The sequence below is a fragment of the Falco peregrinus genome, unplaced genomic scaffold (assembly GCF_023634155.1).
Source record: "Falco peregrinus isolate bFalPer1 unplaced genomic scaffold, bFalPer1.pri scaffold_40, whole genome shotgun sequence".
In the NCBI taxonomy this organism is placed as follows: Eukaryota; Metazoa; Chordata; class Aves; order Falconiformes; family Falconidae; genus Falco; species Falco peregrinus.
Genome location: NW_026599607.1, coordinates 609658 through 681474, shown reverse-complemented (window position 1 = coordinate 681474; position 71817 = coordinate 609658). Strand labels below are relative to the sequence as shown.

Sequence of the window (71817 nt, the reverse complement as noted above, 5' to 3'; positions counted from 1 at the left end):
CTTGAAACCTAGATGGTGAAATGGAACCACAGACCAGTTAAGACCCGCTTGATTAGTCAGTGGCACAGTTAAAACGCTGTGCTGGACAGTATGAATTCATAGGTGCAGCTCTGTTGCCTGATGTCTTATCATACACTGCTGTGGTAGGTCACGAGCTAAGGTGAAGCAATGCTGGTGGTAGTGGAAGATTTTTTTTTTCTCTAAGAAAGTATAAGCTGCTGCAGGTGGTTGGCAGTTTTCTTTCAAGCGCTGAATCTGCAGCTGGGCTCTGTGCCGATCAGGATGCTTGCTTTCTTTTGAGATTTGAGGTGAATGGTGAAAGCTTGAGGCTGTAAAAGACCCCCAAGCACTTTGGCAAGATTTGGGCAGGAGCTTAGACCTGGTTTATTTCTGTGCAAAATCCTGCATTTTAAAATGGATATAGGAATCTTTGCCCAAAGTGATGTAAACTTTGTTTTTTTCTCCATACTGTATTATCACATTGAGTAAGGTATTCCCAACACGCAAAAGAAAAGTACTGAGAGGCTTCTGGTGAACCATTGTACTGAGGGGCTTGGGCTAAGATGCAGCAAATTGGGTTGTCTTGCTTTGTCGTGTAGAGTTTTAAAACGTGGCGTCGCGTCGAGCCAGCACCTGTTTCCAGTACCTGCTTTGTCCTGTAATCTCAGCCAGATAACAGTGCGATACCTGGAGGGTACGTCTTAGCTGGTCTGACTTTCAGTATCAGCCCTTCAGTCCTCTGGAGTTTCGCCACAGTTTAAATTGGCTCCCGATCTTGATGTTTCAAGTGACCATCGCACCGCTTCTGCAATGAGGACAGTTTGGCCAGCCCCAGAGATCTAGCCACATAGCGTTTTCTAAAGAGAAAGTTTAAATGCGGTAAAAGTAAGAGGAACACATACAGACCTAGGTGCAGCAGAGCCTCTGTGTGTTGCGTGCTGTCGTTACCGATGATGCTTCACCAGCTAGTTGGGAGTTACGTGAGGCTTTGCTCACTGGTGTTTTTAACCATGCTCCGTGAAGGAAATGTGCAGAGTTTTCATGTAAAATCTAATAGGCTTTTATATGCAGGCTTCTCTGCTGGGTTTCGGACTCAGGAACTGGTACTTGTGGCTGGATCCTTCCAGAAAGGGGACGTCATCCGTGCATGTATAAAGAAAATGCCCATTGATTTTCTCTTAGCCACTGACAGAAGTGCGGGTGGAGGTCAGGCCAGACTGGCATGGCTGCCTCTTGTGAGTTCACCAGTTGAGCTGACGCCAAGGTGAGCCCAGTCTTTAAATTCCCTTGCGTGCCTCAAGGTCTGCATCATCCAATTTGTGCTCGTTAGAAGTACAGGATGAAGCTGGACGCTGCCCACCAAGTGGCAGATGCTGTTCTCTTTGCTGCACATCTGTAACGAGAGGCTCTAGAGTAATACAAACGTACTGGTCAGTAAAGGCAGCAAAATAACGCTTTCCTTTCAAACACCGAAACTGGTCAAAGGGTGTGATTTGTCTATCGCTGCCTGTGTTCTCTTTGACCCAGGGAGGCTGTATGGAGCTGATGACTTCTTGCCTGTGTTGACATATGTGCTGGCCCAGGGTGATATGCTGGAGCTGGATACTGAAACTGAACACATGGTGGAATTGCTGGATCCATCTTTGCTGCATGGAGAAGGTAATCGACTTATTTCTATTAGAACTGTGTGAAGGGCTGGGGAAGGGGGATTCTTCCTCACCTCGTTTGAGTAGAAACCCTTTTGACGGAGTCATGTAGTCGGTGATGTCGGTAGTGTAACAAGAGAACCTCTTAATTGTTTCCACCTTAGAATAAGGGAGGGCTGGTTAGCTTGCAGAGTTACAGCCCCAAGTGACCTGGGAATCTACCGACGTATATACTGCCTTAGGAGGGAGTATGTTGTTTTCCGCCAAGAAGGAGGAGGCGTCCTGACTTAGCAAGCAAACACAGGCTGTGCAGGTGCCAGCTGTGGTTATCCTCCTGTGCCTGAAAATGTCCCGAGAGTATGTATGGGTCTGCAGCGTTCAACTGAGTGGTGAGACCTGGAGTGGGACCCGGGCTAGGTGCTTTGTAAAAACTTCTCGGGGAGTTCTCTGCCCCTCTGGGGAAAGTGCTTTTGAGAATGTTGCCCCCCTTAATGATCCTGGTTTATGCCCGATACTTGCTTCTCACAGAGTATTTTTATGAGGCCTAGGAATATGTTTCTTAAGGCACTCTTGAACGATGGCTGAAGTCCGCTCGAGGCAAGGAAATCTCCCTCCTTTGTTTTCACGGTGGTGGTTTTAACAAAGAGGTATTCTGCCAGCCCTTGGTAGGCCCCAGAATCTATCAGTTTATGAGGAAGTTTCAAAGGTTCTTGTGACCAAGCTCAGCTGTGAGTTTTAAGTATAGGTGTATATGTCCCATTTCTGCCATCTCTTGGGTTGCTGAAATTGCTGTATCCTTTTACATGCCGATACGCGTGACAGAATTGTGTCGGGTTTCCTCCGGTTCAGTACTGGTCTGTTCCCTGCTTTGTGTGCAGAGTGCATCGTTCGGGAATCCTAGGACAGAAAATACTTGAGATGTGAAGCTGGAGATCATCAACACGCTTGAAAGGCAGAAATATTTACTGGGCTGTTAAGTCGTGTCGTTTTTAATGTAGCAGAAGTCGTTCATCTATTGGCTGGCCCTGTCTGTGGCACTGGTTAAACTGTACGGTGCAGGAAAAATTGTTTAGTGCTTTGGGGTTGTGTGGTTCAAAGGTAAATGTATTGTCCAGGTTGTCTGGTGGGTCTTGCGTGTCTTCCACGTATTGACCTCGTCACAGAGCTGAAAGCGAGAGGATGCTGTCGGTAATACAGAAAGAACTACTGTGAGCATAGACTGCATCTCTGAATGACTCCACAAATAGACCGTGCTGCCTCTTGATTGAACGCTCCCACTCAAATAGTTTACTTAAAGAGCAAGAGAAATAAATGATAGCCTGTCTTTTGTTTCTCCTGGTTGCTGAGGACTGTTGCCCCTGTTGAGAGTCCTTTTCCTTTGTGACCTGCAGCTCCTTTTGTACATCGGCAACTCTGTTGTGGCTGTACTTTGTTCTCCACTCATGTAATAAAGGTGAAGTCTGGAGAGCTGTACACGCTGCCTCCCGAACTAGTTGGACGTAGTGTTGGACCTAGGTGAACAAACACAGCCTGCCTTTTAAGAACAAAAGCAAAACCTTTGGGATGCTTCCAGGTACAAATCACACGCTCGGTCATTGCTTTGTTGCCGCTAAGGGAGTCACTTTTAAGTTCCTGAGCAGTGGTAGATGGTCTTTTATGTCGTTTAAACAGCTGTGTTTGTTTGATACCCGCTTGAAGCTCAGGAAGAAAACAAATGGCTGCTTGGAAACTGTTTAGAAGAAAACTCATGTTCCACCTTTGTAAAAACACTCAGGAGTAAAGGAGTGACACTGGTCCTTTAAATAACCGGCCACCCCCAGCGCTAGCGGACCCAGAGGTAGATACTATTGCACCCCTTGGTAATATGGAGCCCAGGCAACCACTGCATGCCTCTTAGCAGCTGAGAACACACCGTCCAGTATTTTGCAGGCCAGTAAGCTGTTTTTCTTTACGTATAAATATTTTGGCCGTAGAATGCAGTGACTTTCGTGTATGTGTGCGTCTATTTATTAAAAAAAACCCAGAAATCGTTTGTACTTTTGACTGTGACCAGTTGGAACTGGCGTGGTGTTTGTGACCACTCTGAATTGTTCTTCCCCTGCTGTCCTTCCCAGGAGGCTATAGGTGCTTATGGAGCACTTTTGCTGATCAAGCACTTCCAGGAAGACCAGGCTGCCCAGCTGCTGAGTTCAGAAGCTAGAGATACTCTCCGGCAATGGCACAAGAGGAGGACAACTAACAGAACAATGCCTTCGGTTGATGATTTTCAGGTAGAGCTTCAGGCTGAAGAGAACCCCCCCCAGGGGATGGTTGTTGTGTTGGAAATCTCCATTTGAGAAGTATGATTCATAATGATTTCCTTGGGGCCACGAGTGGTGTGAAGCAGTGCTGAGAAGATGGCTGGTAAATTTGCCTCTGTTTCAAAGTCTTTCCACTTCATAACAGAGTGTGGTTATGATGGTATAAAGGAAACACTAAATAATGGAGCTTTCCCACTGTCCTTTGTATTTAAGTCGTGCGGAGCGAGGACAGACCAAATTGTATTTTAGATTCAGCTGCTTTGTACGCTTTGCTGTTAAAAAGAACAAACCCAGATTTCCAGTGGTATAAATCAGCACAACTCCCCAGTAGCGATTGGTGGCTTACCGTGGGTAATAGAGGGGAGACCTGGCAGAAAAGCTTGCCTACAATTCGAAAGTTTAAGCAAGGAGTAGAGTTCTATACTGTGGATGTCTTCATGTTTGTGGTTTGTTTTGTGGGTTTTTTTCTCCCCCCTCCCATTTCTTAACTGCTCTTTCAGAGTAGGGCAGTAACTCCAACTGAAGAATAACAAAACAGTCGGGATTACTTTATCTTTTAAAACCAAGTCCGCATGCCTTTCATATAGGAAAAGATTGTTACATAGGTAGGCATGCTGTTGTCTGTCCAGATGCATCAGTTTGCGAACTGAAGCAAGGAGGATGTTGGAATCGAGAAGAAAGGATTTACTCCTTTGTGTCCTGTTGTTTACAGTTCATACCACAGTGCAAAGTTGCTGGAGAGGCTAACGACAACCGTCAATAAGTTATGATGTAGCTAAGAGCTTGATAAATGAAGGTACGGGGTCATCAGGAGGTAATTAAACCTTTCACTTGCGGCTCCTTCTGCTTTATCAGTGTCCGTGCAAACAGCCACGGCACATCACTGAACAGGAAGGAGCTGGGAAAAGCAGCAGTCTCCCACAATTTGCCTCTCTTAGGAAGAGGAGAGCTGACGAACAGAAATTCGAAACTGTGGCCAGTGCACAAAGCTAGTCCATCTTACTGGGATCCATTTTATATTCTGCTTACCTGTAGTTAGGTGTCACATTCAAGTAGCTTGAGTCTTTGTTCTTTCTAGCAAAATATTACACTTAATAGGAAAATTAATCACCTTTGTATTTCTGCTGGATGACTAAATGACAGAAGATTTTTTCAGCAGGATCTTGTATTCAGTTTCACCTTCTCTTCCTCAGCAACTGAACTTCAGCCAAGCTGCCTGTACAGCTGGACGCTGTGCTGCATGCTGGAAGATGCAGGGGAGCACGGGAAGAGCTGGCACCAGGTGTGTCCAGGGCTGCTCCTTTGTTGACTCTTTGAAAGAGAGCCTCAAATCAGTAAGGTCGCTCCACTTCCAGGCTAGGCTTGGCACAAATTCAAGCACTTTGCTGCCTGCCCAGAATGCCAGTTTTCCATCTCCTTTCTCCACATCTGCAGTCCTGAAACGAAGCACCTTCCCTACAAGGAATGTGTAACACAGCTTCAGCTCAACTCATCTTCCCCACATTGAACCAGGGTGTGGTTGCTACATGTCTGTGGTGCTGTCTCACAGCCTTACCACCAGCTTTTGGGTCCTGGAAAGGCCTTCATCCTCCCTCCCTCAAAAGGATGGAAAAGCAAAAAATCCGGTATTTTGATGATGATGAAATACAACTTGCTGATACTGCATAAAGAATCTTGATACTTACTATATGAGTTACAGGCATTTGCACAAACTTCAGCCTCTCCTTGAAGCAATCCTGTCCATCTAGAAGCATCGAAAAACAGGTCTTCTGTGTGTTAACTACGTTAGAAATTGAAACTGTAGTGTGCTTTGCCTTATTTAGAGCTGATTTGATTTTATGTATTTATTTTATTTGTCTTCACACCGGCTAACAAAAACGGATTAGTTCTGCTCAGTCCTAATGGTTTAAAAGCTGTTGCAAAGTTCCAGTGTTTCAGTCTGCAAGCTATCAAAAGTTTATTAAAAACCCAGAGTGCTCTTTGGAACTGAAGTCATAGGAGCATTCTTCTCAGTCTTAGCTTTTAACAGCTTGTTCTTAGGAAATGTACATTTTTGCCATTGTGATTTAGCATGCTTAATTTATTCAGCGTACAAACAGAAGTACCAGCTCAGTAAATAAACAGGTCTTTCTTACTGTCATTTTTTCCATCTCCTTTCATTTTACTGCTTTTAGTTTCTAATTGCAGTTAGTTTCTTTGCAAAAAAGCACGTGATGGCAGGCTGCTTTGCTCATGTGTCCAAAAGTGTTTTGTGGTTGGGTGGTTTTTTTTCCAGTTGCTTGTTATTTTACTTTTTAAATACTTTTTGAAAGGTAGAACTGCGTTTCCTTGTAGGGCTTGTTTAGAATTCATCTATGTTATCAGTTGTGCACATGTGTGAATTTCAGCAGAGAAAAAAGATCCAGCTTTTGCCTCATGATCATACGGATTTGCTTTAATGTTGCAGAGTAAATTTTCTTTCTGCCTCCCTGTTAGATGAAATTTGGTTACATCAGGCTCAGACACCAAGTTGTCATGGGTTAACGTGATGAAAATGTCCTGCATGAAAATGGATTGCCTTTTGCGTGCTGCAGCATAAAGAGTGTGAATGGTTTATCGTGCAGCAACCTGTGGATCAACACCCTTGTGTGTTGCTGGCAGAGGGTTGGGTTTTTTTCTTTTTCCTTCTGATGAACATATTGTCTGAAGCTTCTCTTCAATAGTATTGACCCAGCAGTTGCAGCATCATCTCTTGGGTGTGCTGCCTCTGATGTTTATTTTGCTTCACAGCATTTCGTTTCCTAGTAAGGCCAAACACCAAGTCCCGTTAAAACCACTGGCGTTTTCAATGGGGCTTTAAGACTGCTATCTGTTTGTTCGTAGTTGCAGGGTTAGAATGTGAGCCAAGGAAAGGAGGGTGTCAGCTTATGAATTTCTGTTATGCCTGCCACAGTCTTACCACCAACATCAAGTCACAAGGTGGCTGTAATGTACAGTAATCACTGGTGCGTGTTTCACAACTAGAACATAGCGAGGCTTGCTGTTTGTTGCTGAGCTTCCTGTTTTCAGAGGATGAGGTTTGGAGGTTTTGTTTCTGATGTCTGTTTTCTCATTCTACAGAACTGCCTTCGTGTTGCATTCCAGGAAGTTAACGGTGCATGTACAGGGAAGACCTTACTAGTAAGACCCTGTATCACTACCGCAGATGTATGTCAGCTTTGTGCTGAAAAGTTTATGGAGTGGACGATCCAGAAGAATACAGCCTGTTTCTTTTTGTTGATGACACCCGGCAGCAACTGACAGAAGGTACCTACCCTCAGAAGATTAAGACAGTTGCACAGCCGCCCGCAACCCAAGGTCTTTCGCTTTGTCTACAAGCGCATTAACAGTGATCCACATGGTGCCATTTTTCAAAACAATGATGAGTCAGCTTCTGAAAACCAGCAACTCCTTTAATTTCTGTTCCTTGTTAACTCTTGAAAACATCTTTGCTGGCTGCCTGCCTTAGGAGCCAAAACAAGTCTTAAACCATAAATACCTAGTTAAACATGCGCATTGCGTACAAAACCCCGTGTAAACCGTGCGTATGGCCAGTTACACAGAGCGTTCCACCAGCGTGTTTGAGCCAACAGCCCATGGGGCTGAATTTCTTGTACCACAGACTCTTTTGAAGCGTATTATACCGTGGCCCTTTGCAGGTCTCTTGCTGTAGCGTGCAAAAGTGTATTTTCTTGCACTCACCCTATAGCCGAATGTCATTTTGATTCAAGTATATGTATGCTAAGACAAGTGTTTCAGTAAACCGGCTGGTATGAGCTCGGTTTCACCAGCATGAGTTTGACAAGACTGTCCGATGCAGCGGATCAGTTAACTCCTCATTACTTGGATGATTGCATCCTTTCCTAACTTTTTTAATTACAGAGATTCGCCATGTTTTTACGTGTGTGTGTGTGTATATCTGTATTTGTTCCTTCCAGTTCTTTTTATTCCCCTTCTTTTGGGGGGTTTGGGAAGGTGGGCACAGAATGGAAGTCTTTGTGGGGACCCAGGAAATGAAGTGTTTAACGGTAAAGCTTAAAGCATTTGCTGTAGGGAAGGTTTCTCTGTACCCACCGCATCAGCTGCTCATTTAGCAGTGCCTGATGTTTATAAGAGTGCCCTGTGGAAGTCTGCATGTTCATGAATGAGCTAACAGTAGCTTGGCTCTGTGTAGAAAGGAGAGGAACTATGAAGCACATATACCCATCCCTGCTTTTATTTTTTATTTTTCCTTCAACGTCCAGTGTTTCCAGGGCCTTTGCTTTCTCTTGCCACATTGGCAAAGCTTCCCAAGCTCTATTGCCCCATAGTCACGAAAGGTCTTCAGTAATTGCTGGGATGGTGAGTGGGTTTTGGGCTTCTAGCCCTCCATTCCTTCGGTCGTGAATTCCACTCAGTTAAAGACTCAAGAGAATTGCTTAAAACTTACATTTGGCAGTCACGCCTCAAACAATGAATTTGTGGAGATCCATTTATTTATTTACACTAACGAAGAAAAAACTGTAATACTGCATCAAAATGAAACTTAGTGGCTGCTGAATCACTGAGTAATAGCGTAGAGTCGCTGCTTAAGCCTTTACCACAATCATTGCAATGTTTGTTTGTAGACTGCTTGGTTTTTTGTAAAGTCGTGTGGCTGCGTGTGGTGCATTATTCCCAAGGTGCTCCTTACTGCTCTGATGCTCTGTATGTTCGCAGTACCGGGTAAGGCGGAAGGCTCTGTGGCTGGGGAAGAGTGGCTTGGACGTGTTGCTGCGCTCTCTGTTGCACCAGAATTTCAACGGCTGGGTTTGGCTGCTAAATTGATGGAACTACTGGGAGAAATTTCAGGAAAGTGAGTACCATGCTTATCTTTAATCTTCTAAAAGTAACCTCTCAACTGACATGGCTTAGGTATTTGACTTGCATGGAAGAGACCCAGAATCTTGCTTTAAGTAGTGTTCTGACTCGCTGAGGATTCCCTGTAATTAGAGAACAAGACTAAAAATACCGTGTGGTGGCGTAAGATCTCAGGGTTTCTATGAAAGCTAACTTTCCAGAATGAGTAGGGTGTAGCCTGAATTCCAATAGAGATACTGTATAAAAAAAGGTCCTTGTCTTGACAGCGAGAGAGTTTCGTGGAGGGTCGACACTTTCCCGTAGGGTCTCCAGCGTGCTTGTTCAGTGATCGTGAGCTTTTTGCAGTTCCTGCAGGCAGCCTTGGAACCAATTCTGTATGGCAGACAGTACCTTAGCTTGCTTTTTGTCATGCTCGGCTGCTTGTACTTGCTGAAAATTTAATTGAGCATCAATTGAACCCACAGGGAAATGTCCTGAACTCATGGTGGTAGGGCAACCCCATTGTAATCGGTAAAATGGGAAAATTGCACATTTTGAGGAATCTGCCTTGTGAGGAGAAGGGCTGCCTTGTGTTAGGTGACTGAACCTTGTGACCTGTTCTGCCACTGCCCCCTGCCACACACATTGAAGGAGGCAGTCCCTAAGCCAATGCAATTGAAAACGTGGAGTTTTAGGTTTGTTTTTTTTTTTTTTTTTTTTATGAAAGATTTCTTACGTGTATATGAGACCTGTGTGAGTGCTTAGCTTGCCCTGTTCTTTCTGTTCATAATTTTGAACCCATGGGCTGGTATAAAAGAATGGTGATGTGACAAAAATAGAATAAAATCTGAATTTAGACCGGATTTGTCCCTTGGGAAAGGAGTGCACCTGTTACTGCCGTGTGAAAGGTGTTTGATTAGCATATGACATCGTCAGACCTGCTCTTGGTCGGATTACAAGTTATGGGCTATTTAGCAATACATTCACCTGCTATTCCTTACTGTGGTTTTTCTTTGGTTTTATGTTTCCAAAGAAAGGGTGGATTTTTCGTCGATCTCTTTGTGAGCGTGTCAAATCGGGTTGCAGTAAATATGTCTAAGCAGCTCGGCTCCCGTGTGTACCGGACAGTATCGGAGCGCTACTCTGCTAGCAGTGGAGAGCCAGATGAAGATGCTTAGGGTAAGTGGTTGTTGTGCCTTAAGTTGAACGGAAAGGTTCTTGTGTTGGGGGTTCCTGGGCCTGTACAAGTTCAGATAGTCGTTGATGAATGGGATCCTGTATACTGCTTTAGATAGCTTTTCCTGCTGAAGAGGACATCAGTTATGAGACTTGATTGCAGGAAGCGGAATGAAGCTGCGTCAGGGGAAGTTCAGGGTGGACGTTAGGAAAATCTTATCCACTGAAAGGGCGTTCAGTCAGGGCACCAAACCTGTCAGGAGCTTAGGGAGCATCTGGATGGTGCTTTCAGTCATACGGTTTAGTTTCAGGTAGTCCCGCAAGGAGCATGGAGTTGGACTTGATGATCCTTATGGGTCACTTGCAACTCAAGATATTCTAGGATTCTAGGAAATCTTCTTGAAAAATGATCTTAATGTAATAGAGAAGTCACTTAATGTGGCTTTGTGCAATGACTGTCTTTTATAATAGCATTGTTTTCTTTTGCCATAGATACGAGGAAAGCTCTTTGCAGAGATACAGAGAAGAAATCAATTATACCTCTGCCTCATCCTGTGAGACCAGAAGACAATGAGTAACTGTAAACTGTGATTCTCAGACAACCTAGTGTCAGTTTCCTTCTCCCCAAAGCCCCCAAGAACTCTACAGATGAGAAATATTAGGCTCAATGTTTTTCCCCGTGAAATACCAAAAAGCAACGTTGAGAAGCTTCCCAACGCTGCTTCTGTCGGTATTGGCTGCATATTCGTGCTCTTACCCTATTGTTCTTCCTTTCGAACCGTGGCACTCTGGAGACTATTAAAATGGAATTGCTTCCTGTATGGTGGTGTCATGGTTTTCCTTCTCGGCCACAAAACAGTCCCCTCACTTTGTCACTCTCACGGAGCCCTGCTCCGAAACTGAAAACGCCTGGCCGCTGCTCCCACACAGAAGGTGCCAGGAAGGAGTTCTGTTGCTGGCTCTCGCCTTCCCTTTGCAGCCATATAACTGCTGCGACAAAACCTGGGCTCCGTTCTTTCTGAGCCACAAAACCAGAAATTGGGTACATCACAATACACTCTCCAGAACTCAGAGGTCTCTGTTTCTCTGTGCCTTTTACTTCCCTCATTCCCTAATTTAATTCTTGGATCCATCTGTCCCTTCACAGTCTGTCTGGATGTCACGGATGCTGTTACTTGGAGGCATTGACCAGGCACTTAGTTCCAGCACAGGTTTCTGTCACTGTCTTCCCTGGAATTTCTTGGAGAAGAGTGCAGAGGAGTGAAGGCAGAAGGTTGATGAGCATTGATAACATGCAGCTGTGACCTTGCCTCCAAGGCAGTGGGTTGAGGGACGTGGATGATGAGCAGCTGTAGCTCGTTCCCGTCAAGTAGTTAAATAGCCCTGAGGAGTGTGGGAGAGGGGGTTGGATGGAGGGGGAGTGGTCTGACCTGACCTGACCTGACCTGACCTGACCTGACCTGACCTGACCTGACCTGACCTGACCTGACCTCTGGAGGAAGGAGAAACAGCACAGACAGCAGAATCTGACTGAGGGTAAAAGCCTTGTTGCAGCCTGATAGCTTGCTTGTGCTGCAGCAGCGGCTGCCCTGTGTGAGGCTGCCTGAGTTGGGCTCCAGCTACCGCAACTGGCGCCCAGCGTAGCTGGGACAAGCGGGAGAACCTGCGACCCTTAACAGACATGGTGAGAGGCGAGCCGTTGCAGCTAATCGATACGGGTGTGTTGCGATATTTGTTGTCTGTCTTAACTCGGATCGCAACTGAAGAGGACGTGTATTACTTGTGCTCGTAACAATCTCCAGGCAGGGTGTCTTCTTTTATTACAGTCCCGGGCATGCAGGCTTTTGCTGCTATTCTGGTTTTGCTGTTCTCCTTAAGTGCCCAGTGAGGTTTGCTCTAGTATCAGCCATGGCAGTTAATGTTCTCTCGCTCACCTGTTGTGTTTTTAGCACCAGTTTCTGTGGGCGCAAGGGGTCCACTTCAGATCTTTGAGTCACCGCGTCGTGCCCTTGGGGCTTTTCCATTGGCGAACTGCTGCTGTAATTCCCTAAGGGGCTTCCTAGGTCAGGAGGTAGCGGATGGGAGCAGGTTGCCGCCCTGGGTCAGTGGTGAGTGCTGGCATGTATCATCTGACCTAGAGCTGATGTCTGTCACCACTTTAGCTCTGGAATGACTCTGAGACCCAGGGAACTCTGGTTCCCTTAAGCTGCAACCTTGGAGCTTTTCCAAGCAGTGGATGAAATTCCAGTCACAGGCTCTAAGGCACCTTAAGGAGAAGGGGGCACAGACTGAGTTTTCCCCCATGTAGGCGCCAGGGAGGTACAGTTCTGAGCTTAGTGCTGGCCGCTACTGGGAGACGCTTTCAAGTGATCTGAGTGCAGCTCTGGCTACCCAAAGCTGGACAGGGTTGGCAAATGGTGATGTAGAGTTTTGGTGGTAAACTTGACCAGCCTGTCTTAACGAGCAGGCATGTTCTGTGTTCGCAAGCACCGTTTGGTCCCGCCTGGGCATCCTGAAAGTTTGAAGGGCCGCGGTCACGTCTTCCCTGGGTCACACACAATGAACGGTTGCCTGTGCAGAGTTGCTTTTTAAGGAGCAGGCTGTGGTTCTATTTTCTCTGTTTGGCTTTGCATTTGGGAAATAATGTAACAGCTACAGCTCAACTGAAGGAGCACGATACCTGACGTGGCAGAGAAGGAGGTGCGTTTTACTAATTTTTTGGTGTGCGTCAGTTTGACCCCAAAATGACATCGTGTCAAAGCTTGTGGCCAGGTTCCGCTGTAGATGTTGACTTGGGGTATGAATGGCTCCAGGTGTGCTTTAGGAGAGCTCTGTTGGTGTAGGTGTGCTGAGCAACTGCTCTGCTGTGTGTGCAGCTGTTCTGGTTTGGCTTCCTGGTGCGAGCACGCAAAAGAAAACTCGCAAGTGTGGTCAGCCTTGCCGTAAAATCAGAACGCTTTCTGCTGCTGCCTGGATATCCGAGAGCCTCCTGAACGTTTCAGGCAGGCAAGAGATGTGCTCCAGTACATCTGAGAGTCCACAGCTCTGCAGTTCCCTAGAGGGGCACTCACTACAGGTAAGGCTGTAAGATGGCAGAGCTCTCTGCAAGTGACGCTGACGGAGTTTCTTTGGGTATATATTTGGATACATGTGCGAGCTGAAAAGCTATTGTTTGCTTTCCTGCTCAGTAAGCACAGATCACTTGGGTGGTCATGGACACTTGTCATTTACTGAGGAAGTTTCCACCCGTTGCATGGAAAGGGAAACGGTTCAGAGGCACTGTTTGGGGATTTTTGTTTGTTGTAAAACCTGGAGGTTTAGCATTTTGTTCCGTGGTGTCGGTTAAAGAAAAAGTATTTTCACAGCCAGCGTGAGTCTAGGTACCGACTATCTCAAAGAACTTCAGTTACACGATAAACCTGCTTTTTTGTAAATTAAGTCTAGCATTTTAATTTCAAAGGGAACTATGGGAACTCCTGTCCGCATGGTGACCTAGCATAAGCAATGATGGAAAGGTGCATCAGATGTGACCTCCGTGTCAGCTCAGTGTGCCTCAGACAGACCGCGTTTGGCACTCCGTGGCATGCTGCGCAGCTCCAGAAACTCATGCTAGGGAAAAAATGGGCAAAAATAATAGTCATGTAGACACATGAGTTAGGAAGAAATGCTATAAATTAGGTATTTCTGTTGACTGAGGCAGCTGATCTTGCTTGTGGATCTTTGGGGTGTGAACTTGATGCTGAACGACTCGTTTTTCATTTGACATGCCGGAATTATTTTAAAAGAGATAGAAGAGAAGCTTATGAAATAGAATAGGTTATTGAGTCTTCCTAAAATGCTCACAAGGATTATGTATAAAGCCAAAGTGAAGGATGATGGAATAAAATTCTGTGCTTTACAAGTAAATGCAGTACGCTTAACTAGGACCCTGCACGGAGATCAGGTTTATTTCTGTTTTTAAAATCCAAAAGAAGTTTAGGAAGTCTTAGAGGTTGGTATTGTGGGAAATAAATGGCTCTTCCACAAAAAATTCCACGTCAGCAAGGCTCTTTGAACAATTCTTTTTGAAATCGGTTCTAACTACAGCCAGTTAGCAGTTTAATGTTGAAATGTATACTTGCTCTCCTATAAAGCAGTATTTCGTTTGCATTTCAGTGCTGTGAGTCTTGACAAATTTGGGAAGAGCCCGAGGGAAATTTTTCATCCTGAGATACAGAAGGTAGGAGGCGACTTCTTTTTTTTTTGTTTGGTTGTGGCTTTTTATTCTTTTCTGGAAAAATAAGTCGTTAGGTGTAAATGCTAGTGGTTTGTTCCTTTCGGTAGCAGGATAGTAATGAGGAGTAGGGTTACAGTTACAAAATAAGCTGTCTTTATCGGTTGAACTGGCTACTTTGAAATTAAACAAATATACGAGTATGTTCCAGGGGGTTTTGTGCTGTCTTCAGTACCAGTGTGCTAAAGATACTGATTTGTTTACAGGATTTATTTGCTCTTGAAGAGCAAGAGGTAAATGAGGTAAATGTAAACTTTTCACTCCTAGCACTTACTTAGTGACTTATAACAACTTCGGTATCGATTGCTTATTGCAGTAAAAAAATGTGGTATTTCTGTGCAAATATGAGATCGAAAATCATTTAAAGCACCGGCATAATATATCCTATTAATAGATGAGCAACTTAGTGCTATCATAAAATTCATAATCTGTGATCAAAAGTAAATTATTAGGTATCTGCTACTTGAGCATGCAATAGAGCTGGTATGAAGTGTATATTCCCGTGTGTAGGGCGTATACAAAAGATGTATAAAAAAGTCCTTAGAGGAAACATTGTTTTAGGTCTTTTGTTTGATTGTCTGTTTATCCTGTACTATTTGGTTTTATTTCTCAGGGACCTGTGAATTTTAAATTTGGAGTCCTTTATGCTAAGGGTGGGCAGCTTACAGATGATGAAATGTTCAGCGATGGTGAGTTTTTCACCTTTTTCTTGGCTGACGGTTGCATCAAATATTGAGCTTCACTGTGAGTACAAACAGTCACAGTCGTGACCCTCTTAGAATTCATCTTAGGAGCCTTGAAGATTTGTATATAAATCAAATTGTTATACTGGATAAACTGTTTCTTTTTCTCTAGTGTGCGTTCCCACAATTAAGTGGTGTCGAGCTGAAGGGGACTACAATGGAATGGTGATGGAGCCGTTTGGACCGAGTCTTGAAGATCTCTTCAGTTTTTGTTCAAGGAAATTTAGTCTCGAGACAGTCCTATTACTCGCTGACCAAATGGTAGGAACCTGCTTTGTTGATCTTGACGGTGCAGTATGTTGGGATATTCAGTTTCCTTGAGAGGTCAGAACCAAATACGTTGTTTCTGTAATTTAGAGGTGAATAGGCCTGTTATCATGAAAGAAAAGACTCAACATTGGTTTTGTTTCTCTTAAATACAAAGTGCCCCATCTAAAGTGATTACAAAGTTTTAATTGATTTCTAAAAAGCAGACTTGCGCTGTTTGCAAACCGTCTGTTGCACTGCTCAAAGACAAAAGAAATTCGCCCGAGAAAGTTTTTGGAAACAAATGTAAAATAGACACGGGGAAAGAGCTGGAGAGGTTTATGTGTTGTCTGTCGAATTATGTTCTCTTTAATGCCCTTACATTTTACAATAAAAAGTTTCATTACCTCTTTTATCGTTAAGACAATGTTGCTAGTGTTTTTATACGGAAAAAAGTGTATGCCTAGTCTCTCTCGAGTGATTTATGGTTTGTTGGGTTTTTTTTTTCCTCTTTATCTAGATTAGTTGAATTGAATACGTTCACTCTGAGAACTTCATCCACTGAGATGTGAAGCCAGACAACTTCTTAATGGGCCTTGGGAAGAAAGGCAATCTTGTCTACATAATAGACTCTGGGTTAGCAAAGAAGTAGCGAGACTCTCAAACTCACCAACATATCCCATATCGTGAAAATAAAAACTTAGCAGGAACCGCCTGTTATGCATCCATCAACACGCATCTTGGAATCAGCGAGCTGGAGAAAGCAATAAATAAACTTTGAAAGTGTCGATGCACTTAATTTTAGCACAAGTAGATGTTGCTTTAATGAGGCATAGAGTATGATCCTTATTTATGGCACTTAACAGCGCAGTGTGCTTGGCCTCTTATCTCTTGATTGGGTGGGAATTGGTCCGACTGTAATTCTCAGGAATTAGCACCTTTTTTTTTAATAATTGCAAGGGTGATAGGCTTTTTCTTGTACTGTTTATCGTGGGCATAGTAACTCAGCTATCCCTTGTTTTTCAAAGGTTTTTTATGACGGTCTTGTTGCACAGTCTTTTGTTTTTCCAGTACTCCTAATGAGTCCACTTTTTTATACTGTTGTAGAGCAATCTCACGGAGATGACTTGGAGTCCTTGGGCTATGTACTGATGTATTTTAACCTGGGCTCCCTCCCCTGGCAGGGACTGAAAGCAGCAACTGCGACGAGCGAGGGGAAGCACGCGGCCGACTCAATATGAGTGATAAAGCAAGCTTCGATTTATTACGGCGCGATTATGTCTTATATACAGTTCCAGTTAATTATGCCTACTAGTCATCTGCTGATTGGCTAAGCTCTAAAGGGTTACATTTTCATACGTCCTCCTACTTGGGGTTTCTGCGGATAGCTAGCTACATATTTTTTTTTCCTCTCTTGTCTACGCGAATTCCTCAAAGTTATTTACAACATTAGGCACAAGGTCAGTGTTTTTCTCAGCTTCCTTATCAGCATGCCTCAGCATAGCTGCAAGGCCTGCTTCAGCTAACTTACGCTAACTTTGTTTCACAAAGATCTTTAAGGGAGTCATGGCCATGATCACACAGCCATTCTGCAACAACAGACTACCACAGCACAGCCCTTTCCCTTACCTCCTCCCACCCTTGGGGTCTGCAGCTCAGAAACGATCCCTTCCCCTCACGTGCCCTGCAGCTCAGGAGTCCTCATCTGAAATTTCAGGGGCAGAACTTATGAACGGGACTTCATCAGTCCAGCTGCCTGGGCATGCGGGACTGGCAGAAAGGCATCAGTCCAGTTTCCAGGGCCTTGGTGCAGTTTGGTCCCTCACAGCACAAGGGTTGTATCGACATGATGAACATCCGACATTAGGGGCAAACTCCATCTGCTCCTCTTCAGGGTGAGTTTAAAATGGTTCCCAAAGTCAATAGGAGTCATGCATGCACATCTGAGGGTCTTCACTAATCCATCTGCTAATTAAATAATAATTAAAAGCCATGCTGTCCACATGCACTGCAATCATTACTTTTCATAATTAGCTAAACGTGTAAGTCAGAACCACTGCTTCAATTATTTTTTGTCCGCTGCCTCAGCCATCGCTTGCTTTGATTGCCTAGGCTCTTCACCAAGATAGAAAATTGGTTTAGCTGGCATTTAATGGGTCTGTGCTAAGTACCACTACATGCTGTGAACTCCTTGATGCCTATTTAATGACTCTTGCCTATTAAAAGCATTTTCAATTGAGAAAAAGAGATGATTTCAGGATGACGTTCAGCAGTGGTCTGGAGCAGCAATTGAACAAATCCAACGAAACCCAAAGAAAATGGTCATGCCGCCTTAAGGTTGCTACAGCAGGTGCTTACAATTAGAAAGCACTCAAAGAAACCCTGGGTGTGGGCCAACACTGTTTACTGCGTATTGACACGCTCTTTCTTCAGCTAAACACGTCTGTTGGACCACTTGCATTGGTGCTTTCCCCAGCTTTGGAGAGAGAACAGAAACAGTGTGAGCAAGGCAAGAGAGCCACAGGCACAGGGAGGCTCCCACCTGTGTGCAAAACACTGGCCCTTGGGCTGCTTTTAAGACTCAGCCCAGTCCTCACTGCCTGGAGCACGTTTTCCAACAGAATTCAACTCCAGTTCAGATAAAAGCCTATGTTTTGGGCATTATTTTGATGTGGTGTAAGGAGACAGAGACACACACACTAAAATTAGGCTATGGCTGGTTATCAGCCCAAAGAGGCTCCCTAGCACCAAAGTAGGGTTGGGTCCTCTGCTAAGCTGAGCAGAACTGCCAGTTGGACAACTCAAGCTCAAACTTCTCTGGAATAAGGCCCCACCTTTTTCCTGAATTGAGTATTATTCCCTTGCCAAACTGCAGTTCTGCTCAGACCTCAACATTCTGCCTGCAGGCTTCTCGGGAACAAACGTAAGTATTACTTTTATAATGGGGAAAGCTTCTTTTTTCATGCTGCCCTAACTCAAAGCCAGCCAATGCAATTTTGCTCAAGCTTTCAAACAATAATGCCGTCTCAGAAAATGTCTACAGATTGTATTTTTGAATGACTCCAAAACCTGGAAGCCTGTGTCTACGTTGCAGGAGAACAGACTGCCCAGTTACACGATTGCTTGAATACTCCCAGATCATCCCATCACATGTAGGCTCTCAGCTTCAGCATTGAATTTAAAAGTGCAGCAGCTTTAGGCATCCCTGGAGGCCACAGTACAGGCAGGTACCTCAAGCAGAAATTCAGATCTTTGGTGCTGAAAACGGTCTCCTGGAAGTGCTCACCTGCCTCCATTCCCTAAAACTGGAGCCTAAAGCAACCATACTCCTAATGCAGGTACCACACCTAAGTGGCTAATGGGTAACTGTTGGGCTCACGCTGACTGTGCAGCTCACCACCCGGGGAAGCCGGGGGTCTCTTTGCCTGGGAGGGGTCCGTGTTACATGGCTCCCAGCAGCGAGCGGCAAGATACAGGTGTCTGGCACTGCAGTGAATGATGATGTGCACATATATATCTCCAGGGCGACCAGGCAAGGCCAGAAGAAACTGACGCTCAGGCTGAACACAGGTAAACAAGCCCAGCGGTGGATCTGGAAAAAATCTACACCTAATCCTGCCCAAGCCGGAAGGTGCTTAAATTCCATAAGTATATCCTTTTTCACCTGCAAGAGCCCCGGGCATTCAGAGGAGTCTCACTGCAAACCCCCAGCCGGCCTGGTGGTGCAGGGGAGCTGGAAACACGAGGCACAGCTACGCCCGGCAGGACTTGGAGAGGACTCTGTTAAATAAAGTCCCCTGAGGTGTTCAGTTCAGTAGGCATTCTCAGGGCAGATCTAACATGCACCAGCTGGATGAGAGTCATCTGAAAGCTCAGCTGCAGCAGCCGTTCTCACTGAAAACGTATCCAGAGGAGACACAGGAGGTATGCCCAAGCTTCCAGAATTCCTTCAGCAAGTTGTGAATGAGGCATGAGATGAAAAATCTCTCCCCAGCGGACAACACACAGACAAAGCTCAGCATACACTGCCCTTCCCTTTTTTGTTTGCCTCTGCTTTAATCAAGGACACTCCACAGTCAGCTTGAATGAAAAAAAAAAAAAAACAAAAGGAAAAAAAAAAAACCTTTACAAATGCCCATCAAGCCCAAAAGTGTCAAGACTATAGAAAAATGGATGGGGAAAACCCCTTGAGAAGGTATTTAAAATATTCAGTACATATTAAAAATTTCCCTTTTTTTAAGTTCACTGAAGCTCCCCCTAGCAAGATCAGCTCCTGCTCAGGGAAAAGTGTGAACTGTGGTTATTTGTTCAAAGGTAACCTTTCCCACTAATATATAAAAAAAAATAACTGAACCAAGTATTTCAGAAGTTGTAAAGACTGTTTGAATCTGTGCTTCGGGTTTTGTTGGTTTCTTTCATCCTGGTTAACACTGAAAGTTTACTCTTGCCTCTTCCAGAAGTAGCCAAACAGGCAATCAGGGATATTCTCCAGACCTTGGGTCCCACTGCTGGTGACTGTCTGCCTGTTTTACAAAGTACTTGGAACACCAGGTTAACCCGGGACGGTACAAAACACATGGGCATCAGGTGAACCAGGTCTGGACCTCAGAGCCCAGCTAGATTTCCCAGATCAGTAAATGGCTTTTGAAACAAGCACTACCTACAAGTCCTTCAGGGTTGTCTTAAAATTTGCTCATTTTGTCTCAGGTTTAGTGAATAAATAAGCTTCTCTAATTAGTGGCAACATTTCCTTTAATGTCCTCTATACCTGCTGAATGTAATCTCCTGAATGCCGAGATAATGTTATTCTAACGTCTTCAGGAACTGCCACCTCTGTAACAGGGACACTGACTGATCTGTGGTGAACAGCAGGAGTAGGTAAGCACTGTGAGAAAGCAAATCTCTTCCTTCATCCAACACCTTTGGTTGACTAAATGCATGGATTGCTTTTGCATTTGGTCACAAGTATCAAGATCTCAGTTATACTTTCCATTCCAGCTGTAGCAGTCAGGGACTTGTACTTCTAAGTTTGTGCATTCGCTTTACTCCTAAAAACATCCTGAAACCCCTCCATGAGAAATACTTCAGCCACAATTCTTCCTCTTCCAAGTTCCTGAACCTTGATTTTCAAATACACGGCATCAAATTACGATTCCCTCATCATCATAACTGTTGCAAAGAAATTACATGCTTTTCTCCCAAGAACAAAGTTTCAACAACTGTGGAATAAATCTGGACAAGTGGCTGGTGTAAAGGCAAAGTATCTTTCCAATGGTAGAAAATACTCATCGCGCTTACCTGCCTGAAAAAGTGCTGTGTTGTTATAGCAAAGACATCAAAGCCACAGCTGGCCCTTTTAAGGTCACCTTGAATATTGCTTAATTTCTGGGACTGCTCATCACCCTCTTCCTTCAGTCTCTGAATGAACTGCTTTTCAGCATCTCGACTCTCTCCCGGTTTGGGGCAGAATCCCCTCTTTGGGGTGGTTGGCCTTTGCTTGGGATATCCTGCAAAGGAGAGAAGAAAAGACCATCAGGGTCCCTTTATATGTATGGATATGACCTTCCTGTGTTTCTAAGGCCCTTGGGACTCAGCCCTATAAAAGAAAAAAAGGTCTGTAGCATTCACACAGATCTGTAATGACTTTCAAAAAAAGCAAGAGCACAGCGCAATATGTTTCTGTAGGGGCCAAAGCTCAAACCTTTGTAACAGTCATCTCACCGCAGGCTCTGAGCCTGAAGGTCTGCTATGAGCCGGGGAGAGCTCTCCTAAGAACGTCTTACTGAGAACTGAGGTTGTTAGAGGAAGGTTCCCTCTCGCCTATGTTAGACATCGACAACAACAGAGGTCTGCATCTTGATGCGTGATGCTGGACTCCCTTGGATAACAGTGAGAGAAATGGGCACGTCCGGACTGAGATTCAGCTTATCCTGTTGTGGATGTGGGAAACAATAGGATGATGTCTACACGCTACACATGATTTCTTTGGCCACCTCAACCCCAAGTCTGGTGACTTGACAGAGGTCCCAGATGGCCTTTGTAGATTTCCTTTTGCCTCCAGATAGGACAATGTGGGACTGGAGTTGTCCTTCCCTGAATGCAAACACAGCATGGGTTGCTTGCTATTGGGATTCGCGACTTCTTTTTCTCAGCAATACTGCAGTCTACCTTGCCAGTCCCCCTTGCTCTGCCCTTTGTAACACTTCTAAAGTTGCAGCACAAAACAGATCTGTACAGAAATGCCCCCAGGTGCCACATGGTGATGACCGTTACACCACTGGCCCTGCATGGCTGCTCTCTCTGCACCGTCGGTCACAGCAGCAGCGCTGTACGGTTTGCCCGCAGAAATGGGCCCCGACCGACTCTGGCTCCTCTGACGTGCTCCAGGTTGGCTTGAAGCAAGTCTGATCCTGTATAAAGATGTGGAACCACTGGTGTAGCTTGTGTTCAGGATATCAGCTCAAACACGGTGTCATATTCACGTGAATGGCTCAGGAACTAAACTCGCTCATGATAAGCCACTTTGGGGAAGTGAGGCTTTTATCCTAGTTTAAGTTCATATCCTGCCTGGGTCAGCTACTCATTTCTCTGGAGATACTCGGGAGGATGAAGCAAGAAAGGGCAGTGTTCTGGTAGTGTCAGGTTGCTCAAGCCACTGCTTGGACCATCTGTTTTGTCTTTATCTTCTTACCTTCCTGAGAACTGTCTGCAAACATCAGGCTGGGGCAACACCTTTGATTTAATGGTTCTTGTTGCTACCCTTGTGTCTCCTCAGTTGTTGCTTTCTAGCTCATTCCTGAATACTGGCCAGGAATTTCTGGTTCACTTCTTGAGCTCCTCCCACTAGTATCAAGCGTTTAGCCGAGGAGCTCGAGTCAGTAAGAAAGGGGCAGAAAACAGCCAGACACCTTGTTCCCATGCGTTACTAGAAATGGAGGACATTGGTCTGGATAGATGAAAAACAAACACTGCTGTGCTGGCAGCAAGGGTTGGGTATGGAAGAAACTGGGAAAAAAAGAAAAGGAAAAAAAAGAGTATCTTGTGGTCTTACAGTCTTGTAGCACGCAGTTCCTGCAAAACAACACAGGAACAATGTCTCCAACTAGTTGTCAGCAATGAAGGTAACAGGGGACAGTCTTCCACTGCGGATGCTACCTACCCCTTTCCCAAAAACCAGAAGAATCTTTCCACAGAGATGCATCTAATGGTATGAGTTAGAACCAATTTACAAAGCCGAGCATTGTTCCAGAGGTAATTTTGTTGCGGCGAATGAAGAGACGGGACGCAGCTTGATGCAAGCAAGTTGTCCATTTATTAGTGATTTTCTTACAATTATATATGTTTCTACCTTCTACATATTACACACTGATTGGTTAAATCTTAAGCGTAAAAAACACTGATTGGTTGATATTTAAGGCCCACCGTTAGAACAATAGGAACTTACAAGTTTATCTTGACCTAGCAATAATTTCTATTCCAAGGTTAGGGAGTTTCTTTCTACGCGGCTTTCTTGATTACATATCGGCGCCATCCGTTGCCTTATCTGGCTACTTGTTTCTCTGTCCGTCTGGTTGCCTCCTCAACTGTGACGGCTCAGGGGCCTGCAGTTAGCTTGCTCCTTTGCTCCCAGGGCTTGTGCCCTACAAGTTCTAGCAAGTCTCTATTCATCAGGCTATCAGTACTTGGACTCTTGTCCTTGAGGCCTTGTCCTACACTTCACCGACGGCGCAGACGAGGGGATGGAGCGCGCCCTCCGTCAGTTGGCAGAGGACACCAAGCTGGGCAGGAGCGTCGATCTGCCGGGGGGGCAGGGGGCTCTGCAGGGGGCTGGGCAGGCCAGGCCGAGGGGCTGAGGCCACTTGGATGGGGTTCAACAGGGCTCTGTGCCGGGCCCTGCCCTGGGTCACACCAGCCCCAGGCAGCTGCAGGCGGGGGGCAGGGGCTGGGTTGCTGCTGGTGGGAAAGGGCCTGGAGGGGTGGTCAGTGGCCGGCTGGGCACGAGCCCCCAGTGTGCCCAGGTGGCCAAGACGGCCAGCAGCAGCCTGGCCTGTATCAGAAACAGTGTGGCCAGCAGGACCAGGGCAGTGACCGTCCTCCTATACCCGGCACTGGTGGGGCCGCACCTGGAATGCCACGTTCAGCTTGCGGCCCCTCACTGCAAGAGAGACACCGAGGGGCTGGAGCGTGTCCGGAGACAAGTAGGGGGCTGGGGAAGGGGCTGGGGCACAAGGCTGACGGGGAGCATCTGAGGGCACTGGGGGGGTTGAGGCTGGGGGGGTGCTCAGGGGGGACCTTCTCACTCCCTACAGCTGCCGGACAGAGGCTGTAGGCAGGGGGGGTTGCTCTTTTCTCCCAGGTAACAAGCAACAGGACAAGAGCAAATGGCCTCAAGCTGCACTAGGGGAAGTTTAGATTGGATATTCGGAGACATTTCTTCACTGAAAGGCTGCCCAAGCATTGGAACGGGCTGCCCAGGGAGGTGGTAGAATCACCATCCCTGGAGGCGTTTAGAAAACACATAGATGCTGCGCTTAAGCGACATGGTTAGTGGTGCGCTTGGCAGTGCTGGCTTAATGGCTGGGCTTGATGATCTCAAAACCTACATGATTCCATGATTCTAAACAGACAATATAGACAATAAGAAGCACCAGCCCCATATTGACCTAACTGAAAAAGAGAATGATAATAAAATCAAATACATTGTTAAAATCATAGACAAAATCTGTACCAGTCAGGAACAGGACACAGATCTCCTTAGCCTGTAGTTAACTGGCATAAAGACTGTGAGACAACCGCACGAACTGCAGGGTCCCTGCTTGAAAACGGCTTCCCCAGAAATTTACAGTGTACCTATAGCTTTATTGTTTATTGTGATAACATAGTGTATTTTCACAGAGGTGTCTGGTTTTGCACTTTCTTAAGAAAGTCTCCAAACTATTTCGACTAATTTTGTTTTTCTAATCACCCTTTGTTAATGCCTGTAAACAATCCCTAGCTCCAAACATAATTTAAATATATTGGGCTGCAAGTTCAAAGTAATAATAATAATAATAAAACCCCACCAAAACCCCCAAAAAACCCCAAAACTGTAAGGAAGGAAAATTGAATTTCAGATAGTCTTTACTTACTACTAGACAAGGACTGTTCATCCAGCTTTGAGCAGAATAGTGGAGTAGATGGCCTACTGCAGTTCCTTCAAACCTGGGTTACCCTATAGTCTTACAAGATTCTTGGGTTTGGGTATGTTCTCAGAAGTCCCTTATGATTTAATTTACATGGAATATCTTATTACTGGCTTCCTTCAGACTGAGTGGAAAGTCAATGGCTTTGTGACCTGCAAAATCACTCCCAATGTATTGTTGGAAAGGATTTTAATCGGTTCTCTGGGACGTACATCTTCTTTTTCTCAGATGAAAGCCCATGATTAGGAAAAAAAAAAAAAAAAAAGACATGGACCTGGAGGAATAAAGGCTCAAAGTCTAAAACTCATAATAGAAGAATGAGAATTCTTAGCCTGTACAAACTGCTCTTCATGTGTGGCTCTCAAAGGACACGGCAATGAGAATTCTTTAACCACTGTGCATGAAGAAGCCAAAAAACACCCACAACAAAACAGGTTTATTAATGTGCAGACTTCCCTCAAGCACTGCCTTTTGATGCAGCATACACTGTATACGAAAAAGTTATTTAAGCTGTTATTAGCAGCAGAACATAGATTAGTGCAATTGTGTATGACTTTACCTTATCAGGAAATGCATAACTAAAAGCAGCAAAAGCTATAGTTCAGATGGCTACTTAATTACTTGCTATGAATAGATCGATAAACAGCTTTGATTCTGATTTGTTTGAATATGTTAATTGAGCAATTTATCCCTGAGCAGGAGTGATTTTGCAAAATGCCATGATCCCCAAGAGACAAAAAGGTGCAAAAAGTTGAGTTGCTGCACTATTTTCTGAATTTTCTGTTCTCTCTGATGCAATTTTATACAAAAGGGCTAGTCTGTTCTAAGTGGTTGATTGAACATCTGAAAGTTGTAACAGAAATGGTTCAACCTAGAAAAGCACCGGTGGTCAAGGCCACAAATGTTATCCTGACCCCAGGAAATCTATAGAGGTTTTACCACTGGCTTCAATACAACCAGGATTCCGTTTCCTGAGGAATACAAAAATGTAGATTTTTTTTTTCATTTGCTTGTGTGGGCACCATAATGGAAAAATTTATATAGAAAGCTCTGTGGTGGAAGAAGCCATATGAGCACTTGGAGCGGTGCTGTGAGATGAATAAGGTGTCATATTTAGCAAATAAGGCAATCCTCCGGGGTGGGGGAAAAAAACCAAACCAAAAACAAAACCAACCCCGAAACAGAAAGGTATGAAAAATTAGTTCCTTAGCTTAGAAGCTATAGACTGAAACCCAGAATACGTAGCTTAGAAAGAAAATGTATTGGCCTCTTCCCTATGAACACACAAGTCATTGCTGTACTATATGTACAAACTGTTACAGGTGTTACGCGAACACTGCGGTGCAATTTTTTGTTACTGTCTAGCTTAAAATGCTTTGTTGTTTCTTTCTCTCACTTAAAGAAAAAAAAAAAAAGAAAAAACAAACAAAAAACCTCACAAACAACCCATCTCAGAATATCTCCAGAAACCTACTTTCCAGCCCAAAAAGCTGGCTTAGAAGGAGTTTCTAAGACAATTTATCTTTCCATATAAAAGGTGAAAATGTGGCAAGGTATCTGCAAAATACACCCAACCATTTCTAAGAAGCTTAAAAATGCAAATATCTGGAACTGACTATTCCTTAAAGAAATCTTCAGTAAGCTATTATTTTGTGTGCTGCTTAATTGGTCTCTTAAATCTAGAAGCTAGGGCAAACACCTGCAATTACAGTATTTATTTCTTTTATTATAATATAAATACATACTAACAAGTACAATTTGGTCCTGAAATAATAGTCTTATACATTTAGAGGAGAATCTAGAATCTAAGCCTGTACTCCGTGCAAACGACCAGCTTTCTGTGAAAATCATCTCCAGCTCTGTCCCCAGGTGAATTCAACTTCTAAACACCTGCCAAAGATACATCCATATACTACTCTTTTGAAACATATGCAAGAGGGGAGCTTGTATCCATCCGCAGAATCTATTCACAGTACTTCTGGTTTATTAACATGATTCAGGATCCTATATGTTAAGGCCCAAGGAAGAAGAAATCATTTTCCACTTGCAGAGTCTCTGTGCTACGCTAAATTAAGCAAAATAATAGCAACAGAGACAAACCATGCGTTAGAAATAGTCCACAAACAGCAGGGAGGAGGGAGAGGAGTAACAAGCATTACAGTATCTCTTAACTAACGGAATGCTTATGGAAATAGGGATAAGGTGCACATGCATGCCAAATGAATCCTTATCTATAGCACCGTAAGAAAATATACCAAAATAAATCCATGAGGGACAGCAGTTTAAAATGTAAGACTGTAAGCATACAGCCATTAGTTTCATCTGAAATGCATTTTAATCGCTCCCATCACAATGAACTCATTTCACATCCATGAAAATGTGTTCTGTTTCCACTTATAACCCAGTCTTCGTTCAGTACCATTAAGGATTTATATAACATCAAATGCTATCATACACAATTAGAGCATAGAAGAAGTACTGGGTGCGTATTAAAAGAGCTTCTAAAACTGAATTCCATCTTTATGTGCTGTTTTACTGATTCTGGAACAACTAATACTTTTGTCTTTATCAGTTAGAGGTAAGAGTTGTTGAGGAGGCCCATCCAGCAAGCGAGGACTTGTTCTAGGACTGTTCTCTTCCAGCAGAGTTGCACAACAAAAGGAGAAAATAAAAACCAATCTGCTTGTAGGCAGCAGCACATCATATGTCTCACACAACCACATTACTGACCATGCCAGTCTCCGCAATGTGTAAGGCAACCCACAAATACTCAGAGAAACCGTTTCAGAGATATTAGTTGGAAAATTCCAACCCTCACTCAGCCAGTGCCCTTGCTGACTGTAGCATACAAAACCTGACAACCAGAAGACCAGGACAAAATTCAAAGCAATTTTTCAATGCCTTTATTGATTAAACTTTCAAAGTTACCCTTATTTACCAAAAGCGCCCTGCTTGAAGGAGCAACAGATCTGAGAGAAGAACACAGATTTACGCTGCAACAAAATTCATTTCAGTACTAAGCAAACAGCAAAATTTCCCAAGAAAACAATTTCTTCTGCATATTCAATTATTTCCCTCTTTGTGAACTCTGTGAAGGAGAACAAAGACGTATGTTTCCTGCATGGACTGGTCTAACAGCAATACCTGCGGAGTTGTTCAGATGAACGCCTTCAACACCGCGTGTAATTGATATGCCATTCTCAGCCTACCTGGTGTGTTCGGCAGCCGGGACGTCTTGCAAGAACAGGAGACAAACTGCTGGCAGCATTCAGCGCTGCTGGTAATGGCAGAAATCTGGTCCATCGTTGCACTGTAGTTGAGCTGCAGCACAGATAACTTCTCCAGGCTGTTGCCTCCCACAGAAGTCTGCGTTTGCAGATCATGGTACACAGTTGTCCATACTTTATCCTCTGAAAGAGAGGGCAAAAAGGCAAAAATTGGTAAAAGACAGACAGTGGAACTGAGTTAAAATAAATCTAGGCCTTTGACAAAAGATAAAAATTTTCTGCAAGATGACTTTTTAGGGGGTAGTGTGGAAGAAGGGCACTGCACAGGAAAAGTTACCATGTGAGAGCACAGTTCCAACCACCGTGAGCTGATGAAAACAAGAAACCCTGATTGCCCTTGTAGTTTTGATAACCAATATACCATGTGAGGAGACTTCCTTGAACAACTGGTGCTAATAGTGACAGATGGAACTAATAAGGATTAACTTTGATCAGACACTGAGTAGAAGAACACAAGGCTGATGCACTAGAGATTCAAGGTTTCTATGTGAGCAAAATTCACTGTCCGTGGTAAATTGCTGTGTGGGCTGGAAAGCAATGCTGCTTTGCGGTACGGTAACAAAAGAGATGCACCAGATTCTCATGTGATTACATCATTTAGTGATTAAGACTGAAAACATTGTAGTTCATCAAGGTTTCCACATTTTTTTACCCAAGCTGTGCTCCTTGGGTAAGCCAAAATTACTGCTTATTGAGACTGGACTATTTTACAATAGCAGTACCATACGGCCTCATCAATTGTGGTTATGGTACGGATATCAGCGTAAGAAATAACAGAAGTAGGAGACAATGGAAAAGCAAAAGCTTCTGTTTAGCTGTGAAAAGAGAAAAAGAAGGGGGAAGGACAACCTCATTTTGGGGATGAGGAATATAGCAGCACGGGCTGAATCTCATGCCTAGTGCACATGCAGGAGGTGTGTAGCATGCCACCTACAGCAGACTGTATGCATTATATTGCTTTAAACTACTAAACAGCAAGTCAATGGAAGTGTCACTGTGTTCCATTTGTCAGCAGTTACCAGAGGAGATTTAAGATGAGATATCATAATAATGAACAACACACTCCACACTCCTCTTGCTAGAAGATTTGTGGAAGTTGGGAGTTAGTTTAGAAAGGAAATAAAGAAAAGGCACAGAACTACTCCTGTTACAGACCAACTATTACTTTTTCTTAGGGGGGCATTCCACAGGGAAAAAAATACAAATAAAAAGAGTGAGAAAGACCCAGGGTTTCAGAATTAAAACAATGATGGTCCGGCTAGTATTAGCGACACTGTCTTCCTGTAAGAATACTATTCTACCACTCAGGTGTGAAGAACTTTTAAATTCAAGTTGACTAGCTCAGTGTGAAAAACAACATCTCAGCTGATACTACTCACATTGTCCATCTCAAATAGCCAAGGACTGAAACAGGTCAATCCTCTCCTGCAAATAAAACCTAGAAAATTCTCTTTTTTTCTACAGACTACCCTTTAGCATAATGCCACAAAGCTTCCTAGAAGCTCATCAGGTTTTGTCGCTACTATTTATCATGTATAGTTCTTTAACATTCTAAGTTTTCCTGTTTGTTTTTTAAATTTTCTTTCTGCTGTTTTATACTAAGTATAAAACTCTGTAGAGACTCAGATTCTGCTACTGACAGCCAAGTCAAAGAAACAAGTCTGGGACTTGGAACAGAAAACGTGGAACTTTAAATAGATCTGTAAGAATCTATCCTGGTGCCTTGAGCTGGCTTGCACAGAAGCCCTGTTCCCTGGGTGAGCTGGCCAGGCCTTTGCCCCAGGTGGTTCAGCTGTTTCTGTAGAGCAACACCACTGACCACAGCTGTCCTTCCAGTGGTGGAGAGGTGAAAATATGCCATGCTGCTAACTTTGCTGTATTTATCACAAAAGCAGATTCTCCAGGGAGATCATCCGTCAGTTTCAGAGAATACTAATTCCCGTGACAGATGTGCCTTGCAGCAATAAACCCCGTAAAATGTAGTACATAGCAGTATGTTTTCAATTCATCTATGTAAATCTCATACCTGTTAACACAAATCTCTGAGTCATTCCAAAACTTATGTCCTGATATTGCTCTTCAGTCTTTTAACTACATGACAAGACTTTGATAGACTGAGGCGTACTCAAATGTGCTTCAGTACTTCCTCATCAAGTTCACAGAAATGTGCTTACATACACTGATGAGGTTTGGGTGTGACCAGAGTAGTCATCTTTCCATGTTATCCATGTTTCCATCATTCTTATCTCCAGGACTCTGTACTCCGCCTTCTTTTCCACTCTTCATTTTCACTGCATAGTGCCAGGCTATTTTGGATTACATGGACTCATGTGGCCCCATGTGTTTCTAACCGACATGGTGCAAGTCTTCCTAACCAAATGTTCGGAGATAAGATAAGCAAAGCAGATGGATCCTCCATAGGGAGCATGCATCACTACCCAAATTGTAGTAGCATAGGGATGTGGCGATGCGGAACATCACGTGTTGTGATGGAAACGTAGGAACTCAGCAGAAAACCACCCGCGAAGGGCTGGCTCTGCTACTAGTATGGAAGTGCCTGTGTCTTTCAATAAACTGCCATTTGGCCTTCCTCTCCATGAGAGTCTGAGTGCTGATGGTCCCTCAGGTGCTGCGCTGATGTTTGGACACGTCATAAGCTGCTACACCAAATGAGATAAAATTCAGCAAGTGATGCAAGATGGTTATGACTTTAATATTCATATCCTTAGTCCAAAGCTCTACATCAAACAAAATACAATTCTTGCACCAAGATAAAAAGAAAAAAAAAAAAAGAAAAAAAAGGCAGGGGAAAGGAAGAAGAGTAGTTCTTATTTCTGTATTGCTTTAATCCCCCTGCCAGGTACGAAGGAAAAAATTGTAATTGTCACCTGTCAAGTTGTATAGACAATATAACACAGTTTTGTTGAGAGCCTGGGCTGGAAGCTTGCTGCAGGTTCCTTTTAAAGACAGGATTGCTATAGCTTATATGTTCACTCACAGTAGTATCTCATCTTTGGCAGAAAACGCTGTACATGTAAGAGCTGTGACATGTCAGTAAAGCATGTATTCGGCCGGTTAGAGCCTCATCTCGGATTTCCGAGCCAGCAAAGACTCCTAGACTAGCCATTCGGATGCCGTAGGCATGTTGTTAGCAAGAAGAGCTGCATTAGGTATTACGTCTGTGAAGGGCGCTCCTTTTTGATACTGGATTCTGACCAACGCAGCCCTGACGCTTCCTCTCCCGGTGAGGCTGCTTCAGGCTTTACAGTGGGACACTGTACGAAACAAGACAGAACCATACGTGCGGGTGGATCTAGGTTGCCTTTATGTCAATCAAATGTATCCTCTGAACCACTTCAGGATCCTTCTGTTGAACTACAAGTACCACTAACAGATCAAAGTTTGTTGCACCTTGTACTCTGTCTATTGATAAATACACCGATGTGCATAAAGACAATAACCATCTCTAGAAAAGCATCTCAGACTCTCCCTGCAGTCTAGAAGATGATGGGAGATTGATTAGGGTATGCCTGGAAGGAAATCTAGCTCCCATTTCACCTGTAACATGTTGATAGACTGGCTCAAATGGCTGATGAGCACTTGATTGTAGTAAGGAAAAAATTACTGGCTTACCAACGCACAGGGCACGTAGGGTAGAAGCAAGGGACGCGCGGAGGCTGACAGTCCCTCGACATTCAGCAAGCTGGCCTGTCCAAAATCTGGAAGCTGAAAGATCTGTGCCCACAGGATTGTGGGGGGTAAGTTGTGGCTGGTGTGCAGGAAGGAAGCTCCTTCTCTGGGTGAGGGATTTGACACTTCACACATTTTTTGGATTTAACTAAAAAGCCCTGTCATGAGGCATGGACTGAGACAGTCTAGAATGACAGGGTCTCTCCTCAGCTGGAAAAACACATTGACAGCATACCATGGACATCCCTGCCCCTCAAGAGCAGGTGCCTGCATCTCAGTCATACAGTCATCCTGCTGGGATGGCCTTCAGATGTCTGGGAAGGCTTAAAGGAGAAAGTTGCCAGGCAGGAATCTCAACATTATGTATTGCGTGCTGGTTACAAACTGCTTTTTCACTTTTACTCTTAACTGTTTGTTAATGTGGTAGTATGTCCCATGGAAATCAACCAGACATTTATAGCTTGGAAATAACTCCAGCTTCTTCACGGATGGTTCCAGTTTCTCAGACACTGCTTGTTAGTGGAGACCATTCTTCAGAAAGATCGAATCCGTGACCTGCTTGCAGCCAGCCTCCCTTGCAGAAACGGTAATGCAGATAATTTGTACCATCTCAAATAGCTGTATCATCACCATTTATGGAATCATTCCTACGTAGCTGAGAACAGAACGTGATAGTCATCCCAAAATCTGCAAGAGAAGCTACCCCTCATTTTCTGTCAATAGCACACAGAAATCTCGTGTAAGGTACGTGGAAGTGAAAAATCTGTCCTAGTTAACTGTAATTTGATATATATTCCTGGCAATTAGAGCCACCACAATATTGGTAGGAGTATTCCCCTAATACGCTGGCAATTATTTTAAGAAATCATAAGGTGGCTATTTCTAACCACAAGTGTTTAGAGACAATTTGTCAGAGCTGCGTATAAGACTTCTGCACAAACACACTTGCAAAGAGCAGACATCAGTTAAGAACGATAATGCTGTTAAGTAGCATCATCTATAAACTATTCTATGTGCTCATAACCTTTGCTGTTGAATTAAAAAGTATATAAAAATGAATTGATGTTGAGAGTAGTGACTCATAATTTAAGGATAACTATAACAGTCTCATATTTCTTTATTGCAGACATATTAACAGGAAGTTAAAATCTAATTCCTGGAGATAGCTCGTTACTGAACATCATGATTTTTACCATCATCGGTCCACTTGTCGCTTCAGATTACTGCAATATGTTCTACAATATGCTACACTACAAATCACTTAGAAAACTACACAAGAAAGCCCATTTAAAAGTGGACTGCCTTCTAGAGAGGATAAAAATTACAGTCAGAGTAATCTCATTTTATGAGATTTCCAATTGTGTTTTCTGGTAAGAACATAGTTGGTACTTCAGTTTCTCTTGAATTGTGTGGGATGGTACCACAACAGACATTAGTAATGTGATTAAACTAAGCATTTTTTGCAGCAATGTTCTAGGTACAAGATCCGATGTATAAAATTGATGTGGAGGAAAATTACAGTAGAGAGCACCCTCTTCTCCTTCCATCCCCTTTTTTTTAATCTTTAATGTGTATAGATAGATAGATAGATAAAAGTTTAAAACTATACATAGTAATCTGAAACTAATTCTGCTATGGACTTCAAAGGAGCTGCAGTTGGTTTATAAAAATGAAAAATGTAGGTTCAATTGAAGTTAATGAGTATTTTGACGATCTTGTCTGATATTGACAAATGTCAATTTTGCAGTAAAGTTACTCTGGTGATATGAGCTCTATTGCTCTCATCTCGCTAATGTAGAAAATTGGGTTTAGATCGGAAAAATCCAATATCCTGAAGAAAAAGAAAAGTAAATTAAGAGTGTTCTTATGGACTGAATTCTATAGAAACAAGAGTCAGTGAGTTTCTTAATCTATTTTGGTAGGGAATAGCATCAATCCCAAAATGTAATTCAACCATTCCTGCAGTAATTTTCTCCTTCTACTGTTCCTTTCGTTGTTTCTTCATCAAGATAATAATGAATCTTCAAATTTAATTACCAACTACTGATTGCATATTTTCCTTTTTACTTACATTGTCTTCTGAGACAATGAAGCTGTACACTTCCCCTTGTATTTATGTAGTATTTATGTTCGTAACAATTTAGCAAGAAGAAAACTCTTACTTTCTGAACATACCGTGGTATTGAATGACATAAGTTTACAATATTTTAAAACATATGCAATAGATGAATCAGATGCTTTACAAGATACAGTGGAAAGAAGTGACCAAAATAACGTTTTCAGGGAACCAACTCCTATCAAAGTGACAATCAAACGGCTGTTCCAACACAACTTGTCAGAAATCTGAAGGGGTATTAATGAGGCAGAGCATGACTCCTCTGGATTACTAGAGATGATTTCCAACCATTCAACCAGTTGTAGGTATGTAAGAGCTAATGCCAAGAGTATCTCAAGAAACAGAACACAGATCACTCCTGCCTTCAGAGAAAAAAAAAAAAAAAAGACTGCAGCAGCACAAACCATTGTTATGCTAAAAACAGTGCCTGGGGGGAAAAGCTTAAATCAGGTTTGGGCCCTAAGGAACAAAATTACCTCATATGGGTGTTAATAGAAAGAAGAATTAAAAAATGATTATATCTTGAAAGGAACAATAAATAATGAGACACAGCACAGCCGTATGAAGGAGGACTCGGATCATTTAAGGGCCTAGTCTAACAGATGGCAATTGCAGTTCAGTTTAGATTAAGGAACATTAAAGTCAAGAACAAAGGACATAAAGGAATTAACAGTACGGTTGTTTTCAGCACAGTGAACAGAATATGGGCAAGGGTTGGATTTTTTTTTTTTTTTTTTTTGCAGTTCAATAACTGAAGAATCGACGACTAATTCTACCTTCCGAGGACTAGACTAATCTATAACCTGGTATTATACAACGGGAAAAATCAAACGCGTGCGTCTGCCTTAAAGTGTCTTTCAGTTCATTTTATCATATCGTGGCAGCATATGAACTTAAAACAAAACAGTTAGCGCCTGACTTTTTTTCTTTTACAAAACAACATAGCACAATTCTTTAGATATGATTCTAAACAGCGCTTCCTAGAATCACTGAAAAAAGGTACCACAGTTTAAAAAAATATATTTGAAAGGCTATCTTGAAGTAGAGGGGTCTTCAAAGCTTTCACTGCATTAGCTTGAACCTTAAGAAACCATTTCCTGAAATCAGTTTTAATTTCTATTCTCCTGAAGAGGCAGAAGGAAGACTAATGCAGGTCTCAACTGCTACCACTAAACAAACTTCACCTTTTTTTTCTTTCATCAGCTTTTGAATGCTTGAATCCTCGACATAGTCTTCACTGATCCAACTTAATTATCTCAAGATCAATGTTCTCCACTCTCGCATCTTGCTAACTCCTCTCCTTGGACAGGAAAAGGAATATAGTGCACTGAGGTCGCCTTTCGAATTATTTCATAATGAAAAAAAATAATATTGGTGTGAGGCATTAAAAAACCCACATGTTTTCATTAAGTACCCTGCTTCATTTTCAAGAACAAGTAGCTTCCTTTTGATACTGGCTTTTTGGCCATTTGCAACTGAACACTTAGAAAGAGAAATCTGGACAATTGCATTCCTAACCAATATTCTTTTTCATTTTGCTTTCAAAAGGTGTCTCCGGATTGGAGAAGTTACAGTTCAAAGTTATAATGAACACTCCTGATAGTTTGTAAAAATTTCATCATTATCCCAAATCACATCGGCCACACTTACATTTAGGAATCCCATTTGAAGTCTGCCACGTAAACTTAAGCATGTTTTCCTGAGGCATTGCCTAACTACATAGCAAACACCGCTATCATATGCAGTTCAGTGTAATATCGTGTTTCTTGTGGTTTTGACATTTCAGCACTTGTTCATTAGGAAGTTCAAACCCCACTGCCGTTAGATGCTACAAGATAGAAGAATGCAGTTTAGTTACACTGTGAGTGACAGACAATTTTTGATGTCTTGATTCTCTGTTACTAATCTCTCAAATGAAGCATAACGTAGAACTCCACAGTACATCACAGTACTTCAGTGATTTCATTTATCATAAAAAAACCCATTCGTTGTTTTAAAACACATTCTATACATAGCTTTTTAGCAAACCTGTGGTTTGAAACATGACATTATGAGAAAAGAAAAAGCTAATTAGACTTCATGTTAAAGTAAGCATCTTTAATGAAGCCAGTTTAAAAGTTTTCCCTTGTGTGGATGTTGTCATCTGGTTCTATCTCAGTCAGCTCGTAAGGTAGAAGAGAGAAATCATAATTTATTATGCCAAATTACAGAAAAAGGCATAGCTTGGTCCTAAGACAAAAGTCCCACATATGAACACTAAAGATCACAAGTTTAATTCTTTTAATGAAAAAATTAAAACTACGATAAGAGGAATAAAGATTATGCTAGACTGACAAGAAACTTTCAACCTCCAGAGATTCACATTCTCCAGAATGTGAAATTTTTCACTTCCACATAGCCAAACGATGGGACCTCTTTCCCTCTCCTCTCAGGAGCTACACAACCATCATTAAACACACCCGAACTCATTGCAGGGGACACTACTTCCACCTGAAGGGACAGAGTGCTTTTATACAAGTGGTTCTGTTAAGGAAACACAAATCAGCACTCTCAGAAACTCCAACTACCCTTGCAGTCTGCATCCTGTGAAAGTGCTACCTGGAGTGTCATGTACCTCCAACAGTGCTGTGCAGAAGCAACACTCCAAGAAACCCCAGTGTTGTACCAGCTGCCTCGTGGCTTCCTGCTAGCAGATATCCAACAGATTCTTTCTAGCATCAGCAGGCATAGGATTCACGAGAAGAAAAGCAGAGAAAGGTGTATTTCCATAACCCTGTTTTTCCTGCATACTCTTTTTATGCATTCATAAAGAAGTCAGATCATGCACAGAAATGACCACAGAATTCGGAGAAGAGGGTGGAATACATGAAAATAAAGATGCTTTACTATGTCTAATATTGCTTTCCTTTTCATTGAAGGCTTACAAATGCTGTCCCATCTACTCCAATAATACTCAGAACGAAAACACTACCTATTAATATATTCAACATATATTTCATTATGCAGAGATGATATTTTTTAGATTGCTATTTCTGAGAAGCCAAAACAATTGTGACTGTGCATAGTTGGGCTTTGTAGCTTGGCTCCATGAGGACTGAGTGGCTAAGTGGTTTTGTTCCATGCTTATCAGGGAAAAGATTCATTACACCATCTCTGGTCCTGCTGAGGTTTCAAGTACATACAGAAGCCATCCATGACAACAGCTAACTGCTTTCCAGAGCAACGAGAAATTTTATTTGCAATGAAACACCTCAATTCACAAGAGACAGCCTGATATTTAGGGATTATAGAGAATACTATGCTGGATCAGGCAAGGTCCCACATGTGATCAAGTGGATTACTGCAAAAGCTTCCCCAAATGCTCCAGCATATTCGGTCTGGGCCTGCACTTTGGCCTCCCTCCATGACTACTCTTTACACATACATCATCTTTTCTCTAGGCACGTACACTTGCATTTCATGCAGCTTTGCTGGACGTTTAGCTGTTTGACTATGTTTGACATAGCACTTTAAAGGATTTCTCCATCATAATATAAAAAGATGACATCTGGAATAAAATATATAAGTCTCAAGTGGAAGTACTGACTGCAACGGAAACCGTCTAAATATTAGCAAGTTTCCTATTTATTTTATTAGCTTTCCCCATATTTAACAAATGGAAAGCTGACTTCCTTGAGCAAGAGAAACAAACGATACCGTCTTTTATAATCAGGCAACCTTCTGATTTCTAGAGTTCTCTGTAAACACAAGAACATTAAATTATCTATGGACCAAATTAACTAATGACATCCAAGAGGTCTCTGAAGTTTTTCTTGCCCAACAGACATGTATTTATTTACACTTCAATATTCAGTTTTAGAATTTCCTACACTATGACAAATTATCCTCATTGTTTAACTTCAAATATTATCCGCTACAGAAGATGAAATCCATTAACCAAACACCGAAACCTTATGAAGACTACTGACTTCATGGCATACTGTGTAGCCACAGAAATCCATCTGCTTGCAGACTTCCAAATGCAGCTCTGAAACTTGCACGACAACTTATATTTATTTCTTCTATACTATCTGAACAATTCCAAACATGCGCACATAAAGATTACATGCCGAAAGAAACCAGTGAACACACAAATATTCCCCAATTAATTCAATGGGCCAAAGGTTTCGTTGTACTTCTTCAATAGACTTGTCCACTAGTTAAGAAGCACAATAAAAAGACAGGAGAAGACAAGGAAAGGGAAAGGGAGTGGAGGGGAGGAGAGGAGGAGGAGGAGGAGGAGGAAAAGAAAAAAGGAAAAAGAAAGAGAAAAAAAGGCACAAACCCCCTCAACAACAAGGTACACAGCGCATGGGGTGAAAGGCTGGATGAATGGCTCAAGGAGTTAGTAGTGCACTGGGCAATACCTGACTGGTGACCAGTCCCCAGCGGTGTTTCTCGGGGCTCAGTTCTGGGGCCAGTTCTCTTCAATAGTTGTGTCAGTGACGTGGATGCAGGATTTGCAGAGCGCTCTGGATAGACGGGGGCAATGGGCAACCATCAGTGGCATGACATATAACAAGACCAAATGCCGGATCCCGCACCTGGGAGGGAGTAAAGCCGGCCACAAGTACAGCTTGGGAGAGGAGTGGCGGGAGAGCAGCCCTGCAGGAAGGGCTCTGGGGGTGCTGGCTGACAGGAGGCTCAGCAGCAGTCAGCTGTGTGCCCGGGCAGCCACGGGGGCAAACCCCACCTGGGGTGCACCAAGCACAGCGTCACCGGCCCGTCCAAAGGGTGATCATCCCGCTGCGTTTAGTGCTGGGGCGGCTTCACCTTGAGCATTGTGTGCAGGGCCCCCCCATTTAGGAAGGCTGTTAAGGTCCTTGGTTGTGCCCAAAGTAGGGCACCAAAGCTGGTGAAGGGCTAGAAGGCATGTCCCGTGTCCTTTGTGGCATGGCTGAGGACTCTGCGTTTGTCTAGTTTGGAGAGAAGGCAGCTGTGGGGTGACCTCGGTGATCTCTACGGCTGCCCGAGGAAGGGACATGGAGAAGGAGGTGCTGAGCTGTTTCCCCCGGTGCCCAGTGCCAGGATGCCTGGGAATGGCTCAAAGCTACGTTGACAACACAAAGAGGGTGGTTAAACCCTTGAACAGGCTTCCTGGCCAAGTGGGCATTACCCCATTCCTTTCAGTGATTAAGAAGCATTTGGATAATGCCCATTAATATATGATACCATTATATAACACCATGCTTTGCTTTTACTCATCCCTGAAGTCATCAGGCAGTTCAATGAGATGGCTGTTGTAGGTACCCTGCAACACAACTAGTCTACTCCCATTCCATTCCATTCCTTGTTCTCACCGTGAGTTCAATAACAACGAGACTGTCTCATAGTTCATTGTTTCATAGTATCATCCCTAAAATGCCAGGGGTTTCTTGGCTCCCTAAACACTTTCAAGGACACAAATCAGAAAGGTTACTTTATTCTTCCGAAGCTGCTTTGAAGCACGTGTTCACAAGCCTTAAGACAACGCACATGTGTAGCCAGGAGCAGGCTGGTGCATCGCTCGGTTCAGCTGGAAAAGCCATCCCTTGCAGCCTGGCACAGGAAAGGCACAGAGCCACAGAGAGGAGCAGCAGGGACACAGGCCAAGAGGGATGCCAAAGATGGAAGTCGGTTTTAGAAGCTCTTTTAATACGCACCCAGTACTTCTTCTATGCTCTAATTGTGTATGATAGCATTTGATGTTATATAAATCCTTAATGGTACTGAACAAAGACTGGGTTATAAGTGGAAACATAGAACACATTTTCATGGATGTGAAATGAGTTCATTGTGATGGGAGCGATTAAAATGCATTTCAGATGAAACTAATGGCTGTATGCTTACAGTCTTATATTTTAAACTGCTGTCCCTCATGTGTTGGGGCTCTTGCTGTATTGAATGATTATGCTGAACTCTGAAGCAAGTGGAAAAATACTGAAGAAATAAGACGAGGTTACGGCCAGAACAGTGGGATGAAGAAAAAGGAGCAAATTGCAGATGTTTGCACAAAACCAAGGCCAACGGGACGTGATAAGAGGAGCTGGGAAACCGCAGAAAGGAGCCTACATGCCAGAACAAGCAGAAACAGAAATCTTCCCAGTAAACAATTGTTAACCAATCATATTATTATACGCTTGTAAAATAGCCAATCACATTATTGCACGCTTATAGAATGCCTTATAAAAGTCTACCTGGTTTGTACAATAAACGGATCAGATCTTGAACTCTGTGAGTATTTGGATCTGACTCCCGCTCGCCCGAAATGCCCGCAGCATCTGGTGACCCCCGACGTGATCCGATGAGGGTCGACAGGATCGGTTAAAAGGTCAGGAGGATTCATTAAGGATCGTGTTACGAGCTGTGGAGCCAGCGAGGATCCTGCTGCCTGCGGAGAGAGAGCTGGGCGCCCGAAGAAAGGCGGAACGTGCACGGCTGACCGGTGAGTCAGGAAATTTAAGCAGGATGGGAATCACTGCATCAGTGGTGGAAAAAGCAATCGTAGACAGTTTGATGAAACTGGCAGAAAAAACTGAAACGCCAGTCTCACGGCAGGCAGTAGTTGATCTGCTATGTTGGAGTCGCCGCCGTGGTTACCTTGCTTCTACGCAAGATGTATATAATAATGAAACATGGAAGAAAGTAGGAGAGGACTTATGGGAATCTGTGCAAGTTGGGACTAAGGGGGTAAAGACTTTGGCTCGCACGTATCGAGCTGTACGGGGTATGGTCGCGCAATTACCACCCTGGTGTCCTGAAAAGGAACAAGCGGCGAGCGGCGGCGTGCGGCCCGGCAGGCCCCGTCCCGGCCGCGGTTTCTCTCCAAGGCGGCACCCCCCCCCCCCCTTCGATCGGCGCCATGGCGATGCAAGCGGCCAAGCGAGCTAACATCCGGCTGCCCCCAGAGGTCAATGGGATCCTTTATATTCGGAACCTGCCATATAAAATCACAGCGGAGGAAATGTATGATATCTTTGGGAAATACGGACCTATTGGACAAATCAGAGTTGGAAACACTCCTGAAACAAGAGGAACAGCTTAAGCTTCTCAAGGAAAAATACGGACTTGATTACAAACCCCCCCCCCCCCCCAAAAAAAAAAAAAAAAAAAAGAAAAAAAAAAAAGAAAAAAAAAAGAAAAAAGAAAAAAGAAAAAAAAAAGAAAGAAAAAAAAAGAAAAAAAAAAGAAAAAGAAAAAAAAGAAAAAAGAAAAAAGAAAAAAAAAGAAAAAAGAAAAAAAAAGGAAAAAAAAAGGAAAAAAAAGTGCTTCAGATGTCACCTACAAGAAATGCGTTTCTGCTTTGAACTAGCTTTTGAGCCTTTGGGAGTAAACTATACGGCTATAAATCAATCATATTGGGGTTGGTTAGATAAGAAGTATAATGACACGAATTTTGGCTTTAGTGATAACTGTACCTGGTGGAATACTACACTTGTTAAAAATACGTATTTTTTGCAACAGTTGATTTACCGTTTAAATGTATCAATTTATTTACCTCAACAAGAATTGAGGGTGGTTGAGGGATTTATTGAAACAAGGTCTGTCTATATTGTTGTTTGTTATTCTTTTGTTACTTTTAGTGCCTTGCCTTTTACAATGTTTTCAGAGCTGTGTGGAACGCAGTATTAATGCTGTATTTAAAAAGAAAGGGGGAGGTGTTGGGGCTCTTGCTGTATTGAATGATTATGCTGAACTCTGAAGCAAGTGGAAAAATACTGAAGAAATAAGACGAGGTTACGGCCAGAACAGTGGGATGAAGAAAAAGGAGCAAATTGCAGATGTTTGCACAAAACCAAGGCCAACGGGACGTGATAAGAGGAGCTGGGAAACCGCAGAAAGGAGCCTACATGCCAGAACAAGCAGAAACAGAAATCTTCCCAGTAAACAATTGTTAACCAATCATATTATTATACGCTTGTAAAATAGCCAACCACATTATTGCACGCTTATAGAATGCCTTATAAAAGTCTACCTGGTTTGTACAATAAACGGATCAGATCTTGAACTCTGTGAGTATTTGAATCTGACTCCCGCTCGCCCGAAATGCCCGCAGCACTCATGGATTTATTTTGGTATATTTTCTTACGGTGCTATAGATAAGGATTCATTTGGCATGCATGTGCACCTTATCCCTATTTCCATAAGCATTCCGTTAGTTAAGAGATACTGTAATGCTTGTTACTCCTCTCCCTCCTCCCTGCTGTTTGTGGACTATTTCTAACGCATGGTTTGTCTCTGTTGCTATTATTTTGCTTAATTTAGCGTAGCACAGAGACTCTGCAAGTGGAAAATGATTTCTTCTTCCTTGGGCCTTAACATATAGGATCCTGAATCATGTTAATAAACCAGAAGTACTGTGAATAGATTCTGCGGATGGATACAAGCTCCCCTCTTGCATATGTTTCAAAAGAGTAGTATATGGATGTATCTTTGGCAGGTGTTTAGAAGTTGAATTCACCTGGGGACAGAGCTGGAGATGATTTTCACAGAAAGCTGGTCGTTTGCACGGAGTACAGGGTTAGATTCTAGATTCTCCTCTAAATGTATAAGACTATTATTTCAGGACCAAATTGTACTTGTTAGTATGTATTTATATTATAATAAAAGAAATAAATACTGTAATTGCAGGTGTTTGCCCTAGCTTCTAGATTTAAGAGACCAATTAAGCAGCACACAAAATAATAGCTTACTGAAGATTTCTTTAAGGAATAGTCAGTTCCAGATATTTGCATTTTTAAGCTTCTTAGAAATGGTTGGGTGTATTTTGCAGATACCTTGCCACATTTTCACCTTTTATATGGAAAGATAAATTGTCTTAGAAACTCCTTCTAAGCCAGCTTTTTGGGCTGGAAAGTAGGTTTCTGGAGATATTCTGAGATGGGTTGTTTGTGAGGTTTTTTGTTTGTTTTTTCTTTTTTTTTTTTTCTTTAAGTGAGAGAAAGAAACAACAAAGCATTTTAAGCTAGACAGTAACAAAAAATTGCACCGCAGTGTTCGCGTAACACCTGTAACAGTTTGTACATATAGTACAGCAATGACTTGTGTGTTCATAGGGAAGAGGCCAATACATTTTCTTTCTAAGCTACGTATTCTGGGTTTCAGTCTATAGCTTCTAAGCTAAGGAACTAATTTTTCATACCTTTCTGTTTCGGGGTTGGTTTTGTTTTTTTGGTTTGGTTTAACATATTCAAACAAATCAGAATCAAAGCTGTTTATCGATCTATTCATAGCAAGTAATTAAGTAGCCATCTGAACTATAGCTTTTGCTGCTTTTAGTTATGCATTTCCTGATAAGGTAAAGTCATATACAATTGCACTAATCTATGTTCTGCTGCTAATAATAGCTTAAATAACTTTTTCGTATACAGTGTATGCTGCATCAAAAGGCAGTGCTTGAGGGAAGTCTGCACATTAATAAACCTGTTTTGTTGTGGGTGTTTTTTGGCTTCTTCATGCACAGTGGTTAAAGAATTCTCATTGCCGTGTCCTTTGAGAGCCACACATGAAGAGCAGTTTGTACAGGCTAAGAATTCTCATTCTTCTATTATGAGTTTTAGACTTTGAGCCTTTATTCCTCCAGGTCCATGTCTTTTTTTTTTTTTTTTTTCCTAATCATGGGCTTTCATCTGAGAAAAAGAAGATGTACGTCCCAGAGAACCGATTAAAATCCTTTCCAACAATACATTGGGAGTGATTTTGCAGGTCACAAAGCCATTGACTTTCCACTCAGTCTGAAGGAAGCCAGTAATAAGATATTCCATGTAAATTAAATCATAAGGGACTTCTGAGAACATACCCAAACCCAAGAATCTTGTAAGACTATAGGGTAACCCAGGTTTGAAGGAACTGCAGTAGGCCATCTACTCCACTATTCTGCTCAAAGCTGGATGAACAGTCCTTGTCTAGTAGTAAGTAAAGACTATCTGAAATTCAATTTTCCTTCCTTACAGTTTTGGGGTTTTTTGGGGGTTTTGGTGGGGTTTTATTATTATTATTATTACTTTGAACTTGCAGCCCAATATATTTAAATTATGTTTGGAGCTAGGGATTGTTTACAGGCATTAACAAAGGGTGATTAGAAAAACAAAATTAGTCGAAATAGTTTGGAGACTTTCTTAAGAAAGTGCAAAACCAGACACCTCTGTGAAAATACACTATGTTATCACAATAAACAATAAAGCTATAGGTACACTGTAAATTTCTGGGGAAGCCGTTTTCAAGCAGGGACCCTGCAGTTCGTGCGGTTGTCTCACAGTCTTTATGCCAGTTAACTACAGGCTAAGGAGATCTGTGTCCTGTTCCTGACTGGTACAGATTTTGTCTATGATTTTAACAATGTATTTGATTTTATTATCATTCTCTTTTTCAGTTAGGTCAATATGGGGCTGGTGCTTCTTATTGTCTATATTGTCTGTTTAGAATCATGGAATCATGTAGGTTTTGAGATCATCAAGCCCAGCCATTAAGCCAGCACTGCCAAGCGCACCACTAACCATGTCGCTTAAGCGCAGCATCTATGTGTTTTCTAAACGCCTCCAGGGATGGTGATTCTACCACCTCCCTGGGCAGCCCGTTCCAATGCTTGGGCAGCCTTTCAGTGAAGAAATGTCTCCGAATATCCAATCTAAACTTCCCCTAGTGCAGCTTGAGGCCATTTGCTCTTGTCCTGTTGCTTGTTACCTGGGAGAAAAGAGCAACCCCCCCTGCCTACAGCCTCTGTCCGGCAGCTGTAGGGAGTGAGAAGGTCCCCCCTGAGCACCCCCCCAGCCTCAACCCCCCCAGTGCCCTCAGATGCTCCCCGTCAGCCTTGTGCCCCAGCCCCTTCCCCAGCCCCCTACTTGTCTCCGGACACGCTCCAGCCCCTCGGTGTCTCTCTTGCAGTGAGGGGCCGCAAGCTGAACGTGGCATTCCAGGTGCGGCCCCACCAGTGCCGGGTATAGGAGGACGGTCACTGCCCTGGTCCTGCTGGCCACACTGTTTCTGATACAGGCCAGGCTGCTGCTGGCCGTCTTGGCCACCTGGGCACACTGGGGGCTCGTGCCCAGCCGGCCACTGACCACCCCTCCAGGCCCTTTCCCACCAGCAGCAACCCAGCCCCTGCCCCCCGCCTGCAGCTGCCTGGGGCTGGTGTGACCCAGGGCAGGGCCCGGCACAGAGCCCTGTTGAACCCCATCCAAGTGGCCTCAGCCCCTCGGCCTGGCCTGCCCAGCCCCCTGCAGAGCCCCCTGCCCCCCCGGCAGATCGACGCTCCTGCCCAGCTTGGTGTCCTCTGCCAACTGACGGAGGGCGCGCTCCATCCCCTCGTCTGCGCCGTCGGTGAAGTGTAGGACAAGGCCTCAAGGACAAGAGTCCAAGTACTGATAGCCTGATGAATAGAGACTTGCTAGAACTTGTAGGGCACAAGCCCTGGGAGCAAAGGAGCAAGCTAACTGCAGGCCCCTGAGCCGTCACAGTTGAGGAGGCAACCAGACGGACAGAGAAACAAGTAGCCAGATAAGGCAACGGATGGCGCCGATATGTAATCAAGAAAGCCGCGTAGAAAGAAACTCCCTAACCTTGGAATAGAAATTATTGCTAGGTCAAGATAAACTTGTAAGTTCCTATTGTTCTAACGGTGGGCCTTAAATATCAACCAATCAGTGTTTTTTACGCTTAAGATTTAACCAATCAGTGTGTAATATGTAGAAGGTAGAAACATATATAATTGTAAGAAAATCACTAATAAATGGACAACTTGCTTGCATCAAGCTGCGTCCCGTCTCTTCATTCGCCGCAACAAAATTACCTCTGGAACAATGCTCGGCTTTGTAAATTGGTTCTAACTCATACCATTAGATGCATCTCTGTGGAAAGATTCTTCTGGTTTTTGGGAAAGGGGTAGGTAGCATCCGCAGTGGAAGACTGTCCCCTGTTACCTTCATTGCTGACAACTAGTTGGAGACATTGTTCCTGTGTTGTTTTGCAGGAACTGCGTGCTACAAGACTGTAAGACCACAAGATACTCTTTTTTTTCCTTTTCTTTTTTTCCCAGTTTCTTCCATACCCAACCCTTGCTGCCAGCACAGCAGTGTTTGTTTTTCATCTATCCAGACCAATGTCCTCCATTTCTAGTAACGCATGGGAACAAGGTGTCTGGCTGTTTTCTGCCCCTTTCTTACTGACTCGAGCTCCTTGGCTAAACGCTTGATACTAGTGGGAGGAGCTCAAGAAGTGAACCAGAAATTCCTGGCCAGTATTCAGGAATGAGCTAGAAAGCAACAACTGAGGAGACACAAGGGTAGCAACAAGAACCATTAAATCAAAGGTGTTGCCCCAGCCTGATGTTTGCAGACAGTTCTCAGGAAGGTAAGAAGATAAAGACAAAACAGATGGTCCAAGCAGTGGCTTGAGCAACCTGACACTACCAGAACACTGCCCTTTCTTGCTTCATCCTCCCGAGTATCTCCAGAGAAATGAGTAGCTGACCCAGGCAGGATATGAACTTAAACTAGGATAAAAGCCTCACTTCCCCAAAGTGGCTTATCATGAGCGAGTTTAGTTCCTGAGCCATTCACGTGAATATGACACCGTGTTTGAGCTGATATCCTGAACACAAGCTACACCAGTGGTTCCACATCTTTATACAGGATCAGACTTGCTTCAAGCCAACCTGGAGCACGTCAGAGGAGCCAGAGTCGGTCGGGGCCCATTTCTGCGGGCAAACCGTACAGCGCTGCTGCTGTGACCGACGGTGCAGAGAGAGCAGCCATGCAGGGCCAGTGGTGTAACGGTCATCACCATGTGGCACCTGGGGGCATTTCTGTACAGATCTGTTTTGTGCTGCAACTTTAGAAGTGTTACAAAGGGCAGAGCAAGGGGGACTGGCAAGGTAGACTGCAGTATTGCTGAGAAAAAGAAGTCGCGAATCCCAATAGCAAGCAACCCATGCTGTGTTTGCATTCAGGGAAGGACAACTCCAGTCCCACATTGTCCTATCTGGAGGCAAAAGGAAATCTACAAAGGCCATCTGGGACCTCTGTCAAGTCACCAGACTTGGGGTTGAGGTGGCCAAAGAAATCATGTGTAGCGTGTAGACATCATCCTATTGTTTCCCACATCCACAACAGGATAAGCTGAATCTCAGTCCGGACGTGCCCATTTCTCTCACTGTTATCCAAGGGAGTCCAGCATCACGCATCAAGATGCAGACCTCTGTTGTTGTCGATGTCTAACATAGGCGAGAGGGAACCTTCCTCTAACAACCTCAGTTCTCAGTAAGACGTTCTTAGGAGAGCTCTCCCCGGCTCATAGCAGACCTTCAGGCTCAGAGCCTGCGGTGAGATGACTGTTACAAAGGTTTGAGCTTTGGCCCCTACAGAAACATATTGCGCTGTGCTCTTGCTTTTTTTGAAAGTCATTACAGATCTGTGTGAATGCTACAGACCTTTTTTTCTTTTATAGGGCTGAGTCCCAAGGGCCTTAGAAACACAGGAAGGTCATATCCATACATATAAAGGGACCCTGATGGTCTTTTCTTCTCTCCTTTGCAGGATATCCCAAGCAAAGGCCAACCACCCCAAAGAGGGGATTCTGCCCCAAACCGGGAGAGAGTCGAGATGCTGAAAAGCAGTTCATTCAGAGACTGAAGGAAGAGGGTGATGAGCAGTCCCAGAAATTAAGCAATATTCAAGGTGACCTTAAAAGGGCCAGCTGTGGCTTTGATGTCTTTGCTATAACAACACAGCACTTTTTCAGGCAGGTAAGCGCGATGAGTATTTTCTACCATTGGAAAGATACTTTGCCTTTACACCAGCCACTTGTCCAGATTTATTCCACAGTTGTTGAAACTTTGTTCTTGGGAGAAAAGCATGTAATTTCTTTGCAACAGTTATGATGATGAGGGAATCGTAATTTGATGCCGTGTATTTGAAAATCAAGGTTCAGGAACTTGGAAGAGGAAGAATTGTGGCTGAAGTATTTCTCATGGAGGGGTTTCAGGATGTTTTTAGGAGTAAAGCGAATGCACAAACTTAGAAGTACAAGTCCCTGACTGCTACAGCTGGAATGGAAAGTATAACTGAGATCTTGATACTTGTGACCAAATGCAAAAGCAATCCATGCATTTAGTCAACCAAAGGTGTTGGATGAAGGAAGAGATTTGCTTTCTCACAGTGCTTACCTACTCCTGCTGTTCACCACAGATCAGTCAGTGTCCCTGTTACAGAGGTGGCAGTTCCTGAAGACGTTAGAATAACATTATCTCGGCATTCAGGAGATTACATTCAGCAGGTATAGAGGACATTAAAGGAAATGTTGCCACTAATTAGAGAAGCTTATTTATTCACTAAACCTGAGACAAAATGAGCAAATTTTAAGACAACCCTGAAGGACTTGTAGGTAGTGCTTGTTTCAAAAGCCATTTACTGATCTGGGAAATCTAGCTGGGCTCTGAGGTCCAGACCTGGTTCACCTGATGCCCATGTGTTTTGTACCGTCCCGGGTTAACCTGGTGTTCCAAGTACTTTGTAAAACAGGCAGACAGTCACCAGCAGTGGGACCCAAGGTCTGGAGAATATCCCTGATTGCCTGTTTGGCTACTTCTGGAAGAGGCAAGAGTAAACTTTCAGTGTTAACTAGGATGAAAGAAACCAACAAAACCCGAAGCACAGATTCAAACAGTCTTTACAACTTCTGAAATACTTGGTTCAGTTATTTTTTTTTATATATTAGTGGGAAAGGTTACCTTTGAACAAATAACCACAGTTCACACTTTTCCCTGAGCAGGAGCTGATCTTGCTAGGGGGAGCTTCAGTGAACTTAAAAAAAGGGAAATTTTTAATATGTACTTAATATTTTAAATACCTTCTCAAGGGGTTTTCCCCATCCATTTTTCTATAGTCTTGACACTTTTGGGCTTGATGGGCATTTGTAAAGGTTTTTTTTTTTTCCTTTTGTTTTTTTTTTTTTTTCATTCAAGCTGACTGTGGAGTGTCCTTGATTAAAGCAGAGGCAAACAAAAAAGGGAAGGGCAGTGTATGCTGAGCTTTGTCTGTGTGTTGTCCGCTGGGGAGAGATTTTTCATCTCATGCCTCATTCACAACTTGCTGAAGGAATTCTGGAAGCTTGGGCATACCTCCTGTGTCTCCTCTGGATACGTTTTCAGTGAGAACGGCTGCTGCAGCTGAGCTTTCAGATGACTCTCATCCAGCTGGTGCATGTTAGATCTGCCCTGAGAATGCCTACTGAACTGAACACCTCAGGGGACTTTATTTAACAGAGTCCTCTCCAAGTCCTGCCGGGCGTAGCTGTGCCTCGTGTTTCCAGCTCCCCTGCACCACCAGGCCGGCTGGGGGTTTGCAGTGAGACTCCTCTGAATGCCCGGGGCTCTTGCAGGTGAAAAAGGATATACTTATGGAATTTAAGCACCTTCCGGCTTGGGCAGGATTAGGTGTAGATTTTTTCCAGATCCACCGCTGGGCTCGTTTACCTGTGTTCAGCCTGAGCGTCAGTTTCTTCTGGCCTTGCCTGGTCGCCCTGGAGATATATATGTGCACATCATCATTCACTGCAGTGCCAGACACCTGTATCTTGCCGCTCGCTGCTGGGAGCCATGTAACACGGACCCCTCCCAGGCAAAGAGACCCCCGGCTTCCCCGGGTGGTGAGCTGCACAGTCAGCGTGAGCCCAACAGTTACCCATTAGCCACTTAGGTGTGGTACCTGCATTAGGAGTATGGTTGCTTTAGGCTCCAGTTTTAGGGAATGGAGGCAGGTGAGCACTTCCAGGAGACCGTTTTCAGCACCAAAGATCTGAATTTCTGCTTGAGGTACCTGCCTGTACTGTGGCCTCCAGGGATGCCTAAAGCTGCTGCACTTTTAAATTCAATGCTGAAGCTGAGAGCCTACATGTGATGGGATGATCTGGGAGTATTCAAGCAATCGTGTAACTGGGCAGTCTGTTCTCCTGCAACGTAGACACAGGCTTCCAGGTTTTGGAGTCATTCAAAAATACAATCTGTAGACATTTTCTGAGACGGCATTATTGTTTGAAAGCTTGAGCTAAATTGCATTGGCTGGCTTTGAGTTAGGGCAGCATGAAAAAAGAAACTTTCCCCATTATAAAAGTAATACTTACGTTTGTTCCCGAGAAGCCTGCAGGCAGAATGTTGAGGTCTGAGCAGAACTGCAGTTTGGCAAGGGAATAATACTCAATTCAGGAAAAAGGTGGGGCCTTATTCCAGAGAAGTTTGAGCTTGAGTTGTCCAACTGGCAGTTCTGCTCAGCTTAGCAGAGGACCCAACCCTACTTTGGTGCTAGGGAGCCTCTTTGGGCTGATAACCAGCCATAGCCTAATTTTAGTGTGTGTGTCTCTGTCTCCTTACACCACATCAAAATAATGCCCAAAACATAGGCTTTTATCTGAACTGGAGTTGAATTCTGTTGGAAAACGTGCTCCAGGCAGTGAGGACTGGGCTGAGTCTTAAAAGCAGCCCAAGGGCCAGTGTTTTGCACACAGGTGGGAGCCTCCCTGTGCCCGTGGCTCTCTTGCCTTGCTCACACTGTTTCTGTTCTCTCTCCAAAGCTGGGGAAAGCACCAATGCAAGTGGTCCAACAGACGTGTTTAGCTGAAGAAAGAGCGTGTCAATACGCAGTAAACAGTGTTGGCCCACACCCAGGGTTTCTTTGAGTGCTTTCTAATTGTAAGCACCTGCTGTAGCAACCTTAAGGCGGCATGACCATTTTCTTTGGGTTTCGTTGGATTTGTTCAATTGCTGCTCCAGACCACTGCTGAACGTCATCCTGAAATCATCTCTTTTTCTCAATTGAAAATGCTTTTAATAGGCAAGAGTCATTAAATAGGCATCAAGGAGTTCACAGCATGTAGTGGTACTTAGCACAGACCCATTAAATGCCAGCTAAACCAATTTTCTATCTTGGTGAAGAGCCTAGGCAATCAAAGCAAGCGATGGCTGAGGCAGCGGACAAAAAATAATTGAAGCAGTGGTTCTGACTTACACGTTTAGCTAATTATGAAAAGTAATGATTGCAGTGCATGTGGACAGCATGGCTTTTAATTATTATTTAATTAGCAGATGGATTAGTGAAGACCCTCAGATGTGCATGCATGACTCCTATTGACTTTGGGAACCATTTTAAACTCACCCTGAAGAGGAGCAGATGGAGTTTGCCCCTAATGTCGGATGTTCATCATGTCGATACAACCCTTGTGCTGTGAGGGACCAAACTGCACCAAGGCCCTGGAAACTGGACTGATGCCTTTCTGCCAGTCCCGCATGCCCAGGCAGCTGGACTGATGAAGTCCCGTTCATAAGTTCTGCCCCTGAAATTTCAGATGAGGACTCCTGAGCTGCAGGGCACGTGAGGGGAAGGGATCGTTTCTGAGCTGCAGACCCCAAGGGTGGGAGGAGGTAAGGGAAAGGGCTGTGCTGTGGTAGTCTGTTGTTGCAGAATGGCTGTGTGATCATGGCCATGACTCCCTTAAAGATCTTTGTGAAACAAAGTTAGCGTAAGTTAGCTGAAGCAGGCCTTGCAGCTATGCTGAGGCATGCTGATAAGGAAGCTGAGAAAAACACTGACCTTGTGCCTAATGTTGTAAATAACTTTGAGGAATTCGCGTAGACAAGAGAGGAAAAAAAAATATGTAGCTAGCTATCCGCAGAAACCCCAAGTAGGAGGACGTATGAAAATGTAACCCTTTAGAGCTTAGCCAATCAGCAGATGACTAGTAGGCATAATTAACTGGAACTGTATATAAGACATAATCGCGCCGTAATAAATCGAAGCTTGCTTTATCACTCATATTGAGTCGGCCGCGTGCTTCCCCTCGCTCGTCGCAGTTGCTGCTTTCAGTCCCTGCCAGGGGAGGGAGCCCAGGTTAAAATACATCAGTACATAGCCCAAGGACTCCAAGTCATCTCCGTGAGATTGCTCTACAACAGTATAAAAAAGTGGACTCATTAGGAGTACCGGAAAAACAAAAGACTGTGCAACAAGACCGTCATAAAAAACCTTTGAAAAACAAGGGATAGCTGAGTTACTATGCCCACGATAAACAGTACAAGAAAAAGCCTATCACCCTTGCAATTATTAAAAAAAAAGGTGCTAATTCCTGAGAATTACAGTCGGACCAATTCCCACCCAATCAAGAGATAAGAGGCCAAGCACACTGCGCTGTTAAGTGCCATAAATAAGGATCATACTCTATGCCTCATTAAAGCAACATCTACTTGTGCTAAAATTAAGTGCATCGACACTTTCAAAGTTTATTTATTGCTTTCTCCAGCTCGCTGATTCCAAGATGCGTGTTGATGGATGCATAACAGGCGGTTCCTGCTAAGTTTTTATTTTCACGATATGGGATATGTTGGTGAGTTTGAGAGTCTCGCTACTTCTTTGCTAACCCAGAGTCTATTATGTAGACAAGATTGCCTTTCTTCCCAAGGCCCATTAAGAAGTTGTCTGGCTTCACATCTCAGTGGATGAAGTTCTCAGAGTGAACGTATTCAATTCAACTAATCTAGATAAAGAGGAAAAAAAAACCCCAACAAACCATAAATCACTCGAGAGAGACTAGGCATACACTTTTTTCCGTATAAAAACACTAGCAACATTGTCTTAACGATAAAAGAGGTAATGAAACTTTTTATTGTAAAATGTAAGGGCATTAAAGAGAACATAATTCGACAGACAACACATAAACCTCTCCAGCTCTTTCCCCGTGTCTATTTTACATTTGTTTCCAAAAACTTTCTCGGGCGAATTTCTTTTGTCTTTGAGCAGTGCAACAGACGGTTTGCAAACAGCGCAAGTCTGCTTTTTAGAAATCAATTAAAACTTTGTAATCACTTTAGATGGGGCACTTTGTATTTAAGAGAAACAAAACCAATGTTGAGTCTTTTCTTTCATGATAACAGGCCTATTCACCTCTAAATTACAGAAACAACGTATTTGGTTCTGACCTCTCAAGGAAACTGAATATCCCAACATACTGCACCGTCAAGATCAACAAAGCAGGTTCCTACCATTTGGTCAGCGAGTAATAGGACTGTCTCGAGACTAAATTTCCTTGAACAAAAACTGAAGAGATCTTCAAGACTCGGTCCAAACGGCTCCATCACCATTCCATTGTAGTCCCCTTCAGCTCGACACCACTTAATTGTGGGAACGCACACTAGAGAAAAAGAAACAGTTTATCCAGTATAACAATTTGATTTATATACAAATCTTCAAGGCTCCTAAGATGAATTCTAAGAGGGTCACGACTGTGACTGTTTGTACTCACAGTGAAGCTCAATATTTGATGCAACCGTCAGCCAAGAAAAAGGTGAAAAACTCACCATCGCTGAACATTTCATCATCTGTAAGCTGCCCACCCTTAGCATAAAGGACTCCAAATTTAAAATTCACAGGTCCCTGAGAAATAAAACCAAATAGTACAGGATAAACAGACAATCAAACAAAAGACCTAAAACAATGTTTCCTCTAAGGACTTTTTTATACATCTTTTGTATACGCCCTACACACGGGAATATACACTTCATACCAGCTCTATTGCATGCTCAAGTAGCAGATACCTAATAATTTACTTTTGATCACAGATTATGAATTTTATGATAGCACTAAGTTGCTCATCTATTAATAGGATATATTATGCCGGTGCTTTAAATGATTTTCGATCTCATATTTGCACAGAAATACCACATTTTTTTACTGCAATAAGCAATCGATACCGAAGTTGTTATAAGTCACTAAGTAAGTGCTAGGAGTGAAAAGTTTACATTTACCTCATTTACCTCTTGCTCTTCAAGAGCAAATAAATCCTGTAAACAAATCAGTATCTTTAGCACACTGGTACTGAAGACAGCACAAAACCCCCTGGAACATACTCGTATATTTGTTTAATTTCAAAGTAGCCAGTTCAACCGATAAAGACAGCTTATTTTGTAACTGTAACCCTACTCCTCATTACTATCCTGCTACCGAAAGGAACAAACCACTAGCATTTACACCTAACGACTTATTTTTCCAGAAAAGAATAAAAAGCCACAACCAAACAAAAAAAAAAGAAGTCGCCTCCTACCTTCTGTATCTCAGGATGAAAAATTTCCCTCGGGCTCTTCCCAAATTTGTCAAGACTCACAGCACTGAAATGCAAACGAAATACTGCTTTATAGGAGAGCAAGTATACATTTCAACATTAAACTGCTAACTGGCTGTAGTTAGAACCGATTTCAAAAAGAATTGTTCAAAGAGCCTTGCTGACGTGGAATTTTTTGTGGAAGAGCCATTTATTTCCCACAATACCAACCTCTAAGACTTCCTAAACTTCTTTTGGATTTTAAAAACAGAAATAAACCTGATCTCCGTGCAGGGTCCTAGTTAAGCGTACTGCATTTACTTGTAAAGCACAGAATTTTATTCCATCATCCTTCACTTTGGCTTTATACATAATCCTTGTGAGCATTTTAGGAAGACTCAATAACCTATTCTATTTCATAAGCTTCTCTTCTATCTCTTTTAAAATAATTCCGGCATGTCAAATGAAAAACGAGTCGTTCAGCATCAAGTTCACACCCCAAAGATCCACAAGCAAGATCAACTGCCTCAGTCAACAGAAATACCTAATTTATAGCATTTCTTCCTAACTCATGTGTCTACATGACTATTATTTTTGCCCATTTTTTCCCTAGCATGAGTTTCTGGAGCTGCGCAGCATGCCACGGAGTGCCAAACGCGGTCTGTCTGAGGCACACTGAGCTGACACGGAGGTCACATCTGATGCACCTTTCCATCATTGCTTATGCTAGGTCACCATGCGGACAGGAGTTCCCATAGTTCCCTTTGAAATTAAAATGCTAGACTTAATTTACAAAAAAGCAGGTTTATCGTGTAACTGAAGTTCTTTGAGATAGTCGGTACCTAGACTCACGCTGGCTGTGAAAATACTTTTTCTTTAACCGACACCACGGAACAAAATGCTAAACCTCCAGGTTTTACAACAAACAAAAATCCCCAAACAGTGCCTCTGAACCGTTTCCCTTTCCATGCAACGGGTGGAAACTTCCTCAGTAAATGACAAGTGTCCATGACCACCCAAGTGATCTGTGCTTACTGAGCAGGAAAGCAAACAATAGCTTTTCAGCTCGCACATGTATCCAAATATATACCCAAAGAAACTCCGTCAGCGTCACTTGCAGAGAGCTCTGCCATCTTACAGCCTTACCTGTAGTGAGTGCCCCTCTAGGGAACTGCAGAGCTGTGGACTCTCAGATGTACTGGAGCACATCTCTTGCCTGCCTGAAACGTTCAGGAGGCTCTCGGATATCCAGGCAGCAGCAGAAAGCGTTCTGATTTTACGGCAAGGCTGACCACACTTGCGAGTTTTCTTTTGCGTGCTCGCACCAGGAAGCCAAACCAGAACAGCTGCACACACAGCAGAGCAGTTGCTCAGCACACCTACACCAACAGAGCTCTCCTAAAGCACACCTGGAGCCATTCATACCCCAAGTCAACATCTACAGCGGAACCTGGCCACAAGCTTTGACACGATGTCATTTTGGGGTCAAACTGACGCACACCAAAAAATTAGTAAAACGCACCTCCTTCTCTGCCACGTCAGGTATCGTGCTCCTTCAGTTGAGCTGTAGCTGTTACATTATTTCCCAAATGCAAAGCCAAACAGAGAAAATAGAACCACAGCCTGCTCCTTAAAAAGCAACTCTGCACAGGCAACCGTTCATTGTGTGTGACCCAGGGAAGACGTGACCGCGGCCCTTCAAACTTTCGGGATGCCCAGGCGGGACCAAACGGTGCTTGCGAACACAGAACATGCCTGCTCGTTAAGACAGGCTGGTCAAGTTTACCACCAAAACTCTACATCACCATTTGCCAACCCTGTCCAGCTTTGGGTAGCCAGAGCTGCACTCAGATCACTTGAAAGCGTCTCCCAGTAGCGGCCAGCACTAAGCTCAGAACTGTACCTCCCTGGCGCCTACATGGGGGAAAACTCAGTCTGTGCCCCCTTCTCCTTAAGGTGCCTTAGAGCCTGTGACTGGAATTTCATCCACTGCTTGGAAAAGCTCCAAGGTTGCAGCTTAAGGGAACCAGAGTTCCCTGGGTCTCAGAGTCATTCCAGAGCTAAAGTGGTGACAGACATCAGCTCTAGGTCAGATGATACATGCCAGCACTCACCACTGACCCAGGGCGGCAACCTGCTCCCATCCGCTACCTCCTGACCTAGGAAGCCCCTTAGGGAATTACAGCAGCAGTTCGCCAATGGAAAAGCCCCAAGGGCACGACGCGGTGACTCAAAGATCTGAAGTGGACCCCTTGCGCCCACAGAAACTGGTGCTAAAAACACAACAGGTGAGCGAGAGAACATTAACTGCCATGGCTGATACTAGAGCAAACCTCACTGGGCACTTAAGGAGAACAGCAAAACCAGAATAGCAGCAAAAGCCTGCATGCCCGGGACTGTAATAAAAGAAGACACCCTGCCTGGAGATTGTTACGAGCACAAGTAATACACGTCCTCTTCAGTTGCGATCCGAGTTAAGACAGACAACAAATATCGCAACACACCCGTATCGATTAGCTGCAACGGCTCGCCTCTCACCATGTCTGTTAAGGGTCGCAGGTTCTCCCGCTTGTCCCAGCTACGCTGGGCGCCAGTTGCGGTAGCTGGAGCCCAACTCAGGCAGCCTCACACAGGGCAGCCGCTGCTGCAGCACAAGCAAGCTATCAGGCTGCAACAAGGCTTTTACCCTCAGTCAGATTCTGCTGTCTGTGCTGTTTCTCCTTCCTCCAGAGGTCAGGTCAGGTCAGGTCAGGTCAGGTCAGGTCAGGTCAGGTCAGGTCAGGTCAGGTCAGGTCAGACCACTCCCCCTCCATCCAACCCCCTCTCCCACACTCCTCAGGGCTATTTAACTACTTGACGGGAACGAGCTACAGCTGCTCATCATCCACGTCCCTCAACCCACTGCCTTGGAGGCAAGGTCACAGCTGCATGTTATCAATGCTCATCAACTTTCTGCCTTCACTCCTCTGCACTCTTCTCCAAGAAATTCCAGGGAAGACAGTGACAGAAACCTGTGTTGGAACTAAGTGCCTGGTCAATGCCTCCAAGTAACAGCATCCGTGACATCCAGACAGACTGTGAAGGGACAGATGGATCCAAGAATTAAATTAGGGAATGAGGGAAGTAAAAGGCACAGAGAAACAGAGACCTCTGAGTTCTGGAGAGTGTATTGTGATGTACCCAATTTCTGGTTTTGTGGCTCAGAAAGAACGGAGCCCAGGTTTTGTCGCAGCAGTTATATGGCTGCAAAGGGAAGGCGAGAGCCAGCAACAGAACTCCTTCCTGGCACCTTCTGTGTGGGAGCAGCGGCCAGGCGTTTTCAGTTTCGGAGCAGGGCTCCGTGAGAGTGACAAAGTGAGGGGACTGTTTTGTGGCCGAGAAGGAAAACCATGACACCACCATACAGGAAGCAATTCCATTTTAATAGTCTCCAGAGTGCCACGGTTCGAAAGGAAGAACAATAGGGTAAGAGCACGAATATGCAGCCAATACCGACAGAAGCAGCGTTGGGAAGCTTCTCAGTGTTGCTTTTTGGTATTTCACGGGGAAAAAACATTGAGCCTAATATTTCTCATCTGTAGAGTTCTTGGGGGCTTTGGGGAGAAGGAAACTGACACTAGGTTGTCTGAGAATCACAGTTTACAGTTACTCATTGTCTTCTGGTCTCACAGGATGAGGCAGAGGTATAATTGATTTCTTCTCTGTATCTCTGCAAAGAGCTTTCCTCGTATCTATGGCAAAAGAAAACAATGCTATTATAAAAGACAGTCATTGCACAAAGCCACATTAAGTGACTTCTCTATTACATTAAGATCATTTTTCAAGAAGATTTCCTAGAATCCTAGAATATCTTGAGTTGCAAGTGACCCATAAGGATCATCAAGTCCAACTCCATGCTCCTTGCGGGACTACCTGAAACTAAACCGTATGACTGAAAGCACCATCCAGATGCTCCCTAAGCTCCTGACAGGTTTGGTGCCCTGACTGAACGCCCTTTCAGTGGATAAGATTTTCCTAACGTCCACCCTGAACTTCCCCTGACGCAGCTTCATTCCGCTTCCTGCAATCAAGTCTCATAACTGATGTCCTCTTCAGCAGGAAAAGCTATCTAAAGCAGTATACAGGATCCCATTCATCAACGACTATCTGAACTTGTACAGGCCCAGGAACCCCCAACACAAGAACCTTTCCGTTCAACTTAAGGCACAACAACCACTTACCCTAAGCATCTTCATCTGGCTCTCCACTGCTAGCAGAGTAGCGCTCCGATACTGTCCGGTACACACGGGAGCCGAGCTGCTTAGACATATTTACTGCAACCCGATTTGACACGCTCACAAAGAGATCGACGAAAAATCCACCCTTTCTTTGGAAACATAAAACCAAAGAAAAACCACAGTAAGGAATAGCAGGTGAATGTATTGCTAAATAGCCCATAACTTGTAATCCGACCAAGAGCAGGTCTGACGATGTCATATGCTAATCAAACACCTTTCACACGGCAGTAACAGGTGCACTCCTTTCCCAAGGGACAAATCCGGTCTAAATTCAGATTTTATTCTATTTTTGTCACATCACCATTCTTTTATACCAGCCCATGGGTTCAAAATTATGAACAGAAAGAACAGGGCAAGCTAAGCACTCACACAGGTCTCATATACACGTAAGAAATCTTTCATAAAAAAAAAAAAAAAAAAAACAAACCTAAAACTCCACGTTTTCAATTGCATTGGCTTAGGGACTGCCTCCTTCAATGTGTGTGGCAGGGGGCAGTGGCAGAACAGGTCACAAGGTTCAGTCACCTAACACAAGGCAGCCCTTCTCCTCACAAGGCAGATTCCTCAAAATGTGCAATTTTCCCATTTTACCGATTACAATGGGGTTGCCCTACCACCATGAGTTCAGGACATTTCCCTGTGGGTTCAATTGATGCTCAATTAAATTTTCAGCAAGTACAAGCAGCCGAGCATGACAAAAAGCAAGCTAAGGTACTGTCTGCCATACAGAATTGGTTCCAAGGCTGCCTGCAGGAACTGCAAAAAGCTCACGATCACTGAACAAGCACGCTGGAGACCCTACGGGAAAGTGTCGACCCTCCACGAAACTCTCTCGCTGTCAAGACAAGGACCTTTTTTTATACAGTATCTCTACTGGAATTCAGGCTACACCCTACTCATTCTGGAAAGTTAGCTTTCATAGAAACCCTGAGATCTTACGCCACCACACGGTATTTTTAGTCTTGTTCTCTAATTACAGGGAATCCTCAGCGAGTCAGAACACTACTTAAAGCAAGATTCTGGGTCTCTTCCATGCAAGTCAAATACCTAAGCCATGTCAGTTGAGAGGTTACTTTTAGAAGATTAAAGATAAGCATGGTACTCACTTTCCTGAAATTTCTCCCAGTAGTTCCATCAATTTAGCAGCCAAACCCAGCCGTTGAAATTCTGGTGCAACAGAGAGCGCAGCAACACGTCCAAGCCACTCTTCCCCAGCCACAGAGCCTTCCGCCTTACCCGGTACTGCGAACATACAGAGCATCAGAGCAGTAAGGAGCACCTTGGGAATAATGCACCACACGCAGCCACACGACTTTACAAAAAACCAAGCAGTCTACAAACAAACATTGCAATGATTGTGGTAAAGGCTTAAGCAGCGACTCTACGCTATTACTCAGTGATTCAGCAGCCACTAAGTTTCATTTTGATGCAGTATTACAGTTTTTTCTTCGTTAGTGTAAATAAATAAATGGATCTCCACAAATTCATTGTTTGAGGCGTGACTGCCAAATGTAAGTTTTAAGCAATTCTCTTGAGTCTTTAACTGAGTGGAATTCACGACCGAAGGAATGGAGGGCTAGAAGCCCAAAACCCACTCACCATCCCAGCAATTACTGAAGACCTTTCGTGACTATGGGGCAATAGAGCTTGGGAAGCTTTGCCAATGTGGCAAGAGAAAGCAAAGGCCCTGGAAACACTGGACGTTGAAGGAAAAATAAAAAATAAAAGCAGGGATGGGTATATGTGCTTCATAGTTCCTCTCCTTTCTACACAGAGCCAAGCTACTGTTAGCTCATTCATGAACATGCAGACTTCCACAGGGCACTCTTATAAACATCAGGCACTGCTAAATGAGCAGCTGATGCGGTGGGTACAGAGAAACCTTCCCTACAGCAAATGCTTTAAGCTTTACCGTTAAACACTTCATTTCCTGGGTCCCCACAAAGACTTCCATTCTGTGCCCACCTTCCCAAACCCCCCAAAAGAAGGGGAATAAAAAGAACTGGAAGGAACAAATACAGATACACACACACACACACGTAAAAACATGGCGAATCTCTGTAATTAAAAAAGTTAGGAAAGGATGCAATCATCCAAGTAATGAGGAGTTAACTGATCCGCTGCATCGGACAGTCTTGTCAAACTCATGCTGGTGAAACCGAGCTCATACCAGCTGGTTTACTGAAACACTTGTCTTAGCATACATATACTTGAATCAAAATGACATTCGGCTATAGGGTGAGTGCAAGAAAATACACTTTTGCATGCTACAGCAAGAGACCTGCAAAGGGCCACGGTATAATACGCTTCAAAAGAGTCTGTGGTACAAGAAATTCAGCCCCATGGGCTGTTGGCTCAAACACGCTGGTGGAACGCTCTGTGTAACTGGCCATACGCACGGTTTACACGGGGTTTTGTACGCAATGCGCATGTTTAACTAGGTATTTATGGTTTAAGACTTGTTTTGGCTCCTAAGGCAGGCAGCCAGCAAAGATGTTTTCAAGAGTTAACAAGGAACAGAAATTAAAGGAGTTGCTGGTTTTCAGAAGCTGACTCATCATTGTTTTGAAAAATGGCACCATGTGGATCACTGTTAATGCGCTTGTAGACAAAGCGAAAGACCTTGGGTTGCGGGCGGCTGTGCAACTGTCTTAATCTTCTGAGGGTAGGTACCTTCTGTCAGTTGCTGCCGGGTGTCATCAACAAAAAGAAACAGGCTGTATTCTTCTGGATCGTCCACTCCATAAACTTTTCAGCACAAAGCTGACATACATCTGCGGTAGTGATACAGGGTCTTACTAGTAAGGTCTTCCCTGTACATGCACCGTTAACTTCCTGGAATGCAACACGAAGGCAGTTCTGTAGAATGAGAAAACAGACATCAGAAACAAAACCTCCAAACCTCATCCTCTGAAAACAGGAAGCTCAGCAACAAACAGCAAGCCTCGCTATGTTCTAGTTGTGAAACACGCACCAGTGATTACTGTACATTACAGCCACCTTGTGACTTGATGTTGGTGGTAAGACTGTGGCAGGCATAACAGAAATTCATAAGCTGACACCCTCCTTTCCTTGGCTCACATTCTAACCCTGCAACTACGAACAAACAGATAGCAGTCTTAAAGCCCCATTGAAAACGCCAGTGGTTTTAACGGGACTTGGTGTTTGGCCTTACTAGGAAACGAAATGCTGTGAAGCAAAATAAACATCAGAGGCAGCACACCCAAGAGATGATGCTGCAACTGCTGGGTCAATACTATTGAAGAGAAGCTTCAGACAATATGTTCATCAGAAGGAAAAAGAAAAAAACCCAACCCTCTGCCAGCAACACACAAGGGTGTTGATCCACAGGTTGCTGCACGATAAACCATTCACACTCTTTATGCTGCAGCACGCAAAAGGCAATCCATTTTCATGCAGGACATTTTCATCACGTTAACCCATGGCAACTTGGTGTCTGAGCCTGATGTAACCAAATTTCATCTAACAGGGAGGCAGAAAGAAAATTTACTCTGCAACATTAAAGCAAATCCGTATGATCATGAGGCAAAAGCTGGATCTTTTTTCTCTGCTGAAATTCACACATGTGCACAACTGATAACATAGATGAATTCTAAACAAGCCCTACAAGGAAACGCAGTTCTACCTTTCAAAAAGTATTTAAAAAGTAAAATAACAAGCAACTGGAAAAAAAACCACCCAACCACAAAACACTTTTGGACACATGAGCAAAGCAGCCTGCCATCACGTGCTTTTTTGCAAAGAAACTAACTGCAATTAGAAACTAAAAGCAGTAAAATGAAAGGAGATGGAAAAAATGACAGTAAGAAAGACCTGTTTATTTACTGAGCTGGTACTTCTGTTTGTACGCTGAATAAATTAAGCATGCTAAATCACAATGGCAAAAATGTACATTTCCTAAGAACAAGCTGTTAAAAGCTAAGACTGAGAAGAATGCTCCTATGACTTCAGTTCCAAAGAGCACTCTGGGTTTTTAATAAACTTTTGATAGCTTGCAGACTGAAACACTGGAACTTTGCAACAGCTTTTAAACCATTAGGACTGAGCAGAACTAATCCGTTTTTGTTAGCCGGTGTGAAGACAAATAAAATAAATACATAAAATCAAATCAGCTCTAAATAAGGCAAAGCACACTACAGTTTCAATTTCTAACGTAGTTAACACACAGAAGACCTGTTTTTCGATGCTTCTAGATGGACAGGATTGCTTCAAGGAGAGGCTGAAGTTTGTGCAAATGCCTGTAACTCATATAGTAAGTATCAAGATTCTTTATGCAGTATCAGCAAGTTGTATTTCATCATCATCAAAATACCGGATTTTTTGCTTTTCCATCCTTTTGAGGGAGGGAGGATGAAGGCCTTTCCAGGACCCAAAAGCTGGTGGTAAGGCTGTGAGACAGCACCACAGACATGTAGCAACCACACCCTGGTTCAATGTGGGGAAGATGAGTTGAGCTGAAGCTGTGTTACACATTCCTTGTAGGGAAGGTGCTTCGTTTCAGGACTGCAGATGTGGAGAAAGGAGATGGAAAACTGGCATTCTGGGCAGGCAGCAAAGTGCTTGAATTTGTGCCAAGCCTAGCCTGGAAGTGGAGCGACCTTACTGATTTGAGGCTCTCTTTCAAAGAGTCAACAAAGGAGCAGCCCTGGACACACCTGGTGCCAGCTCTTCCCGTGCTCCCCTGCATCTTCCAGCATGCAGCACAGCGTCCAGCTGTACAGGCAGCTTGGCTGAAGTTCAGTTGCTGAGGAAGAGAAGGTGAAACTGAATACAAGATCCTGCTGAAAAAATCTTCTGTCATTTAGTCATCCAGCAGAAATACAAAGGTGATTAATTTTCCTATTAAGTGTAATATTTTGCTAGAAAGAACAAAGACTCAAGCTACTTGAATGTGACACCTAACTACAGGTAAGCAGAATATAAAATGGATCCCAGTAAGATGGACTAGCTTTGTGCACTGGCCACAGTTTCGAATTTCTGTTCGTCAGCTCTCCTCTTCCTAAGAGAGGCAAATTGTGGGAGACTGCTGCTTTTCCCAGCTCCTTCCTGTTCAGTGATGTGCCGTGGCTGTTTGCACGGACACTGATAAAGCAGAAGGAGCCGCAAGTGAAAGGTTTAATTACCTCCTGATGACCCCGTACCTTCATTTATCAAGCTCTTAGCTACATCATAACTTATTGACGGTTGTCGTTAGCCTCTCCAGCAACTTTGCACTGTGGTATGAACTGTAAACAACAGGACACAAAGGAGTAAATCCTTTCTTCTCGATTCCAGCATCCTCCTTGCTTCAGTTCGCAAACTGATGCATCTGGACAGACAACAGCATGCCTACCTATGTAACAATCTTTTCCTATATGAAAGGCATGCGGACTTGGTTTTAAAAGATAAAGTAATCCCGACTGTTTTGTTATTCTTCAGTTGGAGTTACTGCCCTACTCTGAAAGAGCAGTTAAGAAATGGGAGGGGGGAGAAAAAAACCCACAAAACAAACCACAAACATGAAGACATCCACAGTATAGAACTCTACTCCTTGCTTAAACTTTCGAATTGTAGGCAAGCTTTTCTGCCAGGTCTCCCCTCTATTACCCACGGTAAGCCACCAATCGCTACTGGGGAGTTGTGCTGATTTATACCACTGGAAATCTGGGTTTGTTCTTTTTAACAGCAAAGCGTACAAAGCAGCTGAATCTAAAATACAATTTGGTCTGTCCTCGCTCCGCACGACTTAAATACAAAGGACAGTGGGAAAGCTCCATTATTTAGTGTTTCCTTTATACCATCATAACCACACTCTGTTATGAAGTGGAAAGACTTTGAAACAGAGGCAAATTTACCAGCCATCTTCTCAGCACTGCTTCACACCACTCGTGGCCCCAAGGAAATCATTATGAATCATACTTCTCAAATGGAGATTTCCAACACAACAACCATCCCCTGGGGGGGGTTCTCTTCAGCCTGAAGCTCTACCTGAAAATCATCAACCGAAGGCATTGTTCTGTTAGTTGTCCTCCTCTTGTGCCATTGCCGGAGAGTATCTCTAGCTTCTGAACTCAGCAGCTGGGCAGCCTGGTCTTCCTGGAAGTGCTTGATCAGCAAAAGTGCTCCATAAGCACCTATAGCCTCCTGGGAAGGACAGCAGGGGAAGAACAATTCAGAGTGGTCACAAACACCACGCCAGTTCCAACTGGTCACAGTCAAAAGTACAAACGATTTCTGGGGTTTTTTTTAATAAATAGACGCACACATACACGAAAGTCACTGCATTCTATGGCCAAAATATTTATACGTAAAGAAAAACAGCTTACTGGCCTGCAAAATACTGGACGGTGTGTTCTCAGCTGCTAAGAGGCATGCAGTGGTTGCCTGGGCTCCATATTACCAAGGGGTGCAATAGTATCTACCTCTGGGTCCGCTAGCGCTGGGGGTGGCCGGTTATTTAAAGGACCAGTGTCACTCCTTTACTCCTGAGTGTTTTTACAAAGGTGGAACATGAGTTTTCTTCTAAACAGTTTCCAAGCAGCCATTTGTTTTCTTCCTGAGCTTCAAGCGGGTATCAAACAAACACAGCTGTTTAAACGACATAAAAGACCATCTACCACTGCTCAGGAACTTAAAAGTGACTCCCTTAGCGGCAACAAAGCAATGACCGAGCGTGTGATTTGTACCTGGAAGCATCCCAAAGGTTTTGCTTTTGTTCTTAAAAGGCAGGCTGTGTTTGTTCACCTAGGTCCAACACTACGTCCAACTAGTTCGGGAGGCAGCGTGTACAGCTCTCCAGACTTCACCTTTATTACATGAGTGGAGAACAAAGTACAGCCACAACAGAGTTGCCGATGTACAAAAGGAGCTGCAGGTCACAAAGGAAAAGGACTCTCAACAGGGGCAACAGTCCTCAGCAACCAGGAGAAACAAAAGACAGGCTATCATTTATTTCTCTTGCTCTTTAAGTAAACTATTTGAGTGGGAGCGTTCAATCAAGAGGCAGCACGGTCTATTTGTGGAGTCATTCAGAGATGCAGTCTATGCTCACAGTAGTTCTTTCTGTATTACCGACAGCATCCTCTCGCTTTCAGCTCTGTGACGAGGTCAATACGTGGAAGACACGCAAGACCCACCAGACAACCTGGACAATACATTTACCTTTGAACCACACAACCCCAAAGCACTAAACAATTTTTCCTGCACCGTACAGTTTAACCAGTGCCACAGACAGGGCCAGCCAATAGATGAACGACTTCTGCTACATTAAAAACGACACGACTTAACAGCCCAGTAAATATTTCTGCCTTTCAAGCGTGTTGATGATCTCCAGCTTCACATCTCAAGTATTTTCTGTCCTAGGATTCCCGAACGATGCACTCTGCACACAAAGCAGGGAACAGACCAGTACTGAACCGGAGGAAACCCGACACAATTCTGTCATGCGTATCGGCATGTAAAAGGATACAGCAATTTCAGCAACCCAAGAGATGGCAGAAATGGGACATATACACCTATACTTAAAACTCACAGCTGAGCTTGGTCACAAGAACCTTTGAAACTTCCTCATAAACTGATAGATTCTGGGGCCTACCAAGGGCTGGCAGAATACCTCTTTGTTAAAACCACCACCGTGAAAACAAAGGAGGGAGATTTCCTTGCCTCGAGCGGACTTCAGCCATCGTTCAAGAGTGCCTTAAGAAACATATTCCTAGGCCTCATAAAAATACTCTGTGAGAAGCAAGTATCGGGCATAAACCAGGATCATTAAGGGGGGCAACATTCTCAAAAGCACTTTCCCCAGAGGGGCAGAGAACTCCCCGAGAAGTTTTTACAAAGCACCTAGCCCGGGTCCCACTCCAGGTCTCACCACTCAGTTGAACGCTGCAGACCCATACATACTCTCGGGACATTTTCAGGCACAGGAGGATAACCACAGCTGGCACCTGCACAGCCTGTGTTTGCTTGCTAAGTCAGGACGCCTCCTCCTTCTTGGCGGAAAACAACATACTCCCTCCTAAGGCAGTATATACGTCGGTAGATTCCCAGGTCACTTGGGGCTGTAACTCTGCAAGCTAACCAGCCCTCCCTTATTCTAAGGTGGAAACAATTAAGAGGTTCTCTTGTTACACTACCGACATCACCGACTACATGACTCCGTCAAAAGGGTTTCTACTCAAACGAGGTGAGGAAGAATCCCCCTTCCCCAGCCCTTCACACAGTTCTAATAGAAATAAGTCGATTACCTTCTCCATGCAGCAAAGATGGATCCAGCAATTCCACCATGTGTTCAGTTTCAGTATCCAGCTCCAGCATATCACCCTGGGCCAGCACATATGTCAACACAGGCAAGAAGTCATCAGCTCCATACAGCCTCCCTGGGTCAAAGAGAACACAGGCAGCGATAGACAAATCACACCCTTTGACCAGTTTCGGTGTTTGAAAGGAAAGCGTTATTTTGCTGCCTTTACTGACCAGTACGTTTGTATTACTCTAGAGCCTCTCGTTACAGATGTGCAGCAAAGAGAACAGCATCTGCCACTTGGTGGGCAGCGTCCAGCTTCATCCTGTACTTCTAACGAGCACAAATTGGATGATGCAGACCTTGAGGCACGCAAGGGAATTTAAAGACTGGGCTCACCTTGGCGTCAGCTCAACTGGTGAACTCACAAGAGGCAGCCATGCCAGTCTGGCCTGACCTCCACCCGCACTTCTGTCAGTGGCTAAGAGAAAATCAATGGGCATTTTCTTTATACATGCACGGATGACGTCCCCTTTCTGGAAGGATCCAGCCACAAGTACCAGTTCCTGAGTCCGAAACCCAGCAGAGAAGCCTGCATATAAAAGCCTATTAGATTTTACATGAAAACTCTGCACATTTCCTTCACGGAGCATGGTTAAAAACACCAGTGAGCAAAGCCTCACGTAACTCCCAACTAGCTGGTGAAGCATCATCGGTAACGACAGCACGCAACACACAGAGGCTCTGCTGCACCTAGGTCTGTATGTGTTCCTCTTACTTTTACCGCATTTAAACTTTCTCTTTAGAAAACGCTATGTGGCTAGATCTCTGGGGCTGGCCAAACTGTCCTCATTGCAGAAGCGGTGCGATGGTCACTTGAAACATCAAGATCGGGAGCCAATTTAAACTGTGGCGAAACTCCAGAGGACTGAAGGGCTGATACTGAAAGTCAGACCAGCTAAGACGTACCCTCCAGGTATCGCACTGTTATCTGGCTGAGATTACAGGACAAAGCAGGTACTGGAAACAGGTGCTGGCTCGACGCGGCGCCACGTTTTAAAACTCTACACGACAAAGCAAGACAACCCAATTTGCTGCATCTTAGCCCAAGCCCCTCAGTACAATGGTTCACCAGAAGCCTCTCAGTACTTTTCTTTTGCGTGTTGGGAATACCTTACTCAATGTGATAATACGGTATGGAGAAAAAAACAAAGTTTACATCACTTTGGGCAAAGATTCCTATATCCATTTTAAAATGCAGGATTTTGCACAGAAATAAACCAGGTCTAAGCTCCTGCCCAAATCTTGCCAAAGTGCTTGGGGGTCTTTTACAGCCTCAAGCTTTCACCATTCACCTCAAATCTCAAAAGAAAGCAAGCATCCTGATCGGCACAGAGCCCAGCTGCAGATTCAGCGCTTGAAAGAAAACTGCCAACCACCTGCAGCAGCTTATACTTTCTTAGAGAAAAAAAAAATCTTCCACTACCACCAGCATTGCTTCACCTTAGCTCGTGACCTACCACAGCAGTGTATGATAAGACATCAGGCAACAGAGCTGCACCTATGAATTCATACTGTCCAGCACAGCGTTTTAACTGTGCCACTGACTAATCAAGCGGGTCTTAACTGGTCTGTGGTTCCATTTCACCATCTAGGTTTCAAGGTCACTTTGGGACTCCTGCTACAGTGTAGAAATAGATGTTATTTCTCTTGCAAAAACACAAAGAAATTGTCCAACGAGAACATTCAGAGGCACAGCAAACCCAAAACACTGCATCAGGGGCTGCTTTCCCCCAGCCATTGACACAGAGCCCTTGTAATTGTCATATTGCACACACACTGCTGAATTACTGCAGCTAGATACTGGGTGTATCCTTTATTACGATTTCCAGGAAAACACTAATTTAGAACCAGTGTCAAATTCTAGGCTTACAGGACAGCCTTTCTGACAGCCAAATTCAAATGCCTACACTCAAGCAAAGCTGGTGGCTGGGGGGGGGAGGTGTTTAAGCGGCTTCACAACTCTGCTTCACACTGAATGTGTAAGATGTGCTGCCAGATGCAGAGAGATCAGGAAGGAAGCAGAGAGGAAGAATCCCTCTCAAAAGGGCAAGGAGATGCTACAAGAGCTCCAGGCGAAGGAGACAAAGCTGCAGAATCAGGTGGTCTCATTTCCTCCACCAAAACACAACCCCAGGTTTAGAAAAACAATGACCTTGAACCACAAGAAGCACCATACCCGAGTTATTCTCCATAACAGTATAAATCAATTTGCAAACTCTCAGCAGCAGTACGACTTTCTTTTCAGGCGAATACATTTTCTGCGGGGTCACAAACTTTCAACATCCACGTAGTCTGGTGTTGGAACAAACACGCCCAGTTCCTGAGGATTCCTCTGCCGCACCACCTGAAGGTTTTCCTTCGGTTGTTTCCAAGAACCATCTGCAGTATGAAACTCTTTCAACATCGCTTCAATATGGCTCTTCAACGGCTTCAGAATGCACTTATGCATGGCCTTCTCCAGGACAACACCTGCAACGGGAAAACACAAGTTGAGCTGTCTTCCTCCTCTAGAGCAGAGCCAGCAGTAACATAACCACTCCCAAGAGACAGTGCAGAGCAAGACCTACTTGCTAAGGCTTAGTTATTATAGAAGCTGAGTCTCCAGATGTTTGTCAACAAGAAAATAAAAGGCAGAACAGAATCTGTATTCCATTTTCATTTCTGACAACGTGGGAAGTACAAAAAAACCCACAAAGGCAGACTACAGATTGTCACAACAACAACAACAACAACAACCAAAAAAGAAAAAAAAACCCAAAACAAAGCAGCAAGCAGGCAGCAGCTCCAGTTAACTTTTTCTTCTGTTGGCCAGAAGTGCCCCAGTTTTATTTTACTTTGAGCTTAGACTTTAATTCTGAAACTTGAAGCATAACACAGTCAGAACCCTAACTTTTGTCTGCTTTGGCATCTTTTTTTGCATGGTTTCCATCAGAAACTATAACTCACCCAAGGTCTCGTAAAACTTGGCTCAGCTTTAAGATCTTTATGATGCTGGACAGATTACGGGCACTAAACTATAAATGAAGACCAAGCTGTGTTTATCCAGCTTCAGATTTCATCATGCAAGCTTATATACAGCTCTGTCATCAAGTCTGAAGTTCTTTGTTTGGCAGTAGTGTGCACATGGCACAGTAACCTCTCAGTTGTTTTTCTTTTATTCTTGTTTTACTCCAGGTTTTCTTTAACAGTCAGTCTCCATTTCCAAGGTACAGAACACATCAACAGAGAAAGCTCTTTGGTAAATCCTTCCTTTGAAAACCTTTATAAGTGAATTTCCTCTTCCACGCAGCCTCCCTACGACAACATAGCTTACATTAATAATTAGCTTATATCCATTATTTGTACTGCAGCGAACCGCCACAAGCACAATAGAACCCAAGGACCCTTCAGCCTGGCCACAGCACAAACACCCTGGCAACGGGGCAGGACCAGAGCCCAGACTAGGCAGATGTATTAGGGGAGCACAGGGACCGAGAGGAGAAAGAGGAGAGGCCGTGTCGCTACTAGATCACACATTTGTACAGGCTAACAGTGGACATCCCTGCTGCTAGTGGCAACTCAAAGTTTCGTTAAACCTCATGCCCTTTCCAGGTTCTTTCCCTGTTCTTACATGTTTCTCCTAGACCAGTCTCTTTTTTTTCTCCCCCCGGCCTGCCCTTTTTGGGGGTGTTTTTTTTAGAAATGTCAGGCTATTCCTAAGGCTTGCGATTTACACACACACACGCTCCCCTCCAAATAAACATTACCTACTACTTTTGTTTTCTTGCTTCTGCTTTATGTTTTCATTTATTTTATCCCTGTGTTCAACCAATTTTCCTTTTGTGCCTTCAGACTGCTCTTTCTCATACAAACACGCCCTTCACACACTCCTCACCTTACGGTGTCTTTGCTTCACATGTAGCATTTATTCTGTACTTGTCTGGCACACAATTCCCAAATGTCCAACCCTACTGAGGGCTCCCACCTCCCCTGCCCCAATTCTGCTGGGGCTTTGGTAGCTTCTCTTGCTATTTTCCCCTTCCGAGGTCCTGACGGAGGTGGCAAAGCCATGTCTGCTTCATTCCCAGACGCTTCAAACACATCTAGGTGCTCTCTCATGGAGCCTGCAAAAAGGTGGAAAGAGTGAATGTGAGGAGCAGCACTTGCCCTCTGATCTTCTCTTTGTCTATAGCCACCAGTAAAGGCATAACCAGTCTGACACATGGTCTTGATGGCCTGTCACACAGCATGAAGGGCAGATCTAGCTTCCCACCAGACCAGAGCCACCAATTATACATAACAAGTGGCAACATTTCCAATGACTGATCTTGGTAGAACCACACAATCACCATTGACAGCACTACCAAACCCAGCCAGGAAAGCAGAAGCTTCACCCTTCTGCACAGTGACAGAAACTGCCTCTCCCTGCTACCAGAGCCATCCTCAGGGCTCACAGGGCAGAAATATTTTTCCACCAAGAAAAATGCACAAGTCTCACCCATTGGTATGTTAGCTAGCGGAATTTCTAGAGCAGGAGTCCTCAAACTACGGCCCGCAGGCCAGATACAGCCCCCCAGGGTCCTCAGTCCGGCCCCCGGTATTTACAGAAACATCCCCCCCCCCGCCCAGGGTTGGGGGGGGGAACCAAGCAGCCGCAGAATCTGCCTGCCACTTCATCTGCACGCCAGCCCCCTGTTTAAAAAAGTTTCAGGACCCCTCTTCTAGAGGGTACACATAGCTCCTTGATAGCTTCACTGATTTTTATTTTATATTCTTTTTTTTACAGTTCAGCTTGCTTCCTTTATTTATACTGCCTGTTCAGTTTTTTTTTAAAAAGTGAAAACGTGAATGCTTTTGTAACTTCTGGAGAAAGGCTAACATGTGGCAGTGGCACTACAGTCAGAATTCAAGTACCAAAACCACGGCAAAGCTGTGCCTTGCCAAGTGACTTCCAAAGCAGGCTCTCGAGCCTGTCAACAAGACAGTCAAGTCCGGAGTCCCAAGGGAACTCTGCGCCAGCTCTGGCAGCGCGACTGAGCTCTCTGACCAAGTACACTGCCGTACAGAAATGTAAGGGGGCTGAAACCTCAGGCTCATTTACAAACTAGAAAAATGACGCTACCTGACTGGACGCGCTGGTTCAAGCGCCCAGCAGGCCCGGCTGCGTAACCACGAGGCACCAGCAATTCCTCGCGCTTGCCCTTTGTAATACTTTGTACAGAAAGACAGCAGCCGCGGGGGCGGGGGGGAATTTCCGCCGCCGGCTTTCTTTTTCGTCGTGCCCGCTCGCAGGGGCTGAAGAGGCTCCTGAGCCGCCCCCCTGCGCCAGCGTTACCGCAGGCCCCAGGGCAGCCCCTGCGGCCCCAGCCCGCTGCCACGGCCCCGGCCGGCGGCTGGGGGAAAGACAAAGCCCCGCGCAGAGCTGCGGCGGCTGCGGCGGCTGCCCGGGCACCCGGAGGCGGCGGGGGGGCGGCAGGGCGCCGCGGGCCGACCCCCCTCCCGGGCCCCGCCGCCGCTCCTCGCCTCCTCGCCGAGGCAGCGGCGCAGCTCCGAGTGAAAAAAAGGCAGCACCGCGAGCAGCCCGCTGAGCACCGCCACTGCCGGGGAGACGAGAACCGCCGGCAGCCCCGCCGCGCCCGGGCCGTCCTCCCGCCCCAGCCCGCC

General features: G+C 44.2%; 3 long non-coding RNA genes and 2 other non-coding genes across 7 annotated transcripts; 3 read left to right on the top strand and 2 right to left on the bottom strand.

Moving 5' to 3' along the window:
- Positions 1 to 921: 921 nt before the first annotated feature.
- On the top strand, positions 922 to 9085 carry LOC129783420 (uncharacterized). The gene is made up of 3 exons (XR_008745287.1): positions 922 to 1659; positions 7046 to 7231; positions 8663 to 9085. It is a non-coding gene; the product is annotated as an uncharacterized LOC129783420 (long non-coding RNA).
- A 2973-nt stretch (positions 9086 to 12058) lies between these two features.
- LOC129783429 (small nucleolar RNA SNORD45) lies at positions 12059 to 12143 on the top strand. Its single transcript, XR_008745298.1, has one exon. It is a non-coding gene; the product is annotated as a small nucleolar RNA SNORD45 (small nucleolar RNA).
- Positions 12144 to 13963: 1820 nt separating this feature from the next.
- On the top strand, positions 13964 to 15975 carry LOC129783418 (uncharacterized). 2 transcript variants are annotated; one of them, XR_008745284.1, is made up of 4 exons: positions 13964 to 14177; positions 14845 to 14920; positions 15107 to 15235; positions 15741 to 15975. It is a non-coding gene; the product is annotated as an uncharacterized LOC129783418 (long non-coding RNA). The 2 variants fall into 2 exon arrangements; XR_008745283.1 differs by having other exon boundaries at positions 15087 to 15235.
- Positions 15976 to 51798: 35823 nt separating this feature from the next.
- On the bottom strand, positions 51799 to 53809 carry LOC129783419 (uncharacterized). Of its 2 annotated transcripts, none has more exons than XR_008745285.1 (4): positions 53596 to 53809; positions 52853 to 52928; positions 52538 to 52686; positions 51799 to 52032 (listed from the first exon to the last, which is right to left on the bottom strand). It is a non-coding gene; the product is annotated as an uncharacterized LOC129783419 (long non-coding RNA). The 2 variants fall into 2 exon arrangements; XR_008745286.1 differs by having other exon boundaries at positions 52538 to 52666.
- Positions 53810 to 55629: 1820 nt separating this feature from the next.
- Positions 55630 to 55714, bottom strand: LOC129783436 (small nucleolar RNA SNORD45). The gene has a single exon (XR_008745305.1). It is a non-coding gene; the product is annotated as a small nucleolar RNA SNORD45 (small nucleolar RNA).
- Between the last annotated feature and the right edge of the window lie 16103 nt (positions 55715 to 71817).